General features: G+C 42.8%; 3 protein-coding genes and 1 long non-coding RNA gene across 6 annotated transcripts; 1 reads left to right on the top strand and 3 right to left on the bottom strand.

Annotated features, from left to right (window-relative positions):
- Nucleotides 1-16,811: 16,811 nt before the first annotated feature.
- Nucleotides 16,812-18,273, bottom strand: LOC117593933 (endonuclease domain-containing 1 protein-like). The gene is made up of 2 exons (XM_034290681.1): nt 17,865-18,273; nt 16,812-17,512 (listed from the first exon to the last, which is right to left on the bottom strand). The coding sequence occupies exons 1-2, from the start codon at nt 18,195-18,197 to the stop codon at nt 16,919-16,921; spliced, it is 927 nt and encodes a 308-aa protein (XP_034146572.1). The 5' UTR covers nt 18,198-18,273; the 3' UTR covers nt 16,812-16,918.
- Nucleotides 18,274-37,456: 19,183 nt separating this feature from the next.
- Nucleotides 37,457-38,822, bottom strand: LOC114830222 (endonuclease domain-containing 1 protein-like). Its single transcript, XM_029117244.2, has 2 exons — nt 38,406-38,822; nt 37,457-38,056 (listed from the first exon to the last, which is right to left on the bottom strand). Exons 1-2 carry the CDS (start codon nt 38,733-38,735, stop codon nt 37,457-37,459), a joined length of 930 nt encoding a protein of 309 aa, XP_028973077.1. The 5' UTR covers nt 38,736-38,822.
- Nucleotides 38,823-45,011: 6,189 nt separating this feature from the next.
- Nucleotides 45,012-51,144, top strand: LOC114830233. Of its 3 annotated transcripts, none has more exons than XR_003777945.2 (3): nt 45,043-45,096; nt 45,627-45,797; nt 49,457-51,144. It is a non-coding gene; the product is annotated as an uncharacterized LOC114830233 (long non-coding RNA). The 3 variants fall into 3 exon arrangements; XR_003777946.2 differs by having other exon boundaries at nt 45,093-45,176; XR_004575342.1 differs by lacking the exon at nt 45,627-45,797 and having other exon boundaries at nt 45,012-45,096.
- Nucleotides 51,145-54,232: 3,088 nt separating this feature from the next.
- On the bottom strand, nt 54,233-66,749 carry LOC105020810 (FERM domain-containing protein 7). The gene is made up of 13 exons (XM_029117937.1): nt 66,621-66,749; nt 66,144-66,211; nt 65,114-65,339; nt 64,605-64,647; nt 64,363-64,441; nt 63,798-63,895; nt 63,003-63,117; nt 61,746-61,893; nt 61,450-61,545; nt 61,147-61,310; nt 60,868-60,936; nt 55,989-56,052; nt 54,233-55,585 (listed from the first exon to the last, which is right to left on the bottom strand). Exons 1-13 carry the CDS (start codon nt 66,747-66,749, stop codon nt 54,452-54,454), a joined length of 2,433 nt encoding a protein of 810 aa, XP_028973770.1. The 3' UTR covers nt 54,233-54,451.
- Between the last annotated feature and the right edge of the window lie 5,340 nt (nt 66,750-72,089).

Raw genomic sequence — 72,089 nt, 5'->3', positions numbered from 1 at the left:
GACGTCCATTCAAGCCTCGTTGGCCCGTCACTATGTTTACCAGATGTTCCTATGCTGAACAGGAAGCCTAGAGATGTTACCTCCAAGGAGGTGGTGGATTTTAGCTCCTCCCATGGAGCGTGTTACAACCTCTGTGTCTCGTCTGAATCTGTATGGAACAGTCCAGTGTTTGGGCGGAGCTAAAATATGTCATCTAAATTACAAGATCCATTCTGTCCAACATTGCTGAGACCAATATACGTAGATAATCATTTTAAAAACACACAAATACTTAAAGCGTAAAATTCAGTGATAATATCCTGGAATATATCTTTGAACCAGTAAACTCATTATTACTGATGAGCATCCTCAGACCCTATCAACCAAAGGGAAGCCTATCAACCAGGGGCTCTTCAGGCCCCAACTGAGGTTAAACGAGTGGCTACAGATGTTCAAGGCTGTATTCAGAATTAAACACACAGCTTGTGGTGGTTTTTTGGATTTCACTGTGTTTTCTGAGAGTTTTGGTTCAAAAACTAGATTATAGATATTAGTGTGTGTAGACTTTAGGGTTAGTAAAGCACATTTCCCTGCATTAAGGCGTGAGATTAAAGCACTAAATGAACGGTCTGAGATATAGGAAGACACACACCAGGGGACTATTTTTAGGTTTACTATATTTTTATTCTGATCCCACTTAATCTCAATCTGTATGCTATCAACAGGGGCGGACTGGCCATCTGGCAATTCTGGAAAATGGGATGCCAGAACATAATTTTTGGGGTGGGCTGATGAGATTTATTTTTAAATATATAAATAAATATATTTTACAGGCTGGTGGTACATAGGACGGGTTTAATGACTTGCCCATATTCACTGTGTTTGTAATAATCCATATTAAGCATTTGTTCCATTGGGCAGCGGCCAGCCTGTTCCCAAGATGGACCGGCCCAATCAGAGGATCCTCAAATAGGGGCTTTCAGTCAAAATCAAAGGCCTCATCAGAGAGAGTGCAACACGAGCTGATAGTAAAGCTAGGTCAATATTGTCTGAACAGAAAACGATAGCTAGATAAACTGATGGTAAAAAAAGGAAAGGCAGTTTAAGTTGGTCTGTTTGAGTGCTGTGTCTGAGACTGAGGCAGAAGAAAGATAAGTTGCTGTTGAAGCTGCAGTGGGGACAGTAATGCAGCAGAGTCTCAGAGTTTCTAACTACTTCTGCCATTTAGCTCCAGTGTTTGTATTATTCTGCTTAGGCAAATTAATGTAAAGCTTTAACCGTTTATTAGTATTTGATTGTTTCGTGATAATTGGTTACTTGGTTAGCTAGCATGTTACTGAATCCAATGAGTGAAATATCAGCAAATAAGGCAGCATTTGGGGTGAACAAATTAGACAACTATCAATATATTTTACCACGTTGAAAATGTAACCTTTAGCAATAGGTGTCCACTACTGTAAACATGTGGACAGAACTATGCATTGCACACAAATATCTAATCTTAAAATAAAACATTGTATGAAAAATAAAACACTGAATAAATGCATACATGCAGTATGTAGTTCATTCTTAGGTAGGGTGGAACATGGGCTTCCATGAAAGGAACTCATTTGTAATAGTTGTTGTATAGCCTGTTAGAAAAGGTGTTATAAACCACTGGATTACTCATGTTCTCCTTTGTCAGTCAGTCACCTTAATTAACCCTTAGGATATGAGGTAGGTGTGCATGTGTCACACACACATAGATCACACTACACACCCACCCTGAAACCACACACACACATAGTTCACACTACACACCTACCCTGAAACCACACACACACATAGATCACACTACACACCTACCCTGAAACCACACACACACATAGATCACACTACACACCTACCCTGAAACCACACACACACATAGATCACACTACACACCCACCCTGAGACCACACACACACACACATGCACTCAGCTCACACCAGCACACACAAACAGTTTAACATACTTTAATTCACAAATAACTGTATAAAGGATTTAAACATGTTAAAGTCTGTTATTCACAAACAAACACACACTACTATTACTGCTGCTACTATTAATAGTTTTAGCATATTTTGTAGCATTTTCTATATTATTCTACACATTCATGTTGTCTATGTATATGTTCCTATTGCCTTTCATACTGTTAACATTACTTGTCTGTATGTGTAAGGGGAACTTATTGTAATGTAGAGTCAAGTGCTAACTTTCTAAGGAACTTTTCAAAAGAGGAGAGAAAAATAAAAGTACCAAATAGTTTACTCAGAACATATAGCCTGCGTTTATTAAACATCAATTATCAAACAGTATGACCTTGTTTCTCTTTTCTTTCGCAATGTCCTTTTAGTTGTTTTCAACCCTCTTGTTACACATAAGTTGAGAAAAAAAACAGAAAATAAAATGACCTCAGAGCTCTGATGAAAAATAAAATAATCCAATGTCCATCTACCCGGGTATTATGTTTTTTTTTAAGTGTGGTGAAATCTCGCGCTTAACTGTACGATGCAATGAAGAAATGTAGAAGCCGTCCGTGTTGCAGGCAAGATGATCATTCACGCCCTCGTCTCAAATAGCGAAACCTTCCAATGGAACTCTCTCTCGAATCATGCATAAAAATACAACCTGCAGGGCAATATTCAATTACTCTCTCAATAACTTTACCAGATCTAGAAATATAAATCTTATTCATAATCCGTAGTAGCTTAAATTCTTGTTTTCAATGTTTGCATTCAGTACATACATGAACCTCAAACACTAGCATGTCACGTAGTAACACAGCTTCAACATGGCATGGAATAGCACTTCAAATCATTAAACTTTGTTTTTCCGATTGTTTTTTTTCCCCCCACTTATGTAGTTGTCAGCAATACATTTTCACACAATGCATTAAACAACTTGATTTACAGCAAAGAAAATAGGGATAAATCCACGTGCTTAACTCAGTAAACCCATCTATCACGCTATGTTGGCTAGTAGCACAAATAACCAAGTGTACAACACTCACCGGAGAAAAATAATACAAGTAAGTAAACTCCTTGTCGTAATTTCGATCCTTTGTTCTGCTATTCCTTCATTAGAATTAGGGTTTGGTGGGCAAAAAACTTTAGAATCAGTGCAGCAGTTTCCCCTCTAAGCAGCGCCACCACTGCCCCTTACAGGGCAAAATATGGTTTGCAGAGAAAACCTAACAAGTAATAAAATATTAACTAGAAATAACCTAATCCTGTTTGTAGGCTAATTTTGAGTTGGTTACATATGCATGTGTATTCCAGTGTTTAGAGCAGTCTGTGAAAAAGACTGCAACGTTTACATCCTATACTCTGGGCATGTGACAAATAGACTTTTACAGCCAAACACTAAATTACTTAACAGTGTAATGGGTCAGTAGGAACATATCAGGCATGTATAAAACATATTTGTGTGTCCATTAACTAGGATGTGGCTGGAATCAGTAGAGCCAGAGTCCCCTGGTCTTCTTGTACCAGTTCTGTGAGGAAGGATGCTAATGTAGCCTAGCAGAGACATGGAGAAGTGTGGTTGAGGCAGGAAGAAAACAGTGATACACAAATGTACTTTGGGTTTGAAATTAACTCTGGAGTAGAGGGGAACACATGATAACAATAATAATGACATGTAGATACATTTAAACTCAACTGTACATTATAACAAGGAGAATCAGACAAACAGACAAAGTTCACAGAGATTGAGAACAAAGAGGAACATGGAGAATGAGAGACAGGCAAATTTCACAGAGAGTGACAACAGAGAGGAACATGTAATTCAGTAATGACTCTGTAGGGGTGGGCGGAGCTGCTCTGGATGATGAGTTGATCCCCTAAAGTCACATCCACTTGGGAGAAGATGGTGGCCAAAAGATGATTAATGAGTTGCAATATTCATTCCATCTTTCTGGGTTACTTTGAAGGTTATGTGTAGGAGAGTAGCGGGTTAAACCGGTCCAGGTAACAGCTCACCTTGACCAGGGAAGAAAAACCTATAAGGCTGTTTTCTATAAAGGCTAATGTCAGATTATATTTATAGAAAACTGAGTGATGGGGAAAGAAAAAAGGTAGAGCTCTGTCTTTACTGCTTCAGATGACATACGATGTAAAAGAGCCTTGCTGATTTTTTTTAGAAACACTTCCTAGTAATCATTTTGCAGTCCTCCTACCTTTTTTTAGGAAAAGGAAGTCGCACACCAGGGGGCCTATTTTTAGGTTTACTATATTTCTATTCCCGTCCCACCAGGAGGAGACCCCGGGGAAGACCTAGGACACGCTGGAGGGACTATGTCTCCCGGCTGGCCTGGGAACGCCTCGGTGTCCCCCCGGAAGAGCTGGAGGAAGTGTCTGGGGAGAGGGAAGTCTGGGCATCTCTGCTTAGACTGCTGCCCCCGCGACCCGGCCCCGGATGAAGCGGAAGAAGATGAATGAATGATATTTCTATTCTGATCCCACTTAATCTCAATCTGTATGTTATCAACGGGGGCGGACTGGCCATCTGGCAATCCTGGCAAATGGGGGTCCGGACCATATTTTTTGTGGTGGGCTGGTCAGATTTAATTTTAAATATATATAAATAAATACTTTTTACAGGCTGGTGGTGCATAGAAGGGGTTTTCATGACTTGCTCAATTTCACTGTGTTTGTAATCATCCATATTAAGCATTTGTCCCAGTGGGCAGCGGCCAGCCTGTTCCCAAGATGGACCGACCCGATCAGAGGTTCCTCAAATTGGGACTTTCATTCAAAATCAAAGGCCTCATGAGAGAGTGCAACACGAGCTGATAGTCAGTAAAGCTAGGTCAATATTGTCTGAACAGAAAACAAGGCGGTGCTGAAAATGTTTGAGAAAGCCAAAAAAGAGCTCATAGGTCCAACGCTGCCAAAATTGTATAATTAACTGAACAAAAGGTTTAAGTTTGTCTGTTTGAGTGCTGTGTCTGAGACTGAGACAGATGAAAGATGAGTTGCTGTTGAAGCTGCAGTGGGGACAGTAATGCAGCAGAGTCAGGAAGAAAAATGAGAAAAGGCTGAAAGCACAAGTCATTTTCATTCATTTCAAACTACTTCTGCCATTTACCTCCAGTGTTTGTATTATTCTGCTTAGGCAAATTAATGTAAAGCTCCCGTTTATCAATATTTGGTTTTTCGTTATAATTGGTTATTTGGTTAGCTAGCATGTTACTGAATCGATGGCGATTCAGTAACATGACTGAAATATCAGCAAATAAGGCGGCATTTGGGGTAAACAAACTAGACAACTTGCAATATATTCTACCACCTTGAAAATGTAACCTTTAGCAATAGCTGTCTACTACTGAAAAATATGTGTACAGAACTATACATTGCACACAAGTATGTAGTCTTAAAATAAAACATGGTATGAAAAATAAAACAGTGAATAAATGCGTATGTATTTAATTCTTAGGTAGGGTGGAACATGGGCTTCCATGAAAGGCACTCATTTGCAATAGTTGTTGCCTGTTAGAAAAGGTGTTATAAACCACAGGATTACTCATGTTCTCCTTTGGTCTGAATGGGGTGTTCATCTATTCACTACTAGGATGGTGCTGGGCCCAGTGCAGACAGCCCAGCTTCTGCACCAGAGACAAGAGCAGTGGAGGTAAGAAGACAACACCTACCTCATAATGCTTAGGATATGAGGTAGGTGTGCATGTGTCACACACACATAGATCACACTACACACCCACCCTGAGACCACACACACACACATGCACTCACAGCTCACACCAGCACACACAAACAGTTTAACATACTTTAATTCTGTTACTCACAAACAAACACACACTACTATTACTGCTGCTACTATTAATAGTTTTTGCATATTCTGTAGCATTTTCTATATTATTCTACACATTCCTGTTGTCTATGTATATGTTCCTATTGCCTTTCATACTGTTATCATTACTTGTTTGTATTCATGTGTATTCCAGTGTTGAGAGCAGTCTGTGAGAAAGACTGGAACATTTACATCCCAAACTCTGGGCATGTGACCAATAGACATTTACAGCCAGACACTTGTTGGTAAATTACTTAACAGTGCAATGGGTCAGTGGGAACATATCAGTCAAGCAAAGTTCACAGAGAGGAACAAAGAGAGTTGAACAAGTAGAACCAAACAAACAAGTGACAACAAGGAAAACATACTGTTGAATGACAGTCAAGAGAGTGACAACTGTCAAAATGCATAGAAAGACAGCACATAACGGCAGTATAACAGACTCAGATGCACAGACACTGGTTTTTAACATATTGTACTGTATGTGTGCATTTGTTATAAACATGTGCTCTTTAAAAAGTAGTGGTCATCGTCAACCAGTCACTTATAGATTAAAGGTTTAAATAACTGTACTGCTTATATATTATTTTAGTAGCACTACCATCTGTACACAATGTAAGTAGTGAATGGGTGTGTCCGTGGGTGGGATCTACTGGCCTGGTAATGTGGGCTGGTTTGGTCACTGTGCCAGGGCTGAATTTCTGTCCCAGTCCACCCCTGATGGAAACTATCTGAAAATAAACTGAATTAGAAACATTTATTTTAAAATTCATTAAAAAAAGTTTTATAAAAAACACAACTATACAGCTATCTCGGCCAGGGTGACAGGGCCTGACTGCAGGGATGTGTGATGTCGTTCTCTGGTTCTGGCCCTAGAAAACACCATGATGCCCGTGAACCCAACTCTCCCCTCGGGTTGCCATCACCTGAATTCTGACCACCTGTGTTCTGTGTTCCCTATTTAGTTCAGAGGGGTTCACTACGAAGGGAGGTCAACCTACTAGGATTTAACTCTGGTTATCAAGGAAAGTCAGGGTTGCCATGACACCATACCTCGGGTAAAACTAATTCACCTTTCATAGTACAGGTTAATTGGGAAGTTTACCCGACGTCACCAAGTTACTCCAGAAGTTACCTGGCTTCATAGTAAACCCCACAGGTCTGTGTCTCATTTCTGTTGTGAGGTATTGGTTGTCTTGTGTGCATCAGTACTATGCCTGTATTTTCATCGTTATAGAAATTCGGACTGCCCTCCTTGTGTCCTGACCTGTGCCTGCCCTTTTTGACCATGGTCTTCTGGATCATCCCTTTGGTTCTTCTGCTCCTCTCTTTCTGACTCTTGTGTACCGACTTTCTGCTTTGGTTAAATCAAGTAGATAAGTAGAATCAGGTGTGTAAATAATTAAGCACCAAATTAACCAATAAAAAGAGAGCTTTAGGAAAGAGTTTGGGCAGGATAAATTGAGACAATATATCTGGTGAATTTGGTGTTACCCACACAAGTGAATGCAAAACAAACCATGTCAAGAGGAAAGACAATCTCTGAGGACATCAGAAGGAGTAGTGGGAGCACATCTGTCTGGTTGAGGCTTTACAACCATCTAAAAAAGATCTAAAGCAAATCTATAAATACAGGCAAATCATTTACAAATGGAGAACTTTAACATAACAACAGACTAGAAGTCAGGTAAATCAGGTAACAAAACATCTAGATATTTGCCGACCTCCCATCTCAGGTTACTCTGCTTCAACAATAAGAAGACTGATTTGAAATGGCTTTCAGGGAGGGTCACCAGGAAGAAGCCTCTGCTGTCAAAAAAGAACCAGACGGACCAACTTAACGTTGCCAAAAACCACCTGGACAAACAGAAGTCCATTCTCTGGATAGATATGTCTAAAATGCAATGTTTGGTGAATACCCAACACTGAATACCAGCAAAAATATATTTTATAAAGCAATCAATGTTGCCCACAACTTATGTGAAATAACACATTTTTGTCAAAAATATATTTAATGTTTTTGATCAGCAGATGACAATGTTGGGTAGCATTTGTCCACAAAAATATAGCCTTGAGACTCCTATTTCTGCCCTACAATTACTAAGATCAGAATCAGAAAGAGTTTTATAGCCAGGTAAGTTTCACAACCAACTAGGGATTTGTTCTGGTCCGTTAGTGCAACAATTTGTACAAAAGAAGTAAAAACAAATAAGAATAGAGGAATGAGCATAAAAACAGTAGACTGAGCATTCATAAATTACAAAAAAATATGTAAGGTGCATGATTTGTCTAGTTGAGTGTTGTGAGTGTCTGAGGGGAGGGGTTATAGATTTGTCTAGTTGAGTGTTGTGAGTGTCTGAGGGGAGGGGTTATAGATTTGTCTAGTTGAGTGTTGTGAGTGTCTGAGGGGAGGGGTTATAGTCAGTTTGGTTCTGGGGGCGTGTTCATGAGGCCTACTGCTGTAGGTAAGAAACGGTTCTTGTGGTGAGAGGTTTTGGTCCTGATAGACCTCAGCCTTCTGCCAGAGGGGGGAGTTCTGAATAGTCCATTTCCAGAGTGAGAGGGATCAGCCCCAATCTTTGCCGCTCCCCTCCGTGTTCTGGAGGTGTGTAGGTCTTGACCTGTAATCACTGAGTCCTGGGTTTCTAAAGTTTATGTGTAGCCCTGGGAACACAAGACATTTTACTGTATCTAGTTCTCCCATGTCGGTCCAGTGTCTGTCTCGTAATAACTGGTATCGTATAATAAATTTTTTAGTGGGGGAGTTTAAATACACTGTCTGTTAAATACACTACAACAGGGACGAGTGCCACCCTGTCTACTGTTGGTTAGTTAGTTCCCTTGTTGTTGATGTAGGACATTTTTGTTTATTTCTTTCCTTTGGCACAGCCTGGGTTCCTTCTCCCATTGAGAGCAGGTGGGGGTTTACCTTTGTTTGCTTGGGCTCAAATAAAAAGCACCAGTTCATGCATTCTCCCAGACGTGGTCCCTGTATCACTCCATTCTCCCTGACGTGGTCCCTGTATTACTCCATTCTCCCAGACGTGGTCCATGTGTCACTCCATTCTCCCTGACGTGGTCCATGTATCACTCCATTCTCCCTGACGTGGTCCCTGTATCACTCCATTCTCCCAGACGTGGTCCCTGTATCACTCCATTCTCCCTGACGTGGTCCCTGTATCACTCCATTCTCCCTGACGTGGTCCATGTGTCACTCCATTCTCCCTGACGTGGTCCCTGTGTCACTCCATTCTCCCTGACGTGGTCCATGTGTCACTCCATTCTCCCTGACGTGGTCCATGTATCACTCCATTCTCCCTGACGTGGTCCATGTGTCACTCCATTCTCCCTGACGTGGTCCCAGTGTCACTCCATTCTCCCTCTCCTCTATCATCCCCTGTCCCTGTTTCTCCCTCCCTCTCCTCTATCATCCCCTGTCCCTCTTTCTCCCTCCCTCTCTATCATCCCCTGGCCTTGTTTCTCACTTCCTCACCTCTATCATCCCCTGTCCCTGTTTCTCCTTCTCCTCTATCATCCCCTGTCCCTGTGTCTGCCTCCCATCTATCATCCCCTTTCCCTGTTTCCCCCTCCCTCTCCTCTATCATCCCCTGTCCCTGTTTCTCCCTCTCCTCTATCATCCCCTGTCCCTGTTTCTCCCTCTCCTCTATTATCCCCTGTCCCTGTTTCTCCCTTCCTCTCCTCTATCATCCCCTGTCCCTGTGTCTCCCTCCCTCTCCTCAATCATCCCCTGTCCCTGTTTCTCCCTCTCCTCTATCATCCCCTGTCCCTGTTTCTCCCTCCCTCTCTCCCACTTGCCTCTCACTCTCCTCCCCTCCTGTCTCGTCCTCCATCCTGTCCTACTCTCATACCACCAGCAGGTGTCAGCCTTGATCCATTATCAAGCTTTATCTGTGACAGAATTGCCAGACTGACTGACTGGTTACTTTATTGTTTATTTGGTTTGTAGGATGATTGATAGGTTGGCTAGTTGATTAGTAATTGATTAGTAGATTGGGGTATTATGATGGCCCTAAGACGACATTCTTGTGTTTGGAGCCACTCTGGAAGAGCACGACCGCCGCCTGAAAAGGGTGATGGAGACAATCCGCGCATCTGGCCTAAAACTCAACCGTCAAAAGTGTAAGTTCAGCTATGCTTCCCTTCACTTCCTGGGTCAGGTTATCAGTCAGGAGGGCTTGACTCCAAGCCCAGAAAGAGTGTCCGCCATCACCGCCCTGGAGACACCTACAAATGTGAGTTAAAAAGGGTAATTGGTATGGTGAATTATGTTGGCAGATACATACCCAACTTGTCACTAATCCTTCATCCCCTTAACAAGCTGTTGAAGAATACAGTAACATGGGTGTGGGACTCACAGCAAGAAGGTAAAAACACTGATATCCTCTTTACCTGTTCGTCAGAACTTTGATCCAAAACTGCCCACTGTAGTAGGTGATGACACATTCAGTTATGGATTAGGAGGAGTACTGCTGCTAAATCATGGAGGAACACTCAAACCAGTAGCCTACTGCTGTCGTACACTAAATGAAGCGGAAAAGAAGTACGCACAGATAGAAAAGGATTGTCTTGCTAGTGTAGGGGCTTCAGAAAAGTTCTACCTGTATCTGTGAGTTCTGGAAAGCTACAAATGACTTACCAACCATAAACTACTGGTGACACTCATCAACCACAGAGACCTTGACAAAACTCCACTGAGGTGTCAGCGACTTCTGATCCGCCTAATGAAGTTCAACCCTGTCGCTGAGAACATCCCAGTTTAGAACCTGGTAGTCCCTGACGTGCTGTCGAGGAACCCGGAGTCAAAAGTGGACAACACAAAACTGAGCAAGGATATCCAGGCATACGTGGACGCCATCGAAGAGCTGGAAAGGCCTAAAACAGTGCTGGAGCGTATAAGGGCAGAGACAGAGAAGGATGAAACCCTGTAGAAGGTCAGACAAAAAAAGAGATGTCGTCAGACCAGATTTAGACTATTTCATGTAGAGAAGTAGTCTCAGTGAGCATAATGGACTGGTAAAAAAGGGAAACTGAATAGTGATCCCACAAACAATGAGAACTGAGATGCTGGAGAGGATCCACCTTGGGCATCAAGGCCTGAATAAATCCAGAGAGAGATACAATGTCGCCATCTGGTGGCCAAAGATAAGCTATGCGGTAAAGGAGAAAGTCTCCTCATGCCCACACTGTAATGAGCACAAACCAAGCCTAAGGCGAGAACCATTCATCACAACGCCTTTGCCAGAGCTCCCTTGGCAAAAAATAGCTGCAGATTTTGGTGAGTTTAAAGGAAAGCAGTTCCTGGTGGTTATTGACTATTTTTTTTAAGATGTCTTGAAGTATTGAGTCTCACCAAGACCACAAGTGAAGCAGTTATAAGTAAGCTGATGAGCGTATTCACACGGTTCGGGATACCCAAAGAGCTGATTACGGATAACGGCCCGCAGTTCACATCACAGCAGTTCCTGGTCTTCACATCCAAGTATGACATCCAGCATACTACATCGAGCCCATACTGTCCCCAAGCTAATGGGATGGCGGAGCGAGCTGGACAGCTAAAAACATCCTTAGGCAACAAGACCCCCAGCTAGCCCTCCTGATCTACAGGGACACCGCCATGGAGCCAACAAAAGAAAGCCCAGCCAGACTCCTCATGGGAAGGAGACAGCACACCACAGTCCCCAAGCTCCACCATCAGCTGAGACTGGCATGGCCCAATCTGTCTGCAGTCAGGTAGACAGATGCAAAAGCTAAGCAGGTCTACGAATACACCTACAACAGGAGATACACAGCACAGCCGCTTCCTGCCTTAGGTGTCGGCAACAGAGTGCGACTGAAAACTGACTCAGAGACATGGAGAGGGACTGGGGTGATCCAGGCTTCGTGTTCCACTCCACGTTCGTTTGTGGTGAAAACACCACAAGGAGACACCACCACACGAAACCGGAGGCATCTGCAGATTGTCAACCATGAAAGGAAGGACGCTCAGACAAAGTCACCAGAAGTCTCCACCCCACCGGGTAGCATGGCATCCATCACCCATCCTACCCAACTGACTCTGAGACTGGTAGCATAACATCCATCACCCATCCAACCCAACTGACTCTGAGACTGGTAGCATAACATCCATCACCCATCCAACCCAACTGACTCTGAGACTGGTAGCATAACATCCATCACCCATCCAACCCAACTGACTCTGAGACTGGTAGCATAACATCGTCACCCATCCAACCCAACTGACTCTGAGACTGGTAGCATAACATCGTCGCCCATCCAACCCAAACTGACTCTGAGTCTGGTAGCATAACATCCATCACCCATCCAATCCAACTGACTCTGAGACTGGTAGCATGGCATCCATCACCCATCCAATCCAACTGACTCTGAGACTGGTAGCATAACATCCATCACCCATCCAACCCAACTGACTCTGAGACTGGTAGCATAACATCGTCGCCCATCCAACCCAAACTGACTCTGAGTCTGGTAGCATAACATCCATCACCCATCCAACCCAACTGACTCTGAGACTGGTAGCATAACATCGTCACCCATCCAACCCAAACTGACTCTGAGACTGGTAGCATAACATCGTCACCCATCCAACCCAACTGACTCTGAGACTGGTAGCATAACATCCATCACCCATCCAACCCAACTGACTCTGAGACTGGTAGCATAACATCCATCACCCATCCAACCCAACTGACTCTGAGACTGGTAGCATAACATCCATCACCCATCCAACCCAACTGACTCTGAGACTGGTAGCATAACATCCATCACCCATCCAACCCAACTGACTCTGAGACTGGTAGCATAACATCCATCACCCATCCAACCCAACTGACTCTGAGACTGGTAGCATAACATCGTCGCCCATCCAACCCAAACTGACTCTGAGTCTGGTAGCATAACATCCATCACCCATCCAACCCAACTGACTCTGAGACTGGTAGCATAACATCGTCACCCATCCAACCCAAACTGACTCTGAGACTGGTAGCATAACATCGTCACCCATCCAACCCAAACTGACTCTGAGTCTGGTAGCATAACATCGTCACCCATCCAACCCAAACTGACTCTGAGTCTGGTAGCATAACATCGTCACCCATCCAACCCAAACTGACTCTGAGTCTGGTAGCATAACATCGTCACCCATCCAACCCAAACTGACTCTGAGTCTGGTAGCATAACATCGTCACCCATGTACATACGTATGTATATTTATATATATATAGTATAAATATACATACAAATAAAAGTAGCCAAAAGCATGTGGACACCCTAATTATTGAGTTCAGGTGTTTCCGTCAGACACATTGCTCACAGGTGCATTAAATACAGCACAAAACCATGAAATCCCCATAAACACTCATTGACAATACAACAGGTCTTACAGAATAGCTTATTGACTTTAACCATGCCCCCCACCCCCGTTACTCTATATTAGGAACAACAAAACATAGTCTTGTTGAATGGATGAGGCTTTCCAGGCTTGATTATCCAGGCCTCAATCACAAAGTGAACACTGATTCCACCTGCTGGTTGAAATTATTCATTGCAGCCAGATTTACTTCCCTACCAATGATGGATCATTGGCTCAAACTGAAGATTTACAATCATCAACCACATGTCAGTCACATCACTCTCAATGGCCTGACATTATAATAATGACTATAGCATATAATGGTTATCTTTGAAGTAATGTTGTTTTACACCTGTTCACACAATTTTTCTTTCCCTAAATGTATATTTTTCAAAATGCATTATATTGGGTAAACACTTATTTATGCATATTCATGTTGAAGTCAGTGTATGATTCAATAAGTAAAGCATTAAAGTAAACAGTGAACATTCATTGAACTCAATTCAATTTTTGACTTTTGTAGCTTCCCAGTGAAGAGGAGGGGACAGTGATTTATAACTGGACAGTTCAATCTGGAATTGAAACCAAAAACAATCAGGTAGTTCTGTGTCAAAGTGTCAATCCTTATCAAAGGGACATTTATATAATCTGATCTAATCTGATACCAAAGTGTTGTGTCGATTTAGACTGATAGAAAATCTTGAGGCACGATGCAACGCCTCACTCAGCAGACCCTCTAATCCAATGAGAGTCACTCAGCAGACCCTCTAATCCAATGAGACTCACTCAGCAGACCCTCTAATCCAATGAGACTCACTCAGCAGACCCTCTTATCCAATGAGACTCACTCAGCAGACCCTGTAATCCAATGAGACTCACTCAGCAGACCCTCTAATCCAATGAGAGTCACTCAGCAGACCCTCTAATCCAATGAGACTCACTCAGCAGACCCTCTAATCCAATGAGACTCACTCAGCAGACCCTCTAATCCAATGAGACTCACTCAGCAGACCCTCTAATCCAATGAGACTCACTCAGCAGACCCTCTAATCCAATGAAACTCCCTCAGCAGATATTCTTTTTTATTTTGGCCACCTGGAATATAAACCAGAATCCTGATGATGCAAACCCCATGGCGTCCCAACTGACCAACCAAGGACCAAAGGGAACTGCTTATCGGACATCAATCAGAGAAAGTTCCCTACAACTCAGGAGTTTGTGAATTCAATAGTAGGTTTTAATGTTGGTCTGCAAGAACAACAGTCTTCCAAGCCTTAGAAACACATTTTTATACAGTATGGTTATACAATGATATCAGGCCCTCCCATTATCATACATTCTGGGTGGAGTCTTCCCAAATCTTCCACCACTGGTTCACAAACCTCTGGAATCCGCCCCCAAGCCATTATTCATCGTTGTACAACATATTCTCTGATGTCAATCATTCTTTGACCTCTGAGCTCAGGGCTCATTTTCACAAGGGATTCAAGGACAAGCCACAGGTCATTCTGACCTCCACATCAACATCTCTTTCTTAACAATTAAATGTGGAAGAATCAAAGACAATTAGACTGTTTGAAAAAATATTAATATGAGGCCTTAGACTCAGGTAACCTGGTTAAATGTTTTATTAATTAACATCCAATTAATATGCAAGAGATCACATGACACATACACATAAACAGTTGTTCTGTCTACTCTTCATCAGGTTAATGTGAAATAACATCATGATTTTTTGAAAACCCTCTATATTTCCCCCCTTTAGTGCTTCATTAAGCCCCACAATCTAGACCTGGAGATGGTAGGTGAGGAGGAGAACTCAGTCCTGACAATAGAGCTGAAATCAACTCAATTACCTAAAACAATCTCCTCTGTCAACCACCTCTCCAGAGACTGGAAGACAAACCTCTTCCTCCCTTTTTGACTGAGATGAAGCAAAGACTTTCCATCATAGTCAATCAAGTGTGTGTGTGTGTGTGAGTGTGTAAGCATGTGCAGATATCATTCAGGGCCTTGCAAACTATGTTGTTACAAATGATTACATACAGAGTAAATGAAGCACATATATTACACAGATATGAATCAAAGGAAACATTCCAAACATTAAATTTAACCAAACATCAATCAGTATCATAGAAAATCAATAAAAGACAGTATGAGAATAAAGTAAAATAACTCCTCACTGTTCATTTCCCTGTCCCATTCTTTTCCCTAAGTATCACCTTTTGTTTTTACAACTCCTCTTTCTCTTACAGTTTCTGTCTCAAATAACTGTCTAGCCTCTGTTCATATCAGATCCTGTTTTAACATTACGCTGTCTTTGTCTGTACAATACCAGATATTTCTGAGATGTTCTAGTGCCACACACACCTTTCTATGTAACAGTAACAGTCACCATAACAGAAGAGTTATACTAGTACATTTTAGTTTTGACTTCCTGCTCCATTTTGACCTTATGTATCCCAACCTCCATCCCAATACATGGCAAAATCTGAATTTAACTTGGAAGTTACTCCCTAGTCCTCTCCCTTCACCTGGCACATTGTCCTTTTGTTGGTCTAGTCAGTTAACATATTGACCAAAAGGCTTTATTGATAAAATTACATTTAGAACATAATGGGATCATGTTGGTTACAGGGATGGAATTACATTTAGAACATAATGGCATCATGTTGGTTACAGTGATGGAATTACATTTAGAACATAATGGCATCATGTTGGTTACAGTGATGGAATTACATTTAGAACATAATGGCATCATGTTGGTTACAGTGATGGAATTACATTTAGAACATAATGGCATCATGTTGGTTACAGGGATGGAATTACATTTAGAACATAATGGCATCATGTTGGTTACAGGGATGGAATTACATTTAGAACATAATGGCATCATGTTGGTTACAGGGATGGAATTACATTTAGAACATAATGGCATCATGTTGGTTACAGTGATGGAATTACATTTAGAACATAATGGCATCATGTTGGTTACAGGGATGGAATTACATTTAGAACATAATGGCATCATGTTGGTTACAGGGGTGGATTTTGAGTGATGGAAAGTTGTAGTGGAAAATATTGAAGGCTGAACAATTTAGTAAAAGACAGTATTTGTAATATAAACCTCAAATATTAACAGTCGAAGTCTTTCATTTGAATCATCTGTGTGAGTGCTAAGGCAAAAACGAAATGTGTACTGCCTTGGGTCCCAGGACCAGGATTGGGAAACACAATATTAACAGTACCCCTACATGGTTAATTTTGGGAGCAACAACCTGGGAAACTTTGTAAAGTCTGGCTGGGGAATTGTCCTTTGGATATTCATAAGGTGCCCGTTAAATGTTGGACTAACAGTTATAATAATTAAACAATTTTAAATCAAACCAACTTTTACAGTCGCACACCAGCTGGCTGAAGCAAATTCGCTAAATATTTTGGCTAGCCATTCCTGCCTGCAAACACACACATAAGACAACTATATCACTCCATGCCATGAAAACAACTTGTATTTGAATGCAGGCATGGTTGCTAGCATTTCGTATTGAACTAAACATAAAACAAGTACAAATCAGATAGTTAAGCTATCTTTTAACCATAACGTAACCCACACTCTAAGCCTACTCCTGAGTGGGATCATTATCCAACTTTATCTCCAATTAACCTAATAATATTCCATGCTGAGGCTAAACCATAACTAAGTTATACATTTGGTTTTCAAAAAGACTCTTTCGGTTTTAGACATTCTTTTGGAAACAACTGGAAACGCTTTTCTTTTGGAAACAACTGGAAACGCTTTTCGTACATGTTTGTGAGCTTGTTATTCAGTTCTGCCACTGAGAGAGGAACGGTTCTAACCTTCTTACTCTTATTTCTGTTGTCTCCCCAGTGTGCTCCAGAATGCCACTGATTGGTCGAGATCTCACAGCAGAAGGCGGTCCACATGAAAGATGGGATGTTCACCCGGTTGTTCAGTGTGTTGTTCTCACTGGGCACTGCTCCGGTCACCACATAGGCCTCTGTGTTGTTATTACTATTCTTACAAGATTGGTTCATAATCTTTGTGACGTTTTCCTCCATTAACTTCCAGCTGCCTCCATTGAAGGTCTGTACTTGGGGTACAATGTTGGTCAGGGTGTAGGTGGACTCTTTGGCATCATCACCATCAGCGTGCATAACAGGGAACAGGTGACCTCTATTCACAAGGGGATCTGTATTTACGTTTTTGTAGTCCTGGTCTACAGCCTGATGTGTATATTGGGCACCCTGAGACTCCTCAGCCATTGATTTAATTGCATTTTTATTTTCGAGCTGAAATAACAATGAATCATTAATTCACTATGAAGTCTCACCTCTGCCTCTGTAAAACTGGGCTGATATTCAGTAAAATAAACAGATACATGTTTTATAGTATGTACCACGCTGCTCGTCAAGCTACAGAAACCACAACCATACATCCATTGATTAATCAGTTAACAACACATATTATAAACCCTTCTCTTTTGGTTTCATTAAGCAATTTAAAAGCTACATTAAACACCTGTCTCTACACTCCAGAGTGGTAGGCTGATAATCTGTAAATATAACAACATTCAAGGTGCACCATTTAAATGTGTGTAATGCAACAGTGAACACATACAAATGTGATTTGAAGGAGACCTACCTGGGGCTCTATCTTCCATGTGTCATCTATATTATTTCCCGATCCTCTGCCACCAGTGAACTTGTAGGCTGAGAACATGGGGATCTTGTTGTTCATGTCGTAGAGAGTCGCAAACCTGTAGTCATTTTTGTAGAACTGACAGATTGGCTTGTAGCTTTTCAGATTCGGTTTTGGGACAGTCCCTTGTTCCAAAATACGTGGAATATATGGAGTTACCCCATTCAGAAAGAACGCCTTGCAATTTTTTCTGAAGCCGCCATCCACTTCAGAGAGTCCAGGACATAGGAGAGAAAGAAGAAAGAGAGCAGAGAGAAGCTTCAACACCCCCATCATAACCTGAAGACTGAACACCTCAGAGACAAAGATGAAGTAACAGAGACCAGTTGGTAGACTGAAGACTGAACACCTCAGAGACAAAGATGAAGTAACAGAGACCAGTTGGTAGACTGAAGACTGAACACCTCAGAGACAAAGATGAAGTAACAGAGACCAGTTGGTAGACTGAAGACTGAACACCTCAGAGACAAAGATGAAGTAACAGAGACCAGTTGGTAGACTGAAGACTGAACACCTCAGAGACAAAGATGAAGTAACAGAGACCAGTTGATAGACTGAAGACTGAACACCTCAGAGACAAAGATGAAGTAACAGAGACCAGTTGGTAGACTGAAGACTGAACACCTCAGAGACAAAGATGAAGTAACAGAGACCAGTTGGTAGACTGGAGACTGAACACCTCAGAGACAAAGATGAAGTAACAGAGACCAGTTGGTAGACTGAAGACTGAACACCTCAGAGACAAAGATGAAGTAACAGAGACCAGTTGGTAGACTGGAGACTGAACACCTCAGAGACAAAGATGAAGTAACAGAGACCAGTTGTTAGACTGAAGACTGATGAGTCTAGTTGTCAGAACAGGATGTTTTAAATAGTTTTCAGAGACTCCTCCTTCAGTGATGAAAACTGGACAAGAGGGTTGAATTTGAATATCATTAATAGAATATGAAATCACTTCCTCAGGATTCTAGTGAACACTGACACACACACACATTAATTTACACATTGACAAGCACGCACACACACACACACACACACACGCTCATGTACACATGGAAACAGACACACACAGTAATGAGCCAGTGGTTGTGGGAGGTTTATTTTAGGGACATGTCTGAAACTTTAAATGGTGCAATTTTTAGGTCACCCATGTAAAGCTGATTTCAGATTTCACTCACACAGTATAGCTGCAGATGGGCGCTAGAATATGCATTGGCTACCTAGGCTTTTATTTTGAAATGACTGTCTGAAATTAATGGTAACAATAACAAGAACAATTCATTGGACTTAAATGGCACTTTTTTATACGCACCCAAAGTGCTTTGCTTAGTAAGGAGGGAAGATCAGTTCATCCAGGCAATGAAAGAGGGAATAAACACCACAGATCGGCTGTCAGGTGAAGAGGTGATTGGTGATTTGTGCCGATTAGGGATTAATGGGATGATTAGGGATGAGGGGGATGATTAGGGATGAGGGGGGTGATTAGGGATGAATGGGATGATTAGGTGGCCATGATGAATGTGGCCAGGAATGTAACCAGGACACCAGGGTTTACCATGTCTACTCTCAGTGCCTTGGGATCTTTAGTGGCCCCAGATAGTCAGGATACCGGTTTAACATCACATCAAGACACACAGGGCATGGTCCCCTTCACTGTCCTGGGTCATTGGGATTTGATCTTTAAACCAGAGAGAAGAGTGCCCTCTACTGGCCCTCTAACACCATTTCTAACAACATCTGGTCTCCCATCACCCCAGGACCAACCAGGACCGACCCGGTTTAGCTTCAGCGGCAAACCGGCGGTAAGACACTTGGGGTGCTATGGTTCTGGTATATTTAAACAGTGATGACATGGTTTGAATAACGTTTAATTACCGTTGAATAATAGACGATGCAACCCTGCATAAACCCAGGTCAGGCCTGTTGGTTCTGTTGTCAGGTGTTGTCACACACAAGGTCACTGTAGGTCAACAGGTCATCCCTAGGGTCTCAAGTCAGAAGACCAGAAACGTGAAAGGTAGAATCCATGAATTCCATAGATCTTAACTGCATTCTATGTACGGTAACTTAAGGAAGGGTTATAATAAAGAGCAAGGATGATTTATATGTACATTTAATTGTACATGACTCATGAGTATGGTAGCCGATATTAGAATGAATAATTGCTTTTGACCTTTGACCCTTGAGTCCTGTGACCTCAGGTTCGGTCAGGGTTATGAAAATAGTTTTATTTCGACAATTGTTTTTCAGTAAGATAATTCTGAGGGTGGGAGGGATTTATGACTTCCAGGGTGTCAGATGTTTAGATTGTTCATACTGTAAGTGTTTGTTCATACTGTTTTTGTTCATACTGTGTTTGTTCATACTGTTAGTGATTGTTCATACTATAAGTGTTAGTTCATACTGTAAGTGTTTGTTCATACGGTTTTTGTTCATACTGTGTTTGTTCATACTGTTAGTGATTGTTCATACTATAAGTGATTGTTCATACTGTAAGTGTTTGTTCATACTATAAGTGATTGTTCATACTGTTAGTGTTTGTTGATACTGTAAGTGATTGTTCATACTGTAAGTGATTGTGTGTATGTGTAACTAGTGACGTCCATTCAAGCCTCGTTGGCCCGTCACTATGTTTACCAGATGTTCCTATGCTGAACAGGAAGCCTAGAGATGTTACCTCCAAGGAGGTGGTGGATTTTAGCTCCTCCCATGGAGCGTGTTACAACCTCTGTGTCTCGTCTGAATCTGTATGGAACAGTCCAGTGTTTGGGCGGAGCTAAAATATGTCATCTAAATTACAAGATCCATTCTGTCCAACATTGCTGAGACCAATATACGTAGATAATCATTTTAAAAACACACAAATACTTAAAGCGTAAAATTCAGTGATAATATCCTGGAATATATCTTTGAACCAGTAAACTCATTATTACTGATGAGCATCCTCAGACCCTATCAACCAAAGGGAAGCCTATCAACCAGGGGCTCTTCAGGCCCCAACTGAGGTTAAACGAGTGGCTACAGATGTTCAAGGCTGTATTCAGAATTAAACACACAGCTTGTGGTGGTTTTTTGGATTTCACTGTGTTTTCTGAGAGTTTTGGTTCAAAAACTAGATTATAGATATTAGTGTGTGTAGACTTTAGGGTTAGTAAAGCACATTTCCCTGCATTAAGGCGTGAGATTAAAGCACTAAATGAACGGTCTGAGATATAGGAAGACACACACCAGGGGACTATTTTTAGGTTTACTATATTTTTATTCTGATCCCACTTAATCTCAATCTGTATGCTATCAACAGGGGCGGACTGGCCATCTGGCAATTCTGGAAAATGGGATGCCAGAACATAATTTTTGGGGTGGGCTGGTGAGATTTATTTTTAAATATATAAATAAATATATTTTACAGGCTGGTGGTACATAGGACGGGTTTAATGACTTGCCCATATTCACTGTGTTTGTAATAATCCATATTAAGCATTTGTTCCATTGGGCAGCGGCCAGCCTGTTCCCAAGATGGACCGGCCCAATCAGAGGATCCTCAAATAGGGGCTTTCAGTCAAAATCAAAGGCCTCATCAGAGAGAGTGCAACACGAGCTGATAGTAAAGCTAGGTCAATATTGTCTGAACAGAAAACGATAGCTAGATAAACTGATGGTAAAAAAAGGAAAGGCAGTTTAAGTTGGTCTGTTTGAGTGCTGTGTCTGAGACTGAGGCAGAAGAAAGATAAGTTGCTGTTGAAGCTGCAGTGGGGACAGTAATGCAGCAGAGTCTCAGAGTTTCTAACTACTTCTGCCATTTAGCTCCAGTGTTTGTATTATTCTGCTTAGGCAAATTAATGTAAAGCTTTAACCGTTTATTAGTATTTGATTGTTTCGTGATAATTGGTTACTTGGTTAGCTAGCATGTTACTGAATCCAATGAGTGAAATATCAGCAAATAAGGCAGCATTTGGGGTGAACAAATTAGACAACTATCAATATATTTTACCACGTTGAAAATGTAACCTTTAGCAATAGGTGTCCACTACTGTAAACATGTGGACAGAACTATGCATTGCACACAAATATCTAATCTTAAAATAAAACATTGTATGAAAAATAAAACACTGAATAAATGCATACATGCAGTATGTAGTTCATTCTTAGGTAGGGTGGAACATGGGCTTCCATGAAAGGAACTCATTTGTAATAGTTGTTGTATAGCCTGTTAGAAAAGGTGTTATAAACCACTGGATTACTCATGTTCTCCTTTGTCAGTCAGTCACCTTAATTAACCCTTAGGATATGAGGTAGGTGTGCATGTGTCACACACACATAGATCACACTACACACCCACCCTGAAACCACACACACACATAGTTCACACTACACACCTACCCTGAAACCACACACACACATAGATCACACTACACACCTACCCTGAAACCACACACACACATAGATCACACTACACACCTACCCTGAAACCACACACACACATAGATCACACTACACACCCACCCTGAGACCACACACACACACACATGCACTCAGCTCACACCAGCACACACAAACAGTTTAACATACTTTAATTCACAAATAACTGTATAAAGGATTTAAACATGTTAAAGTCTGTTATTCACAAACAAACACACACTACTATTACTGCTGCTACTATTAATAGTTTTAGCATATTTTGTAGCATTTTCTATATTATTCTACACATTCATGTTGTCTATGTATATGTTCCTATTGCCTTTCATACTGTTAACATTACTTGTCTGTATGTGTAAGGGGAACTTATTGTAATGTAGAGTCAAGTGCTAACTTTCTAAGGAACTTTTCAAAAGAGGAGAGAAAAATAAAAGTACCAAATAGTTTACTCAGAACATATAGCCTGCGTTTATTAAACATCAATTATCAAACAGTATGACCTTGTTTCTCTTTTCTTTCGCAATGTCCTTTTAGTTGTTTTCAACCCTCTTGTTACACATAAGTTGAGAAAAAAAACAGAAAATAAAATGACCTCAGAGCTCTGATGAAAAATAAAATAATCCAATGTCCATCTACCCGGGTATTATGTTTTTTTTTAAGTGTGGTGAAATCTCGCGCTTAACTGTACGATGCAATGAAGAAATGTAGAAGCCGTCCGTGTTGCAGGCAAGATGATCATTCACGCCCTCGTCTCAAATAGCGAAACCTTCCAATGGAACTCTCTCTCGAATCATGCATAAAAATACAACCTGCAGGGCAATATTCAATTACTCTCTCAATAACTTTACCAGATCTAGAAATATAAATCTTATTCATAATCCGTAGTAGCTTAAATTCTTGTTTTCAATGTTTGCATTCAGTACATACATGAACCTCAAACACTAGCATGTCACGTAGTAACACAGCTTCAACATGGCATGGAATAGCACTTCAAATCATTAAACTTTGTTTTTCCGATTGTTTTTTTTCCCCCCACTTATGTAGTTGTCAGCAATACATTTTCACACAATGCATTAAACAACTTGATTTACAGCAAAGAAAATAGGGATAAATCCACGTGCTTAACTCAGTAAACCCATCTATCACGCTATGTTGGCTAGTAGCACAAATAACCAAGTGTACAACACTCACCGGAGAAAAATAATACAAGTAAGTAAACTCCTTGTCGTAATTTCGATCCTTTGTTCTGCTATTCCTTCATTAGAATTAGGGTTTGGTGGGCAAAAAACTTTAGAATCAGTGCAGCAGTTTCCCCTCTAAGCAGCGCCACCACTGCCCCTTACAGGGCAAAATATGGTTTGCAGAGAAAACCTAACAAGTAATAAAATATTAACTAGAAATAACCTAATCCTGTTTGTAGGCTAATTTTGAGTTGGTTACATATGCATGTGTATTCCAGTGTTTAGAGCAGTCTGTGAAAAAGACTGCAACGTTTACATCCTATACTCTGGGCATGTGACAAATAGACTTTTACAGCCAAACACTAAATTACTTAACAGTGTAATGGGTCAGTAGGAACATATCAGGCATGTATAAAACATATTTGTGTGTCCATTAACTAGGATGTGGCTGGAATCAGTAGAGCCAGAGTCCCCTGGTCTTCTTGTACCAGTTCTGTGAGGAAGGATGCTAATGTAGCCTAGCAGAGACATGGAGAAGTGTGGTTGAGGCAGGAAGAAAACAGTGATACACAAATGTACTTTGGGTTTGAAATTAACTCTGGAGTAGAGGGGAACACATGATAACAATAATAATGACATGTAGATACATTTAAACTCAACTGTACATTATAACAAGGAGAATCAGACAAACAGACAAAGTTCACAGAGATTGAGAACAAAGAGGAACATGGAGAATGAGAGACAGGCAAATTTCACAGAGAGTGACAACAGAGAGGAACATGTAATTCAGTAATGACTCTGTAGGGGTGGGCGGAGCTGCTCTGGATGATGAGTTGATCCCCTAAAGTCACATCCACTTGGGAGAAGATGGTGGCCAAAAGATGATTAATGAGTTGCAATATTCATTCCATCTTTCTGGGTTACTTTGAAGGTTATGTGTAGGAGAGTAGCGGGTTAAACCGGTCCAGGTAACAGCTCACCTTGACCAGGGAAGAAAAACCTATAAGGCTGTTTTCTATAAAGGCTAATGTCAGATTATATTTATAGAAAACTGAGTGATGGGGAAAGAAAAAAGGTAGAGCTCTGTCTTTACTGCTTCAGATGACATACGATGTAAAAGAGCCTTGCTGATTTTTTTTAGAAACACTTCCTAGTAATCATTTTGCAGTCCTCCTACCTTTTTTTAGGAAAAGGAAGTCGCACACCAGGGGGCCTATTTTTAGGTTTACTATATTTCTATTCCCGTCCCACCAGGAGGAGACCCCGGGGAAGACCTAGGACACGCTGGAGGGACTATGTCTCCCGGCTGGCCTGGGAACGCCTCGGTGTCCCCCCGGAAGAGCTGGAGGAAGTGTCTGGGGAGAGGGAAGTCTGGGCATCTCTGCTTAGACTGCTGCCCCCGCGACCCGGCCCCGGATGAAGCGGAAGAAGATGAATGAATGATATTTCTATTCTGATCCCACTTAATCTCAATCTGTATGTTATCAACGGGGGCGGACTGGCCATCTGGCAATCCTGGCAAATGGGGGTCCGGACCATATTTTTTGTGGTGGGCTGGTCAGATTTAATTTTAAATATATATAAATAAATACTTTTTACAGGCTGGTGGTGCATAGAAGGGGTTTTCATGACTTGCTCAATTTCACTGTGTTTGTAATCATCCATATTAAGCATTTGTCCCAGTGGGCAGCGGCCAGCCTGTTCCCAAGATGGACCGACCCGATCAGAGGTTCCTCAAATTGGGACTTTCATTCAAAATCAAAGGCCTCATGAGAGAGTGCAACACGAGCTGATAGTCAGTAAAGCTAGGTCAATATTGTCTGAACAGAAAACAAGGCGGTGCTGAAAATGTTTGAGAAAGCCAAAAAAGAGCTCATAGGTCCAACGCTGCCAAAATTGTATAATTAACTGAACAAAAGGTTTAAGTTTGTCTGTTTGAGTGCTGTGTCTGAGACTGAGACAGATGAAAGATGAGTTGCTGTTGAAGCTGCAGTGGGGACAGTAATGCAGCAGAGTCAGGAAGAAAAATGAGAAAAGGCTGAAAGCACAAGTCATTTTCATTCATTTCAAACTACTTCTGCCATTTACCTCCAGTGTTTGTATTATTCTGCTTAGGCAAATTAATGTAAAGCTCCCGTTTATCAATATTTGGTTTTTCGTTATAATTGGTTATTTGGTTAGCTAGCATGTTACTGAATCGATGGCGATTCAGTAACATGACTGAAATATCAGCAAATAAGGCGGCATTTGGGGTAAACAAACTAGACAACTTGCAATATATTCTACCACCTTGAAAATGTAACCTTTAGCAATAGCTGTCTACTACTGAAAAATATGTGTACAGAACTATACATTGCACACAAGTATGTAGTCTTAAAATAAAACATGGTATGAAAAATAAAACAGTGAATAAATGCGTATGTATTTAATTCTTAGGTAGGGTGGAACATGGGCTTCCATGAAAGGCACTCATTTGCAATAGTTGTTGCCTGTTAGAAAAGGTGTTATAAACCACAGGATTACTCATGTTCTCCTTTGGTCTGAATGGGGTGTTCATCTATTCACTACTAGGATGGTGCTGGGCCCAGTGCAGACAGCCCAGCTTCTGCACCAGAGACAAGAGCAGTGGAGGTAAGAAGACAACACCTACCTCATAATGCTTAGGATATGAGGTAGGTGTGCATGTGTCACACACACATAGATCACACTACACACCCACCCTGAGACCACACACACACACATGCACTCACAGCTCACACCAGCACACACAAACAGTTTAACATACTTTAATTCTGTTACTCACAAACAAACACACACTACTATTACTGCTGCTACTATTAATAGTTTTTGCATATTCTGTAGCATTTTCTATATTATTCTACACATTCCTGTTGTCTATGTATATGTTCCTATTGCCTTTCATACTGTTATCATTACTTGTTTGTATTCATGTGTATTCCAGTGTTGAGAGCAGTCTGTGAGAAAGACTGGAACATTTACATCCCAAACTCTGGGCATGTGACCAATAGACATTTACAGCCAGACACTTGTTGGTAAATTACTTAACAGTGCAATGGGTCAGTGGGAACATATCAGTCAAGCAAAGTTCACAGAGAGGAACAAAGAGAGTTGAACAAGTAGAACCAAACAAACAAGTGACAACAAGGAAAACATACTGTTGAATGACAGTCAAGAGAGTGACAACTGTCAAAATGCATAGAAAGACAGCACATAACGGCAGTATAACAGACTCAGATGCACAGACACTGGTTTTTAACATATTGTACTGTATGTGTGCATTTGTTATAAACATGTGCTCTTTAAAAAGTAGTGGTCATCGTCAACCAGTCACTTATAGATTAAAGGTTTAAATAACTGTACTGCTTATATATTATTTTAGTAGCACTACCATCTGTACACAATGTAAGTAGTGAATGGGTGTGTCCGTGGGTGGGATCTACTGGCCTGGTAATGTGGGCTGGTTTGGTCACTGTGCCAGGGCTGAATTTCTGTCCCAGTCCACCCCTGATGGAAACTATCTGAAAATAAACTGAATTAGAAACATTTATTTTAAAATTCATTAAAAAAAGTTTTATAAAAAACACAACTATACAGCTATCTCGGCCAGGGTGACAGGGCCTGACTGCAGGGATGTGTGATGTCGTTCTCTGGTTCTGGCCCTAGAAAACACCATGATGCCCGTGAACCCAACTCTCCCCTCGGGTTGCCATCACCTGAATTCTGACCACCTGTGTTCTGTGTTCCCTATTTAGTTCAGAGGGGTTCACTACGAAGGGAGGTCAACCTACTAGGATTTAACTCTGGTTATCAAGGAAAGTCAGGGTTGCCATGACACCATACCTCGGGTAAAACTAATTCACCTTTCATAGTACAGGTTAATTGGGAAGTTTACCCGACGTCACCAAGTTACTCCAGAAGTTACCTGGCTTCATAGTAAACCCCACAGGTCTGTGTCTCATTTCTGTTGTGAGGTATTGGTTGTCTTGTGTGCATCAGTACTATGCCTGTATTTTCATCGTTATAGAAATTCGGACTGCCCTCCTTGTGTCCTGACCTGTGCCTGCCCTTTTTGACCATGGTCTTCTGGATCATCCCTTTGGTTCTTCTGCTCCTCTCTTTCTGACTCTTGTGTACCGACTTTCTGCTTTGGTTAAATCAAGTAGATAAGTAGAATCAGGTGTGTAAATAATTAAGCACCAAATTAACCAATAAAAAGAGAGCTTTAGGAAAGAGTTTGGGCAGGATAAATTGAGACAATATATCTGGTGAATTTGGTGTTACCCACACAAGTGAATGCAAAACAAACCATGTCAAGAGGAAAGACAATCTCTGAGGACATCAGAAGGAGTAGTGGGAGCACATCTGTCTGGTTGAGGCTTTACAACCATCTAAAAAAGATCTAAAGCAAATCTATAAATACAGGCAAATCATTTACAAATGGAGAACTTTAACATAACAACAGACTAGAAGTCTGAATTCAGGTAACAAAACATCTAGATATTTGCCGACCTCCCATCTCAGGTTACTCTGCTTCAACAATAAGAAGACTGATTTGAAATGGCTTTCAGGGAGGGTCACCAGGAAGAAGCCTCTGCTGTCAAAAAAGAACCAGACGGACCAACTTAACGTTGCCAAAAACCACCTGGACAAACAGAAGTCCATTCTCTGGATAGATATGTCTAAAATGCAATGTTTGGTGAATACCCAACACTGAATACCAGCAAAAATATATTTTATAAAGCAATCAATGTTGCCCACAACTTATGTGAAATAACACATTTTTGTCAAAAATATATTTAATGTTTTTGATCAGCAGATGACAATGTTGGGTAGCATTTGTCCACAAAAATATAGCCTTGAGACTCCTATTTCTGCCCTACAATTACTAAGATCAGAATCAGAAAGAGTTTTATAGCCAGGTAAGTTTCACAACCAACTAGGGATTTGTTCTGGTCCGTTAGTGCAACAATTTGTACAAAAGAAGTAAAAACAAATAAGAATAGAGGAATGAGCATAAAAACAGTAGACTGAGCATTCATAAATTACAAAAAAATATGTAAGGTGCATGATTTGTCTAGTTGAGTGTTGAGTGTCTGAGGGGAGGGGTTATAGATTTGTCTAGTTGAGTGTTGTGAGTGTCTGAGGGGAGGGGTTATAGATTTGTCTAGTTGAGTGTTGTGAGTGTCTGAGGGGAGGGGTTATAGATTTGTCTAGTTGAGTGTTGAGTGTATGAGGGGAGGGGTTATAGTCAGTTTGGTTCTGGGGGCGTGTTCATGAGGCCTACTGCTGTAGGTAAGAAACGGTTCTTGTGGTGAGAGGTTTTGGTCCTGATAGACCTCAGCCTTCTGCCAGAGGGGGGAGTTCTGAATAGTCCATTTCCAGGGTGAGAGGGATCAGCCCCAATCTTTGCCGCTCCCCTCCGTGTTCTGGAGGTGTGTAGGTCTTGACCTGTAATCACTGAGTCCTGGATATTGAAGCAGTCTGGGTCAGCCCAGGAACACATCCGACAGCTATGGGTGATGTCACAGTTACTACGTCCATATTGTTTTACAGTCTATGGTTGCCACCCGTATCTAGTTCTCCCGTGTCTGTCCAGTGTCTGTCTCGTAATAACTTGTATCGTATTATTTATTTATGTATTTATTTGTGTGGGGGGGGTCTAAATACACTGTCTGTCAAATACACTACAACAGGGACGAGTGCCACCCTCTCTACTGTTGGTTAGTTAGTTCCCTTGTTGTTGATGTAGGACATTTTTGTTTATTTCTTTCCTTTGGCGCCGCCTGGGTTCCTTCTCCCTTTGAGAGCAGGTGGGGGTTTACCTTTGTTTGCTTGGGCTCAAATAAAAAGCACCAGTTCATGCATTCTCCCTGTATCACTCCATTCTCCCTGACGTGGTCCCTGTATCACTCCATTCTCCCTGACGTGGTCCCTGTATCACTCCATTCTCCCTGACGTGGTCCATGTATCACTCCATTCTCCCTGACGTGGTCCCTGTATCACTCCATTCTCCCTGACGTGGTCCCTGTATCACTCCATTCTCCCTGACGTGGTCCATGTATCACTCCATTCTCCCTGACGTGGTCCCTGTATCACTCCATTCTCCCTGACGTGGTCCCTGTATCACTCCATTCTCCCTGACGTGGTCCCTGTATCACTCCATTCTCCCTGACGTGGTCCCTGTATCACTCCATTCTCCCTGACGTGGTCCCTGTGTCACTCCATTCTCCCTCTCCTCTATCATCCCCTGTCCCTGTTTCTCCCTCCCTCTCCTCTATCATCCCCTGTCCCTCTTTCTCCCTCCCTCTCTATCATCCCCTGGCCTTGTTTCTCACTTCCTCACCTCTATCATCCCCTGTCCCTGTTTCTCCTTCTCCTCTATCATCCCCTGTCCCTGTTTCTGCCTCTCCTCTATCATCCCCTGTCCCTGTTTCCCCCTCCCTCTCCTCTATCATCCCCTGTCATTGTTTCTCCCTCTCCTCTATTATCCCCTGTCCCTGTTTCTCCCTCCCTCTCCTCTATCATCCCCTGTCCCTGTTTCTCCCTCCCTCTCCTCTATCATCCCCTGTCCCTGTTTCTCCCTCCCTCTCCTCTATCATCCCCCTGTCCCTGTTTCTCCCTCCCTCTCTCCCACTTGACTCTCACTCTCCTCCCCTCCTGTCTCGTCCTCCATCCTGTCCTACTCTCATACCACCAGCAGGTGTCAGCCTTGATCCATTATCAAGCTTTATCTGTGACAGAATTGCCAGACTGACTGACTGATTACTTTATTGTTTTATTTGGTTTGTAGGATGATTGATAGGTTGGCTAGTTGATTAGTAATTGATTAGTAGATTGGGGTATTATGATGGCCCTAAGACGACATTCTTGTGTTTGGAGCCACTCTGGAAGAGCACGACCGCCGCCTGAAAAGGGTGATGGAGACAATCCGCGCATCTGGCCTAAAACTCAACCGTCAAAAGTGTAAGTTCAGCTATGCTTCCCTTCACTTCCTGGGTCAGGTTATCAGTCAGGAGGGCTTGACTCCAAGCCCAGAAAGAGTGTCCGCCATCACCGCCCTGGAGACACCTACAAATGTGAGTTAAAAAGGGTAATTGGTATGGTGAATTATGTTGGCAGATACATACCCAACTTGTCACTAATCCTTCATCCCCTTAACAAGCTGTTGAAGAATACAGTAACATGGGTGTGGGACTCACAGCAAGAAGGTAAAAACACTGATATCCTCTTTACCTGTTTGTCAGAACTTTGATCCAAAACTGCCCACTGTAGTAGGTGATGACACATTCAGTTATGGATTAGGAGGAGTACTGCTGCTAAATCATGGAGGAACACTCAAACCAGTAGCCTACTGCTGTCGTACACTAAATGAAGCGGAAAAGAAGTACGCACAGATAGAAAAGGATTGTCTTGCTAGTTTAGGGGCTTCAGAAAAGTTCTACCTGTATCTGTGAGTTCTGGAAAGCTACACATGACTTACCAACCATAAACTACTGGTGACACTCATCAACCACAGAGACCTTGACAAAACTCCACTGAGGTGTCAGCGACTTCTGATCCGCCTAATGAAGTTCAACCCTGTTGCTGAGAACATCCCAGTTTAGAACCTGGTAGTCCCTGACGTGCTGTCGAGGAACCCGGAGTCAAAAGTGGACAACACAAAACTGAGCAAGGATATCCAGGCATACGTGGACACCATCGAAGAGCTGGAAAGGCCTAAAACAGTGCTGGAGCGTATAAGGGCAGAGACAGAGAAGGATGAAACCCTGTAGAAGGTCAGACAAAAAAAGAGATGTCGTCAGACCAGATTTAGACTATTTCATGTAGAGAAGTAGTCTCAGTGAGCATAATGGACTGGTAAAAAAGGGAAACTGAATAGTGATCCCACAAACAATGAGAACTGAGATGCTGGAGAGGATCCACCTTGGGCATCAAGGCCTGAATAAATCCAGAGAGAGATACAATGTCGCCATCTGGTGGCCAAAGATAAGCTATGCGGTAAAGGAGAAAGTCTCCTCATGCCCACACTGTAATGAGCACAAACCAAGCCTAAGGCGAGAACCATTCATCACAACGCCTTTGCCAGAGCTCCCTTGGCAAAAAATAGCTGCAGATTTTGGTGAGTTTAAAGGAAAGCAGTTCCTGGTTGTTATTGACTATTTTTTTTAAGATGTCTTGAAGTATTGAGTCTCACCAAGACCACAAGTGAAGCAGTTATAAGTAAGCTGATGAGCGTATTCACACGGTTCGGGATACCCAAAGAGCTGATTACGGATAACGGCCCGCAGTTCACATCACAGCAGTTCCTGGTCTTCACATCCAAGTATGACATCCAGCATACTACATCGAGCCCATACTGTCCCCAAGCTAATGGGATGGCGGAGCGAGCTGGACAGCTAAAAACATCCTTAGGCAACAAGACCCCCAGCTAGCCCTCCTGATCTACAGGGACACCGCCATGGAGCCAACAAAAGAAAGCCCAGCCAGACTCCTCATGGGAAGGAGACAGCACACCACAGTCCCCAAGCTCCACCATCAGCTGAGACTGGCATGGCCCAATCTGTCTGCAGTCAGGCAGACAGATGCAAAAGCTAAGCAGGTCTACGAATACACCTACAACAGGAGATACACAGCACAGCCGCTTCCTGCCTTAGGTGTCGGCAACAGAGTGCGACTGAAAACTGACTCAGAGAAGACATGGAGAGGGACTGGGGTGATCCAGGCTTCGTGTTCCACTCCACGTTCGTTTGTGGTGAAAACACCACAAGGAGACACCACCACACGAAACCGGAGGCATCTGCAGATTGTCAACCATGAAAGGAAGGACGCTCAGACAAAGTCACCAGAAGTCTCCACCCCACCGGGTAGCATGGCATCCATCACCCATCCTACCCAACTGACTCTGAGACTGGTAGCATAACATCCATCACCCATCCAACCCAACTGACTCTGAGACTGGTAGCATAACATCCATCACCCATCCAACCCAACTGACTCTGAGACTGGTAGCATAACATCCATCACCCATCCAACCCAACTGACTCTGAGACTGGTAGCATAACATCGTCACCCATCCAACCCAACTGACTCTGAGACTGGTAGCATAACATCGTCGCCCATCCAACCCAAACTGACTCTGAGTCTGGTAGCATAACATCCATCACCCATCCAATCCAACTGACTCTGAGACTGGTAGCATGGCATCCATCACCCATCCAATCCAACTGACTCTGAGACTGGTAGCATAACATCCATCACCCGTCCAACCCAACTGACTCTGAGACTGGTAGCATAACATCGTCGCCCATCCAACCCAAACTGACTCTGAGTCTGGTAGCATAACATCCATCACCCATCCAACCCAACTGACTCTGAGACTGGTAGCATAACATCGTCACCCATCCAACCCAAACTGACTCTGAGACTGGTAGCATAACATCGTCACCCATCCAACCCAAACTGACTCTGAGTCTGGTAGCATAACATCGTCACCCATCCAACCCAAACTGACTCTGAGTCTGGTAGCATAACATCGTCACCCATCCAACCCAAACTGACTCTGAGTCTGGTAGCATAACATCGTCACCCATCCAACCCAAACTGACTCTGAGTCTGGTAGCATAACATCGTCACCCATGTACATACGTATGTATATTTATATATATATAGTATAAATATACATACAAATAAAAGTAGCCAAAAGCATGTGGACACCCTAATTATTGAGTTCAGGTGTTTCCGTCAGACACATTGCTCACAGGTGCATTAAATACAGCACAAAACCATGAAATCCCCATAAACACTCATTGACAATACAACAGGTCTTACAGAATAGCTTATTGACTTTAACCATGCCCCCCCACCCCCGTTACTCTATATTAGGAACAACAAAACATAGTCTTGTTGAATGGATGAGGCTTTCCAGGCTTGATTATCCAGGCCTCAATCACAAAGTGAACACTGATTCCACCTGCTGGTTGAAATTATTCATTGCAGCCAGATTTACTTCCCTACCAATGATGGATCATCGGCTCAAACTGAAGATTTACAATCATCAACCACATGTCAGTCACATCACTCTCAATGGCCTGACATTATAATAATGACTATAGCATATAATGGTTATCTTTGCAGTAATGTTGTTTTACACAAGACCTGTTCACACAATTTTTCTTTCCCTAAATGTATATTTTTCAAAATGCATTATATTGGGTAAACACTTATTTATGCATATTCATGTTGAAGTCAGTGTATGATTCAATAAGTAAAGCATTAAAGTAAACAGTGAACATTCATTGAACTCAATTCAATTTTTGACTTTTGTAGCTTCCCAGTGAAGAGGAGGGGACAGTGATTTATAACTGGACAGTTCAATCTGGAATTGAAACCAAAAACAATCAGGTAGTTCTGTGTCAAAGTGTCAATCCTTATCAAAGGGACATTTATATAATCTGATCTAATCTGATACCAAAGTGTTGTGTCGATTTAGACTGATAGAAAATCTTGAGGCACGATGCAACGCCTCACTCAGCAGACCCTCTAATCCAATGAGACTCACTCAGCAGACCCTCTAATCCAATGAGACTCACTCAGCAGACCCTCTAATCCAATGAGAGTCACTCAGCAGACCCTCTAATCCAATGAGACTCACTCAGCAGACCCTCTAATCCAATGAGACTCACTCAGCAGACCCTCTAATCCGATGTGACTCACTCAGCAGACCCTCTAATCCAATGAGACTCACTCAGCAGACCCTCTAATCCAATGAGAGTCACTCAGCAGACCCTCTAATCCAATGAGACTCACTCCCTCAGCAGATATTCTTTTTTATTTTGGCCACCTGGAATATAAACCAGAATCCTGATGATGCAAACCCCATGGCGTTCCAACTGACCAACCAAGGACCAAAGGGAACTGCTTATCGGACATCAATCAGAGAAAGTTCCCTACAACTCAGGAGTTTGTGAATTCAATAGTAGGTTTTAATGTTGGTCTGCAAGAACAACTGTCTTCCAAGCCTTAGAAACACATTTTTATACAGTATGGTTATACAATGATATCAGGCCCTCCCATTATCATACATTCTGGGTGGAGTCTTCCCAAATCTTCCACCACTGGTTCACAAACCTCTGGAATCCGCCCCCAAGCCATTATTCATCGTTGTACAACATATTCTCTGATGTCAATCATTCTTTGACCTCTGAGCTCAGGGCTCATTTTCACAAGGGATTCAAGGACAAGCCACAGGTCATTCTGACCTCCACATCAACATCTCTTTCTTAACAATTAAATGTGGAAGAATCAAAGACAATTAGACTGTTTGAAAAAATATTAATATGAGGCCTTAGACTCAGGTAACCTGGTTAAATGTTTTATTAATTAACATCCAATTAATATGCAAGAGATCACATGACACATACACATAAACAGTTGTTCTGTCTACTCTTCATCAGGTTAATGTGAAATAACATCATGATTTTTTGAAAACCCTCTATATTTCCCCCCTTTAGTGCTTCATTAAGCCCCACAATCTAGACCTGGAGATGGTAGGTGAGGAGGAGAACTCAGTCCTGACAATAGAGCTGAAATCAACTCAATTACCTAAAACAATCTCCTCTGTCAACCACCTCTCCAGAGACTGGAAGACAAACCACTTCCTCCCTTTTTGACTGAGATGAAGCAAAGACTTTCCAACATAGTCAATCAAGTGTGTGTGTGAGTGTATGTGAGTTTGAGTGTGTGTGTGTGAGTGTGTGTGTGAGTGTGTGAGTGTGTGAGTGTGTGAGTGTGTGAGTGTGTAAGCATGTTCAGATATCATTCAGAGCCTTGCAAAGTATGTTGTTACAAATGGTTACATATAGAGTAAATGAAGCACATATATTATACAGATATGAATCAAAGGAAACATTCCAAACATCAATCAGAGTATCATAGAAAATCAATTAGACAGTATGAGAATATAGTAAAAGCAGTAACAGTAATTCCTCACTGTTCATTTCCCTGTCCCATTCTTTTCCCTAAGTATCACCTTTTATTTTTACAATTCCTCTTTCTCTTACAGTTTCTGTCTCAAATTACTGTCTAGCCTTTGTTCATATCAGATCCTGTTTTAACATTACACTGTCTTTGTCTGTACAATACCAGATATTTCTGAGATGTTCTATTGGGAAGGTCACACACACCTTTCTCTGCAACAGTAAGAGCAACAGTCACCATAACAGAAGAGTTATACTAGTACATTTCAGTTCATGGCAAAATCTGAATTTAACTTGGAAGTTACTCCCTAGTCCTCTCCCTTCACCTGGCACATTGTCCTTTTGTTGTTCTAGTCCGTTAACCTATTGACCCAAAGGCTTTATTGAAAAAATTAAATATAGATTTTAGATTTGGTTACAGTGATGGAATTACATTTAGAACATTATGGGATCCTGTTGGTTACAGGGATGGAATTACATTTAGAACATAATGGGATCCTGTTGGTTACAGTGATGGAATTACATTTAGAACATAATGGCATCATGTTGGTTACAGGGATGGAATTACATTTAGAACATAATGGGATCCTGTTGGTTACAGGGATGGAATTACATTTAGAACATAATGGCATCATGTTGGTTACAGGGATGGAATTACATTTAGAACATAATGGCATCATGTTGGTTACAGGGATGGAATTACATTTAGAACATAATGGCATCATGTTGGTTACAGGGATGGAATTACATTTAGAACATAATGGCATCATGTTGGTTACAGGGATGGAATTACATTTAGAACATAATGGGATCATGTTGGTTACAGGGATGGAATTACATTTAGAACATAATGGCATCATGTTGGTTACAGGGATGGAATTACATTTAGAACATAATGGCATCATGTTGGTTACAGGGATGGAATTACATTTAGAACATAATGGCATCATGTTGGTTACAGGGATGGAATTACATTTAGAACATAATGGCATCATGTTGGTTACAGGGATGGAATTACATTTAGATCATAATGGCATCATGTTGGTTACAGGGATGGAATTACATTTAGAACATAATGGCATCATGTTGGTTACAGGGATGGAATTACATTTAGATCATAATGGCATCATGTTGGTTACAGGGATGGAATTACATTTAGAACATAATGGCATCATGTTGGTTACAGGGATGGAATTACATTTAGAACATAATGGGATCATGTTGGTTACAGTGATGGAATTACATTTAGATCATAATGGCATCATGTTGGTTACAGGGATGGATTCTGAGTGATGGAAAGTTGTAGTGGAAAATATTGAAGTCTGAAAAATTTAGTAAAAGACAGTATTTGTAATATAAACCTCAAATATTAACAGTCGAAGTCTTTCATTTGAATCATCTGTGTGAGTGCTACGGCAAAAACGAAACGTGTACTGCCTTGGGTCCCAGGACCAGGATTGGGAAACACAATATTAACAGTACCCCTACATGGTTAATTTTGGGAGCAACAACATGGGAACCTTTGTAAAGTCTGGCTGGGGAATTGTCCTTTGGATATTCCTATGGGGCCCGTTAGATGTTGGACTAACATTTATAATAATAAAACAATTTTAAATCAAACCAACTTTTACAGTCTCACACCAGCTGGCTGAAGCAAATTCGCTAAATATTTTAGCTAGCCATTCCTGCCTGCGAACATACACATAAGACAACTACATCACTCCACGCTATGAAAACAACTTGTATTTGAATACAGGCATGGTTGGTAGCATTTCGGATTGATCTAAACATGAAACAAGTACAAATCAGATAGTTAAGCCATCTTTTAACCATTATAACCGTAACCCACACTCTAAGCCTACTCCTGAGTGGGATCATTATCCAAATGTATCTCCAATGAACCTAAAAATATTCCATACTGAGTCAAGTTACAAATTTGGTTTCAAAAAGACTCTTTTGGTTTTAGACATTTGGGTTCTTTTGGAAACACCTGGACATCACCTCTTTTGTCTATCTCTTTTCTGTATATCTCTGTAAGCTTGCTATTCAGTTCTGCCACTGAGAGAGGAACGGTTCTACCCTTCAAACCCTTCTTTCTGTTCTCTCCCCAGTGTGCTCCAGAATGCCACTGAATGGTCTTCTGATTGGTCGAGTACTTACAGCAGAAGGCGGTCCATATGAAAGATGGGATGTTTACCTGGTTGTTCAGTTTGTTGTTCTTACTGGGCACCGCTCCGGTCACCACATAGGCCTCTATTTTGTTTTGGTTATTACTATCCTTACAAGATTGTTTCATAATATTTTTGACCTTTGTCTCCATGTCCTCCCAACTGCCATTATTGAAGGTCACTACCTGGGGTACGATGTTGGTCAGGGTGAAGGTGGACTCCTTGGCATCAACACCATCAGCGTGCATACTAGGGAACAGGTGACCTCTATTCACACCTTTTGAGTTAATGTAGTCCTGTTTTGTAGCCTGACGTCTATATTGGACACCCCTAGACTCCTCAGCCATTGATTTATCTGCTTCATCACCTTCGAGCTGAAATAACAATAATACATTAGTTCACAATGTAGTCTCACCTCTGCCTCTGTAAAACTGGGCTGATGTAAAACAAAAAGATACATGTTTTATAGTATGTACCACGCTGCTCGTCAAGCTACAGAAACCACAACCATACATCCATTGATTAATCAGTTAACAAAACGTATTATAAACCCTTCTCTTTTGGGTTTCATTAAGCAATTTAAAAGCTACATTAAAACACCTGTCTCTACACTCCAGAGTGGTAGGCTGATAATCTGTAAATATAACAACATTCAAGGTGTACCATTTAAATGTGTGTAATGCAACAGTGAACACATTCAAATGTGATTTGAAGGAGACCTACCTGGGGCTCTATCATCCATGGTTCTGGATCTGGTCTCTTTCCTCCGTCACCAGTGAACTTGTAGGCTGAGAACACAGGGATCCTGTTGGTTGTGTCGTAGAGAGTCGCAAACCTGTATTCGTTGTGGTAGAACTGACAGATTGGTTCGTAGCGGTTATTCTGTTTCGTGTTTGGGACAGTCCCTTGAACCAAAATACGTGGAATATTGGGAGTTTTCCCATTCAAAAAGAATGTCTCGCAATTTTTTTGGAACTGGCCCACCACATGAGAGAGTCCAGGACATAGGAGAGAAAGAAGAAAGAGAGCAGAGAGATGCAACACCCCCATCATCACCTGAAGACTGAATACCTCAGAGACAAAGATGAAGTAACAGAGACCAGTTGGTAGACTGGAGACTGAACACCTCAGAGATAAAGATGAAGTAACAGAGACCAGTTGGTAGACTGAAGACTGAACACCTCAGAGACAAAGATGAAGTAACAGAGACCAGTTGGTAGACTGGAGACTGAACACCTCAGAGATAAAGATGAAGTAACAGAGACCAGTTGGTAGACTGAAGACTGAACACCTCAGAGACAAAGATGAAGTAACAGAGACCAGTTGGTAGACTGAAGACTGAACACCTCAGAGACAAAGATGAAGTAACAGAGACCAGTTGGTAGACTGGAGACTGAACACCTCAGAGATAAAGATGAAGTAACAGAGACCAGTTGGTAGACTGAAGACTGAACACCTCAGAGACAAAGATGAAGTAACAGAGACCAGTTGGTAGACTGGAGACTGAACACCTCAGAGATAAAGATGAAGTAACAGAGACCAGTTGGTAGACTGAAGACTGAACACCTCAGAGACAAAGATGAAGTAACAGAGACCAGTTGGTAGACTGAAGACTGAACACCTCAGAGACAAAGATGAAGTAACAGAGACCAGTTGGTAGACTGGAGACTGAACACCTCAGAGACAAAGATGAAGTAACAGAGACCAGTTGGTAGACTGAAGACTGAACACCTCAGAGACAAAGATGAAGTAACAGAGACCAGTTGGTAGACTGAAGACTGAACACCTCAGAGACAAAGATGAAGTAACAGAGACCAGTTGGTAGACTGGAGACTGAACACCTCAGAGATAAAGATGAAGTAACAGAGACCAGTTGGTAGACTGAAGACTGAACACCTCAGAGACAAAGATGAAGTAACAGAGACCAGTTGGTAGACTGAAGACTGAACACCTCAGAGACAAAGATGAAGTAACAGAGACCAGTTGGTAGACTGGAGACTGAACACCTCAGAGACAAAGATGAAGTAACAGAGACCAGTTGGTAGACTGAAGACTGAACACCTCAGAGACAAAGATGAAGTAACAGAGACCAGTTGGTAGACTGGACACTGATGAGTCTAGTTGTCAGAACAGGATGTTTTAAATAGTTTTCAGAGACTCCTCCTTCAGCGATGAAAACTGGACAAGAGGGTTGAATTTGAATAATATTAATAGAATATGACATCACTTCCCCAGGATTCTAGTGAACACTGACACACACACACACACACATTCATTTACACATTGGCAAGCACACACACACACACACACACATGCTCATGTACACATGGAAACAGACACACACGCAGTAATGAGCCAGTGGTTGTGGGAGGTTTATTTTAGGTACATGTCTGAAACTTTAAAAGGTGCAATTTTTAGGTCAGCCATGTAAAGCTGATTTCAGATTTCACTCACACAGTATAGCTGCAGATGGGCGCTAGAATATGCATTGGATACCAAGGCTTTTATTTTGAAATGACTGTCTGAAATTAATGGTAACAATAACAAGAACAATTCATTGGACTTAAATGGCACTTTTTTATACACACCCAAAGTGCTTTGCTTAGAAAGGAGGGAAGATCAGCTCATCCAGGCAATGAAAGAGGGAACAAACACCACAGATCGGCTGTCAGGTGAAGAGGTGATTGGTGATTTGTGCCGATTAGGGATGAATGGGATGATTAGGGATGAGGGGCGTGATTAGGGATGAGGGGGATGATTAGAGATGAGGGGGGTGATTAGGGATGAGGGGGATGATTAGGGATGAGGGGCGTGATTAGGGATGAGGGGGATGATTAGAGATGAGGGGGGGGATTAGGGATGAGGGTGGTGATTAGGGATGAGGGGGATGATTAGGGATGAATGGGATGATTAGGTGGCCATGATGAATGTTGCCAGGAATTTAACCAGGACACCAGGGTTTAACATGTCTACTCTCGGTGCCTTGGGCTCTTTAGTGGCCCCAGATAGTCAGGATACCTGTTTAACATTACATCAGAAAGACATCAAGCCACACAGGGCATGGTCCACTTAACTGCCCTGGATCATTGGGATTTGATCTATAAACCAGAGAGAAGAGGGCCCCCTACTGGCCCTCTAACACCATTTCTAACAGCATCTGGTCTCCCATCCCGACCAGGACCAACCAGGACCGACCCGGTTTAGCTTCAGAGGCAAACCAGCGGTGAGACTCGGGGGGAGCTATGGTTCTGGTATATTTAAACAGTGATGACATGGTTTGAATAACGTTTAATTACCGTTGAATAATAGACAATGCAACCCTGCATAAACCCAGGTCAGGCCAGTTGGTTCTGTTGTCAGGTGTTGTCACATACAAGGTCACTGTAGGTCAACAGGTCATCTCTAGGGTCGCAAGTCAGAAGACCAGAAACGTGAAAAGTAGAATCCATGAATTACTTATGCATTCTATGTATGGTAACTTCATAATGAGCGATTATAACTCTTGATTGACTGATTTTGTATACAAAAAAGACAATCTAAGGTCTCACCCACCCCTTGGTAATGCGCCAAATGGTTTAGTCCACCTGCACTCATTTTGTTTAGCCATTTTGACTGAAAAGTGTTAAGTAACATTAATATCTTAGTGTATTTCATTATATAACATTACAATTAGGATAAGAGGTTAATATCAGGGAAAGTGAAAGGCGTGCAAGCTGAGATTTTAAAACAAAACCCGCTTGCTACTTACTCCCCCTGTGCTTCCCATACCCTCAATTTGGTGGGTGTACATGCAGCTCAGTCATGCCCCGAGGCCTCAACGTTGTTTGGCTACACAATTTCTTTAGTGCGATGGGCAATCTTGAAGGAAAAAACTGGATGCTCTCTTCATCGTCTCTCTGACACTCGATGGGGTGTCCGGATTGCTGCGGTACGTTTCTAATATATATGCCACTTTTACAGTCAGACACTTGTTGCTAAATTACTTAACAGTGTTATGGGTCAGTAGCAACATATCAGGCATGCATAAAACATATTTGTGTGTCCATTAACTAGGATGTTGCTGGAATCAGTAGAGCCAGAGTCCCCTGGTCTTCTAGTACCAGTGCTGTGAGGAAGGATGCTAATGTAGCCTAGCAGAGACAGGGAGGAGTGTGGTAGAGGCAGGAAGAAAACAGTGATACACAAATGTACTTTAGGTTTAATATTAACTCTGGAGTAGAGGGGAACACATATGAAAATAATAATAATGACATGTAGATATATTTAAACTCAACCGTGAATTATAACAAGGAGAATCAGACAGACAGATAAAGTTCACAGAGAGTGACAACAAAGAGGAACATGGAGAACCAGAAAGAAAGAGAAAGTTCACCGATAGTGACAACAGGGATGAACAAGTAGAACCAAACAAACAAGTGACAACAAGGAAAACATTCTGTTGAATGACAGTCAAGACAGTGACAACTGACAAAATGCATAGAAAGACAGCACATAACAGCAGTATAACAGACTCAGATGCACATTCATTGTATTTTTCATGTTGTACTGTAAGTGTGCATTTGTTATAAACATGTGCTCTTTAAAAAGTAGTGAGCATCAAAGCCATAATCATAATATATATTGGGGGGGACACACATCCACCCCAATATTCACCTATGCTCAAAATGCCCCCCCCCCATATTTGTATATAAAAAATATAATATTTTTTTTTTTTTTTATTCTATGCTACTGGCAACCATGCATTGCCGTTCAAAATAATAATTAGCAAATGTAATCATTATCATAAACAAATTGCCATTTTTATTATTACTAACAATTCTAGTATAACGGTGTACTGCAATTCTGCTTGTTATTTGTCCAAGTGGTGTTGCCGTACCCCAGCAGAACTGACTGCTGTGGGAAAGTATAACCGAATGTCAAATGCTCTAATGTCTCTCTATTTCATTACTTTCAAATATATTAAGTGGAAAGTGGAAAGCTATAATGTAATATGAGTGTTAAGTAGGTTTTGATAGTGTCAGTAAGTGCATGGAAATGTTGAGATAAATGTAGTTTAAATAATGCTGATTTAATAACCATGTATTCTTATGTTTTTGTTTTATTAAATTGTATGCTGCAGCCAGGTTAGGGAAATATGATTGAATACAATAACCATAAAGTTTAGAACTCCTTAAATTACACTCAGCCACACTCACTCAGACTTTACACCTGGCTCTGATAGAGAGACAGGATTAAAACCCCACAATTAACATACAAATGAAACTGCCCCCTATACAGCACAAAGAGACCTTCTGTCTCCAGCCCCCTGATGTTCTAGTCTAGGTTAGGACAATAGAATGTAAATTACTGTAACCTGGTTAAGATTTCACACCTGTATGCAAATAACCTGTTGATCTATGACCGAGAGTTAGAGCATGTCCGTCTTCATTGGATTGGATTCGTCGAGAGTGAAAAGTAACCGCCCCTGTTGTGGGAGTATTAAAACCAATGTTCGATCTTTGTTCGGCGCGAATATTTTGTGGAAGCTCGAGGGTTGAGCAAATATTTGACCGCTGCAGTGTATTTCATGTATTTTGACTTATCAATTCATATTAATAAATCTTTGTGCTAAATTTCCATTTGGACCGGATCCTCGTCCTTCTTCAGAAACTCTGATACACGTAAAATTCTCAACAGAAACCAATTGAGAGCTACTCTATTAACCATCACTAGTAACGTTAGCTATCACAGCTAAGTTACCTGGAAAGTGTCTATTTAAATAAAGTCCAAGCAGTTTTATTACAGCCAGCTTTCATTTACAGGCAGTGTCATCATGATCAAGAGGAAGGGGGGCAGTGACATTCTTACATTTTTTGGACAGCCTCAGAACAAAACAAAAGTAAGTTGAGAGCAGTGAGAAAACGAGCACCAGTCAGATGATAGAAGTATACAGTAGTCCAAGAGATTAATCAATGTGTCTTGATATAATAATCATTGTCATTCAGATCAGAAATGGTTAGTAATCCATTCCTGAAAAAAATGGCAAGAAACACCACTTGTTTACTGGTAATATGTATTTCATGTTCACTCTGGTGCATTCAGAATAAAGAGGGAGACAGACAGCATGAAGATGTCGACAGGGCAGGGAGAGCTGGTGACATGGAGGAGAGTGAGAGAGGGAGCAAACATTGTTGGTTAACAGTCTAATCCTAATGTTAATTTACACTGAGATATTCCTCTAAATATGGCTTCTCGTGTGAATTTCTGATAAAACATTTAAGCAGAGATAGTGAGTTTGAAACAGAGAGTGACAGACAGAGAGAGGGAGGCGGCGATGAATGTGCAGGAGAGGGCGGAGTGAAGCTTGGAACTTGCCTAAATCAGCCAAATGTGAATGTCATAGCTAGTCAAAACCTATCAAATAGGACACTCTACTTTCAGGAGAAATGGTTTAAAGATTATACTTGGCCCCATTACAGTCCCTCCTTAAAGGCGTCCTCTGTTTCTATTGTTTTAAATACTTTGCAACTTTCTGCTTTTGTCAAGACTGGCTTTAGAAATTGGAAGAAGGCACTGGAGAAATTTAGTGCACATAAAGACAGCCAGTGTCACAAATCAGCTGTGATGACTTGGATTCAGGAGACAAAGCCTGTTAATGTGCAACTTTCATGTGAGCTTGAAAGACAGCAGCAACAAGTGAGGAGAAATCTTATGAAGATTGTTGGAGGTGTGAAGTACTTGGAGCGGCAAGGTGAGGCATTTCGAGGCATTGATAAGGAGAGTGGGGATTTCAGCCAGCTTCTAAAGTACAAGGCGGAGGGCTATGCAGAGGCCACCTGGCTGGAAGGTCACTTTGATTCCACCAGTCCCCAAAAGCAAAACGAAATATTGAAGCTGATGGGCAACACAATCGTCAAAGAAATTGTGGCAGAAATAACATCAGTGCCAGTGGTACAGTTCGCACGAATCATTGATGGCCCCCAGGATATATCAGGAGTTGAGCCATTTCAAGGTGACTTTCCAGGAAATTGTTAAATAAAAGCATAGTTTCACCTCGTTGAAACACTTCACTGCAGCTTAGGAAACAGACAGTTTCAAGCATGTTGGAGGCTGTGGACCATGTCAAAACAAGCAGGCAGGACAAGCGAACAGAGGAGCTTGTCCTCCCCCCCAATATTCAGATATGCTCAAAATGTCCCCCCCAATATATTGATATATAAATTATTAATAAAATAAAAATGCGCTATGCCACGACAGGTAACCATGCAACGCCGTCCAAAAATAATTATTAACAAATTTAAACATTATCATAACTAAATTTGACGAATTGCTTTTATTATTACTGTCGGTTCTAGGTGTGTGGTTCACTGCATTTCGTCGTGTGGTTTGTCCAAGTGCTGTTGCCGTACCCCAGTCGTCTTGTGGATTGCTGTTGGTAGGTAAAATCTATGACGAACACTGTACTCTCTTATTACTTTCAAATGTATTTTAAAAAGTGGAAAAATAAAATGTAATGTGAGTATTAAGTATATCTTCTTTTCGCTTGTGATAGTTTTAACATCAACACGTCATTTTGCGCTGGAACTGTAATTGTGGAAATAATTGTTTGCTAAAAAGCGTCAGTAATTGCATGGAGTGTAAACAAACGTTTTGGGTGTTAACGGGCCGATTTGTGAGTGCTAATCAATCAACCATCACAATGGTGCTCATGTGCGTATTGAACTAACGTTAATGTCTTACGTTAATGATTTTGTTAGAAATGTCTGAAAGCCCACACGAAGTCTGAGTAAAGTGTCAATCATTTATGTTGCGCTGCATGTGTTATTTCTGCAGACAGTAGTCGTTTTCATTGATTGAATATTAATTTCGTATACTGTATAGCTGTATTTGCTTATGATAAATCGAATTATTAGTGTTTGTTTGATTAAAGTGCAAGCAGTTTTATTAGTCAGCTTTCATTCACAGGGAGTGTCATCATGAAGAGGAAGGGTGGCAGCGACACTCATCAAGTTTTTTGGGCAGAGTCAGAAACGTACCGAAACATTTTCTTTACTGATATTTCTTTCATGTTCAGAAAGAGATTGAGAGAGAGACCATGAGGATGCCAACAGGACAGGGAGAGCAGGTGAAATGGAGGTGAGTGAGACAAGGAGGGTTGTTGTGTTTGTACATAAAGGCCTTTTGATGGTAATATTCTTGATCACCTGTGCCTGAACCTAACCTTAGTGGTACCTGTGCCTGAACCTAACCTTAGTGGTACCTGTGCCTGAACCTAACCTTAGTGGTACCTGTGCCTGAACCTAACCTTAGTGGTACCTGTGCCTGAACCTAACCGTAGTGGTACCTGTGCCTGAACCTAACCGTAGTGGTACCTGTGCCTGAACCTAACCGTAGTGGTACCTGTGCCTGAACCTAACCGTAGTGGTACCTGTGGTACCTTGTCGGTGGTGGTACCGACAACATTAATTATGATGTTGTCAGAACAACACATGGCGATATCAGATCGGTCATCAATATTTGCTCCTTGTCTCACTCACCTCCATTTCACCTGCTCTCCCTGTCCTGTTGGCATCCTCATGGTCTCTCTCTCAATCTCTTTCTGAACATGAAAGAAATATCAGTAAAGAAAATGTTTCGGTACGTTTCTGACTCTGCCCAAAAAACTTGATGAATGTCGCTGCCACCCTTCCTCTTCATGATGACACTCCCTGTGAATGAAAGCTGACTAATAAAACTGTTTGCACTTTAATCAAACAAACACTAATAATTCGATTTATCATAAGCAAATACAGCTATACAGTATACGAAATTAATATTCAATCAATGAAAACGACTACTGTCTGCAGAAATAACACATGCAGCGCAACATAAATGATTGACACTTTACTCAGACTTCGTGTGGGCTTTCAGACATTTCTAACAAAATCATTAACGTAAGGTTAGGTTAGGTTTACGTCAAAGTGTGGGGGGGCAGCGGAATATTCTGTCTTTGGACTGGGGTAACTAACTACAGGTCAGTTGATGTTCCTGGAGCGACAATAATTATGTTTTAGGAATGCCAACACTGTGATACCAGATTGTGTAAATATTGATGGTTAAGAGTCTAATAAACATTTTAAGCATTTTTTAATGTTTTTCTGGGGGGGGACACCCAGACCCCTGGCTGACTTGATCCCCCCCAATGTTGACTCCATGGCCAGGGCCTTGTGCTAACTTGATATCTCTATTTAGAATTTGGTAACATTGAAGTTTTTGATTACATTTAATTTAGCCAATATTTAGTGTAAGCTTTTTGGATAAAGGTTTTAATTTAAGTTTTTTTGCTGAAGGTGTAATGTTTGGATTTAGCTGAAGCTTCTGGGCCTACTGCTTTAAAGGGTCACTCTCAGGGTTGTTGTGTTTGTACATAAAGGCCTTTTGATGATAATATTCTGGATCACTTTGTGTTAGGTGAATCCAACATTTAGTGGCTCTTTTCTCAATATGTAGTGCTAAGGGGAATCTCCTGAGTTCTGGTCTACATGCTAAGTTAGAGGAATTTCTGTGAACACCAAGGATATTTTTACAAAATTCCAAGTGTAAAATTTCAGTCTGGCATTTGTCCCAAGATGTGCCATTTAAATTGTTAAGGGGTCTCAGATTTCGAATCAATTTAATATTTCATTTAATGGCACAAAAACATTAGTTTTTCTTTTTATTTGACAATCTAATACATGACAATATAGTACACTTAGGGGTGTACTCACTTTTTTTTTTACAGTTTTACAAGCTGTACACTCACTACCTTACATTGTAGCAAAGTGTCATTTCTTCAGTGTTGTCACAAGAAAAGATATAATCAAATATTTACAAAAATGTGAGGGGTGTACTCACTTCTGTGAGATACTGTATATCACTATAGAAGTGTGAAGTTTCCACAACAGAGTTAGTGTTACTTTATCATGACAACATCCAGACATCAATGTCTGGAACCAGATGATAGTATGGTAGTATCTGCTGTACTCATCAATGTGTAACTTTACTAACTGGAGGAAAGTTGTAGCAGTAATGAATGTTTTTGTTTCTATATGATAAAGTGCCCTTCAGATTTATTGGCACCCTAGATAAATAATAAATAACCCTTTAAATTATTGAAAATGTTATTTTAACCCAACATCTTCAAGTTGCGGTTGTTTTGCTGAAGAAACACCACTGTTGGTTGGAACCTCATCAAATAAAGCTTTTAAGACCTAGTGGTTGTATCTTAACTTTGCCCTGTAGATAGAAGTGCTACATGTTTAGTGATGGTGTTCTAACTTGCACTGTGAAACATTATTACATTGACCATCTACAGACATGGAACACAATGAGACATGGAACACAATGATACAAGCTATCCTTTTGTTATGTATATTGACTTTATTTACCTTTATTTAACATAAATTGATTTAAATACATCACATGCATCTTTGTTTCCTACCATGGCACCATAATGGCAGCATCAATAATGCTTTAAAACTTTTTGCTTTTGACTGCTCTTTTAAACATTTTGTTTTAACAATTTACATGTTATGTAACTTACCAAGTAACAATAACCACCTATCTGTTTGGTATCTGATGTTTGGTAGATGTGACATGTGCTGTTGTTAGAAATACACCTGGAATAAGGAAAGGTAAACACGTCATGGCTTCAATACTTTATTAGTGATAGATATACAGTGTAATACTGTTGTCTCCTCCAGAGAAGTCTCCAGTCTACTCAGCAGTGACCTATTCCTCCAACAAATCAGGTCCTGTTACACTGTAAAACCCTGACATCCTAAATCTATGTTGTTACTGATTAAAGGGATTCGTCCAACACAACAGGTTCAGTTAGACTGTAAAACACTGACCGGCTTGGAACGGCTCATGATCTGAAGCATACCACATCGTCTGTTAAACATGGTGGAGGCAGTGTGATGGCATGGGCATGCATGGCTTCCAATGGCACTGGGTCACTAGGATGAAATCTGAAGTGTATAGGGATATATTGTCTGCTCAGATTCAGCGAAATTCAGCGAAGTTGATTGGATGGGGCTTCACTTTACAGATGGACAATGACCCAAAACATACTGCGAAAGCAACCCAGGAGATTTTAAGGGAAAGAAGTTAAATATTCTGCAATGGCCGAGTCAATCACCTGATCTCAACCTGATTGAGCATGCATTTCCCTTGCTAAAGACAAAACTTCAGGCAGAAAGACCCAGGAACAAACAACAACTGAGGACAGCTTCAGTAAAGGCCTGGTAAAGCATCACAAAAGAGGAAACCCAGCATTTGGTGATATCCATGTGTTCCAGACTTCAAGCAGTCATTGCCTGCAAGGGATTCTCAACAAAGTATTAAAAATAACCACAATCATAAATAATTTTATTTATGATTGTGTTCATATGTCCAATTATATTTTAACCCCTGAAATAAGGGGACTGTATATTAAAATGTTTGCAATTCCAAAACATTTAATGCTATATTTTTGTTCAATTAAAGCTGAATTAAAGCTGAAAGTCTGCACTTCAACTACAATTCGGTTGTTTCATTTCAAACTCGTTGTGGTGGCATACAGAGACACAATTATACAAATCATGTCAGTGTCCAAATATTTACAGACCTAACTGTGTCATGTAGCATGTGCAAAAGTTGTGTGTTGTGTTACAGGTCTGTGAGAGAGAGAGAGCAGTTGGACTGAAGGATGTGGGAGAGAGAAGGATTTCTGTTTAATGGACACACTCAGATATGCACACCCACAAACTCACCCCATCTCTCTTCTCTTTCTACAGATCCAGTCAGGGTGGAAAACATCAGGGCCGGCTGTAGAAAAATAAATGTTCAGCTGTGGTTGACAACCACAACCCTCTCTGTCCGTTGCTCTCTGCCTCCATCCTCCATTTTACCATCGACCTATTTATGTTTAGAGGGTGCAGCCTGGTAACTGCAGTCACCTTCAACCTCCATTAACAACACCAGTATATTTCACTATAGAGGTGTGAAGTTTCCACAGCAGAGTTAGTGTTACTTTATCATAACAACATCAATATCAGAGTTTCAGCTTTGATAGTTTCCATAACAGAGTTAGTGTTACTTTATCATGACAACATCCAGACATCAATGTCTGGAACCAGATGATAGTGTGGTAGTATCTGCTGTACTCATCAATGTGTAACTTTACTAACTGGAGGAAAGTTGTAGCAGTTATGAATGTTTTTGTTTCTATATGATAAAGTGCCCTTCAGATTTATTGGCACCCTAGATAAATAATAAATAACCCTTTAAATTATTGAAAATGTTATTTTAACCCAACATCTTCAAGTTGCGGTTGTTTTGCTGAAGAAACACCACTGTTGGTTGGAACCTCATCAAATAAAGCTTTTAAGACCTAGTGGTTGTATCTTAACTTTGCCCTGTAGATAGAAGTGCTACATGTTTAGTGATGGTGTTCTAACTTGCACTGTGAAACATTATTACATTGACCATCTACAGACATGGAACACAATGAGACATGGAACACAATGATACAAGCTATCCTTTTGTTATGTATATTGACTTTATTTACCTTTATTTAACATAAATAGAAAATCCATGGGAGAACACTACTTGGGATCGGTCTTCATAATTATTGTTTTGTTACAGTTAAGGCTAGATTTATAACAATGGTTGGTGGATAGTCAACATGTTGGCTTTTATTGTGACGATTATTGAACATTTATTGAACGTTGGCTTTTATTGTGACAATTATTGAACATTTACAAACCTTCTACTTTGGACTATGCCGATATAGTATTGCCTCATATTTTTAAACAACTTAAAGAAAACAAACACCTTGAAGACTAACAATTATTATGGATATGACCACTTTCTACTGTTACAAACGACACTGATGAGTCCAGCTGAAACTCTGATACGGTCTGTTTCCAGTCATTGATGTTCTTGTGATTACTACCCAATAATTCTGTTTCGAAAACTTCACACCTCTGTTGTCGAAAAGTGATATTGAACCATACATAATTAGTTCTTGCCTCTTGCAAAACAAACAGTGTGACTTTTCTACTTATTTTGGGTAGCTATTGAGATCTGTGGCTGGTGATCTACTGTAAATATAGCCTAGTATATTTACATATAGCTGCTTACTTTTGTTATAATGGCAAATTAATTATTGAAAACCATTCCTGTGGAATTAACTGTTGAGATCTGTGGCCAGTATTCTACTGAAAAAAATAACCAACAAATATATTTTGATTTCATTTGAGCTATACTGTCTGAACATTTAGTACCACAAAATTACATCCTTCACAGAACAACCAGATTTTGTGAAATGTTAAAAGCATGAATTGTTAGCTATTTCTACTGGTAAATGTGTTTTAATGTCTGTGGTTTTGGCAACTATAGCCTACTCTTTGTAAATATGGCTTGTTAAAATGCCAACATTTCCTGAGTCTTGCTTATTAAAAACCATGCCTGAGAGACTTAATTACTGAGATATTGTCTAGAATTGACAAAAAAACTTTCAACTTGGAAGAGAACAGCACATATTGGCCTGGAGTAATTAACATTTTCAGGAGTGAATATATAATTCTTTAGGAATAACTTTACTGATTAAAATATTGGTCATCTGTTGACTATAGCGCATCAAAATCCAGCAACATATGGCACCAAACTGATCAGTATATGTAAGCAAACACATACTATAAAACATGCATCCTACATAGAGGCCTATGTGGTGACCGGAGCGCTGCCCAGTGAGAACAACAAACTGAAAAACCGGGTGAACATCCCAACTCATGTGGACCACCTTCTGCTGTTACATCAGCAAAACAAACAAGTGGATCTCCAAAGCACACTGGGGTCTGAACCAAAAAGTACAACACTGCTAGAGAAAACCTTGGGAGTGCTGTATGAAATATCTCACTGGTACCAATTCATTTACAAGTGCTTGCTAGGCAAAGCCCCTCTGTACCTAAGCTCACTGGTCACCATAGCTTTACCAACCCCGCAGCCTGCGCTCAAGCAGGTACATCTCTCTGGTCCCCCCCAAAAGACCACACCTCCTTCGCCACCACTCCTTCCAGTTCTCAGCTGCCAATGACTGGAACGAATTACAAAAACCCCTGAAACTGGAGACCCTCTTTCCCCTCACTGCCTTGAAACATGCTGACCGTTCATTGTACGTGTTCACTCTCCTCCATCATGCACACATTGATCCTGCACATACAGTGGGGAGAACAAGTATTTGATACACTGCTGATTTTGCAGGTTTTCCTACTTACAAAGCATGTAGAGGTCTGTCATTTGTATCATGGGTACACTTCAACTGTAGCTGCCCTTATTATCTCTGTCAGGCCCCATGGCACATTTGAATTCCTATCTGCAACACTAGCAGTTATGCCCTAGCAGTAATGCCCTAGCGTTATGCCCTAGCGTTTATGCCCTAGCGGTTATGCCCTAGCGTTATGCCCTAGCGTTATGCCCTAGCGGTTATGCCCTAGCGGTTATGCCCTAGCGGTTATGCCCTATCGGTTATGCCCTAGCGGTTATGCCCTAGCGTTATGCCCTAGCGGTTATGCCCTAGCGTTATGCCCTAGCGGTTATGCCCTAGCGGTTATGCCCTAGCGTTATGCCCTATCGGTTATGCCCTAGCGGTTATGCCCTAGCGTTATGCCCTAGCGGTTATGCCCTAGCGGTTATGCCCTAGCGTTATGCCCTAGCGTTATGCCCTAGCGGTTATGCCCTAGCGGTTATGCCCTAGCGGTTATGCCCTAGCGGTTATGCCCTAGCGGTTATGCCCTAGCGGTTATGCCCTAGCGGTTATGCTGTTTATTGTCATAACACTCCACCTTTGCACACTAACCGACCTACCTCGCAAAATCTACTTGTCTCTTCCTCGTCCTCTCTCACAGAACAAGAACAGGATATTCTCATCCAGTCCAGGGTGGTTTAGGGTTGGGGGGATAGTATTATCTAGTCTAGGGTGGTTTAGGTTTGGGGTGGTAGTACTGTGAGTTATTAAGGCGTGTATGAGGACCCTAAGAGTCAATGGGAGCTGACGGACGGACCAGTGAGAACGTTTAAATGGGGAACTTCACAAGGTGCCTTCATCTACACAGAACATTGACCACGTCAGTAAATGTGGCAGCAATGACTCTGAAATTGTGGGGTAGATTCAGTAGAATTGTTCCATCCTGCCGTCTCTGACAATCCTGTCAAGATAATTGAGTCTATCCCATGTCTGTTCAGACATGTGTTTGCATGTTAAACAACTAAACTGCCTTTTTAGTCCATGAGCAGGACTTTTCAAGGTTCACTTGAACTGAAGATGTTTTAATGTGATTGTTTGGAAGGTGTGTTTCCCAGTTTAAAAATATCTGTCAGGAGTGCAAAAATAACAGTTGTCTGTGCATTATAACTTTAATTCATGCCTTTATTATTTTAAGATTAGACTATTGCAATGCTCTTTTCGCCAGCTACCCTGATAAGAAACTAAATATAAACTTTAGAAACTAAATATTTTTTATCACATTACTCCAGTATTAGTCTCTCAAACCTTGCTGCCCGTAAAGGGTTCACTTGATGGTTTTACCGTTAACCCACAAATCATTACATGGACTTACTCCCATTTATCTCTCTGAATTGATCCTGCAGTACATACCTACATGTACACTGCATTATGCTAGCGAACAGTACCTAGAATTTCTAAGCAAATAGCAGGGGTCAGAAATATCTGTTAAGAGTTTAATCATTGAGGAACAATCTACCGATCCATGAGAGACCCAGTTTCCACCTTTAAGCTCTTTTCAGTAGGGTCTTTGATTAAGTGCAGTATCAGGTTCCTCTGGAGGAATTGTCCATGCAAACTGAATTACAGGTGGGAAAGGTGTGTGTGTGTGTATGTGAGACCCCTTTAAAAATAAAGCAGGCGAAGACAAGCCATCCAATAATCTTCTAAATCATTTGACATTTTGTTGACATCTGAGATATTATATTATCATCCAAAGAACATCTTCTGATATTAACTAGTTGCATTGCAATTGCATTGATTGGATGAACATAAGTGATGCGTGAATCTAGAGACGGGCCGTTCAAAAAAACATTGGAACTGAATCGCATTGGTGAAAAGAGCCGATCATTTGGGTCCTAAATTTCCTTAATATTTTTGCTCAATTAACAATAATTCTTAAATAAATTACACAGTTTTGACAAGAGATTCTCTGAATATTGCATACCTGCTCAGCAGACAATAAATAGCAGTCAAGAGTGGATTTTGGTATTCCAATGCATTCTTCAAGTAGGGTGACGCATCAGGTAAAAACAAAGCAGTGGAACTTTTAATTATGATAGTTAAACGTGCATTTCCCACACTAAGATAATTCTAGCCTGCACTAATTCAGTCATGGCCACTGATTTCTTTTAATGAGCTAGATTTAAAATGACAATAAGTTCCCTTTGAAAGGCGATATAAAGGGGAAAACAGATCCCAGAACAAGGCTCTTTATAAATACGTGAACTGAAGTTTAGACTATGATGGTCTATCTCAACTCCAACACATCAATCTCCATACAGAATACTGTACATACTTTATTTAAATAGATCAACTTACACATGTACCAAAAACACAATTAGAAACATCATAAGAGTTCGTATAGTTGTCCAAAATGGTCAGATTTCTGTAACCAAATGTTCAAATCCAAGCTATACATCCAATGTACAAAGCTAACCTTTTCTATAAAAGCTGAAGCACACAAACGCACAAACACGCTCAAACACACACACACACCGCTACTCTACAGTCTCAGTTTTGTAATCCTCGGCTTTCCCTCCACCCCGCTGCTATACCTCTCCTCCTCTTCCTCCTGCCCCTCCTCTTCCTCGTCCAGTTGTAAGCTCCCGGACGAGAACCTCATCCTAGCCAGGGCGCTGGAGCGCAGCGTTTTTCCCGGAGCAGGCACCTGGCAGTAGTACGGATAGAACACTTCCGGGTCAGAGTCACTGTAGCTCCCGCTGACCCCGCCCAGAACGCACAGCGAGGCGGGCCGGTCCGGTAAGGGGGAGGAGTTTAGAGGCAGGTAGGAGGGTCTTTGTGGAGTCTGGTGACGTGACAGGTGGGGGTAGTAACCCAGGGGACGGAACTCGGAGGCCGGGTTGGAGGTGGGGACGACTCTGGGGAATTTGACGTCTGGTTGGCTGGTGGCTCGGCGAGGAAGTCCAGGCAGGAAGTTTGAGTCATCGCTGTAGTGCCCTGCCTCTATTCCCCCGACATCCAATCGCTTGGCTGCATTTCCGGTTGCAAGCCCGCCCTGGTACAACCTGGCCAAACCCAGACCGGGTGGCCGGCGATTTCGCCTGATTGGCGACAGCGATGACGAATCAGAGCGTGAGTAGCGAGGACGCTTTAAACCCTCCAAAGAGTCGCTGTTCAGGCGGCGCACCTGTTGGAGACGCTCCAATGACGCGACCGTGCCGTCCGACAAGTAGGCGTGTCCATGCGGGTAGCTAGCCAATGGGAATGTAGGAAGGACTGGATGGAACTGGTAGGCGGGGTTATTGGGGTACAGGAGGACCAACTGCTGCATGTCGGAGGCGGGCGGAGGATTGGGCCTGCGTCTTGCCCGGCTGTTTCCATGGTAACCTCCCCCTCCTAATCTATGCCCCACCCCTTCCTGCCGTTGCCCTCCCGCCTTCCCCCTCCTATCCCCAGAGGCTGAGGTGGACCGTTGCTTAGGGGAGGCAGTTAATACGTGGAAAGCTTGCGGGCGGCGGGACCGCTGGAACTCCGCAGAGAAGACCACTTCGCCGGCCGACTGGCTGCGTGTGGGGTTGCCCCGTGCCACTTCCTGATGCTGACGTTCCACTTCCTCTTCGCTGTGAGCGAGGGCGTGGCCTCTTGGATGGGGAAACGGGTGGGACTGTTCGTATAGCTGGACAGGTTCACAGACACACGGAACAGGAGAATAAGAGGCAGATATTTGCTTTCTTTATGCCGAGGGCAGGCGACTAGATTCAACCGCAGTTTTTTTACTGACATAGAAGGGTGTTTGTACACAGCATATTTACAGCATATCATTATTACTGTAACATGGAAGGGTGTTCGTACACAGCATATTTACAGCATATCATTATTACTGTAACATGGAAGGGTGTTCGTACACAGCATATTTACAGCATATCTTTATTACTGTAACATGGAAGGGTGTTCGTACACAGCATATTTACAGCATATCTTTATTACTGTAACATGGAAGGGTGTTCGTACACAGCATATTTACAGCATATCATTATTACTGTAACATGGAAACCGCTGCTGTGTTTAATGATGTTTACCTGTTTGGAGACGTCAGTAAGGAGGTCTGGCGAGGAACGACACTGTCTGGGGTCTGAGTAAGATCTGTTGGAGGGAGCAGGGTGACAAACACACACACACACACAGAGCAGGGTGTACAAATGTTTTAATATCTACGCTGAAATGTTAGTGTGAAACTTTCATTTCAAACACAACAGTGCCCATTGTGTCCAGCAGATGGCAACATTATGCAACACAATGGGAAAATAACAGGCTATGCAGAAAAGTGCAATTGTCCATACCATCTACCATACCATCTTCTTCCGCTTCTTCCCCGGGGTCTCCTCCCGGTGGGACGGGACCGGAACACCTTCCCAGGAAGGCGTTCCGGAGGCATCCGAAAAAGATGCCCAAGCCACCTCAGCTGACCCCTCTCGATGTGGAGGAGCAGGGGCTCTACTCTGAGCTCCTCCCGGGTGACCGAGCTTCTCACCCTATCTCTAAGGGATCGCCCGGCCACCCTGCGGAGAAAGCTCATTTCGGCCGCCTGTATCCAGGATCTTGTCCTTTCGGTCATGACCCAAAGCTCATGACCATAGGTGAGAGTAGGAACGTAGATTGACTGGTAAATCGAGAGCTTCGCCTTGCGGCTCAGCTCTTTCTTCACCACGACAGACCGATACATCGACTGCATTACTGCAGAAGCTGCACCGATCCGTCTGTCAATCTCCCGTTCCATCCTTCCCTCACTCGTGAACAAGACCCCTAGATACTTAAACTCCTCCACTTGAGGCAGGCACTCTCCACCAACCTGAAGCGGGCAAGCCACCCTTTTCCGACTGAGGACCATGGCCTCGGATTTGGAGGTACTGATTTTCATCCCCACCGCTTCACACTCGGCTGCAAACCGTCCCAGCGCATGCTGAAGGTCCTGGTTAGAAGGGGCCAACACGACAACATCATCTGCAAAAAGCAGAGACGAAATTGTGTGGTCCCCAAACCTGACACCCTCCGGCCCCTGGCTGCGCCTAGAAATTCTGTCCATAAAAATTACGAACAGAACCGGTGACAAAGGGCAGCCCTGCCGGAGTCCAACATGCACTGGGAACAAGTCTGACTTACTGCCGGCAATGCGGACCAAGCTCCTGCTTCGGTTGTACAGGGACCTGACAGCCCTTAGCAAAGGACCCAGGACCCCATATTCCCCAAGCACCCTCCACAAGATGCCGCGAGGGACACAGTCGAATGCCTTCTCCAAATCCACAAAACACATGTGGATTGGTTGGGCAAACTCCCATGAACCCTCCAACACCCCGTAGAGGGTATAGAGCTGGTCCAGTGTTCCACGGCCCGGACGAAAACCACACTGTTCCTCCTGAATCCGAGGTTCTACTATCGGCCGTATTCTCCTCTCCAGTACCCTGGCATACACTTTCCCGGGGAGGCTGAGAAGTGTGATCCCCCTATAGTTGGAACACACCCTCCGGTCCCCCTTCTTAAAAAGAGGGACCACCACCCCGGTCTGCCATCCCAGAGGCACTGTCCCCGACCGCCACGCGATGTTGCACAGGCGTGTCAACCAAGACAGCCCCACAACATCCAGAGACTTGAGGTACTCAGGGCGGATCTCATCCACCCCCGGTGCCTTGCCACCGAGGAGTTTCTTGACCACCTCAGTGACTTCAGCCCGGGTGATGGACGAGTCCACCTCTGAGCCCTCATCCTCTGCTTCCTCAATGGAAGAAGTGACAGCGGGATTGAGGAGATCCTCGAAGTATTCCTTCCACCGCCCGACGACATCCTCAGTTGAGGTCAACAGCTGCCCACCTCTACTGTAAACAGCGTTGGTAGGGCACTGTTTCCCTCTCCTGAGGCGCCGGATGGTTTGCCAGAATCTCTTCGAGGCCAGCCGATAGTCCTTCTCCATGGCCTCACCGAACTCCTCCCAGGCCCGAGTTTTTGCCTCCACAACCACCCGGGCTGCAGCCCGCTTGGCCTGTCGGTACCCGTCAGCTGCGTCAGGAGTCCCACAAGCCAACCAGGCCTGATAGGACTCCTTCTTCAGCTTGACGGCATCCCTTACTTCCGGTGTCCACCACCGGGTTCGGGGATTGCCGCCTCGACAGGCACCGGAGACCTTACGGCCACAGCTCCGAGCGGCCGCTTCGACAATGGCGGTGGAGAACATGGTCCACTCGGACTCAATATCTCCAACCTCCCTCGGGATCCAGTCGAAGCTCTGCCGGAGGTGGGAGTTAAAGATCTCTCTGACAGGAGACTCGGCCAGACGTTCCCAGCAGACCCTTACAGTTCGCTTGGGCCTGCCGAGTCTGTCCAGCTTTCTCCCCCGCCATCGGATCCAACTCACCACCAGGTGGTGATCAGTTGACAGCTCCGCCCCTCTCTTCACCCGAGTGTCCAAGACATACGGCCGCAGGTCAGATGAGACGACAACAAAGTCGATCATCGACCTGCGGCCTAGGGTGTCCTGGTGCCACGTGCACTGATGGACACCCTTATGCTTGAACATGGTGTTCGTTATGGACAAACTGTGACTAGCACAGAAGTCCAATAACTGAACACCACTCGAGTTCAGATCAGGGGGGCCGTTCCTCCCAATCACACCCCTCCAGGTGTCACTGTCGTTGCCCACGTGGGCGTTGAAGTCCCCCAGTAGAACAATAGAGTCCCCAGTCGGAGCACTTTCCAGCACCCCTCCCAGAGACTCCAAGAAGGTCGGGTACTCTGCACTGCCGTTCGGCCCGTAGGCACAAACAACAGTGAGAGACCTATCCCCGACCCGTAGGCGCAGGGAAACGACCCTCTCGTTCACCGGGGTAAACTCCAACACATGGCGGCAGAGCTGGGGAGCTATAAGCAAACCCACACCAGCCCGCCGCCTCTCACCATGGGCAACTCCAGAGTGGTGAAGAGTCCATCCTCTCTCAAGGAGTGTGGTTCCAGAGCCCAAGCCGTGCGTAGAGGTGATCCCGACTACCTCTAATCGGAACCTCTCAACCTCACGCACTAGCTCAGGCTCCTTCCCCGCCAGCGAGGTGACATTCCACGTCCCTAGAGCTAGTTTCTGTGTCCAGAGATCGGGTTGTCTAGGCCCCTGCCTTCGACTGCCGCCCGATCCTCTTCGCACCGGCCCCTTATGGTCCCTCCTGTGAGTGGTGAGCCCACGGGAGGGCGGCCCCACGTCACCCGTTCGGGCTGAGCCCGGCCGGGCCCCATGGGGGAAGGCCCGGCCACCAGGCGCTCGCATACGAGCCCCAACCCCGGGCCTGGCTCCAGGGTGGGGCCCCGGCTGCGCCATACCGGGCGACGTCACGGTACTCATAATGCTGTTCTTCATTAAGGGGGGTTTGAACCGCTCTTAGTCTGACCCGTCGCCTAAGACCTGTTTGCCTTGGGAGACCCTACCAGGGGCATATAGCCCCAGACAACATAGCTCCTAGGGTCACTCGGGTACTCAAACCCCTCCACCACGTTAAGGTGGCAGTTCTTGGAGGGGTGCAATTGTCCAAACAAGTGAAATTTTTAAATAGAATTAAATCATTGCCTGATATAATTACACTAAGTTGTTGTTTCACAAAAAGAAACAACTATATCAAATCGTTCCGTGCCAAGAGTGGCTCCTTTCCAATTCACAATGTTTCCGACTGTGTAAAATAGTATCTGTTACACAGGACAGTTAGACAGAGGACTCTTAACATATCATTGCTCTCAGCTCCGTAGGCTAAAATGCTGACACACTGGCATAAAGACATACAGACACACTGACATACAGACACACGGGCATAAAGACACACAGACACACTGACATACAGACACACTGGCATAAAGACACACAGACACACTGACATACAGACACACGGGCATAAAGACACACAGAAACACTGACATACAGACACACTGACATAAAGACACACAGAAACACTGACATACAGACACACTGGCATAAAGACACACAGACACACTGACATACAGACACACGGGCATAAAGACACACAGAAACACTGACATACAGACACACTGGCATAAAGACACACAGACACACTGACATACAGACACACGGGCATAAAGACACACAGAAACACTGACATACAGACACACTGACATACAGACACACAGACACACTGACATAAAGACACACAGAAACACTGACATACAGACACACTGGCATACAGACACACTGGCATAAAGACACACAGACACACTGACATACAGACACACTGGCATAAAGACACACAGACACACTGACATAAAGACACACAGAAACACTGACATACAGACACACTGGCCTAAAGACACACAGACACACTGACATAAAGACACACAGAAACACTGACATACAGACACACTGGCATAAAGACACACAGACACACTGACATACAGACACACTGGCATAAAGACATACAGACACACTGACATAAAGACACACAGACACACTGACATACAGACACACAGACACACTGACATACAGACACACAGACACACTGACATAAAGACACACAGACACACTGACATAAAGACACACAGACACACTGACACACTGACATACAGACACACTGACATAAAGACACACTGACATACAGACACACAGACACACTGACATAAAGACACACAGACACACTGACATACAGACACACAGACACACTGACATAAAGACACACAGACACACTGACATAAAGACACACAGACACACTGACACACTGACATACAGACACACTGACATAAAGACACACTGACATACAGACACACAGACACACTGACATAAAGACACACAGACACACTGACATACAGACACACAGACATAAAGACACACAGACACACTGACATAAAGACACACAGACACACTGACATACAGACACACTGACATACAGACACACTGACATATGGACACTGTCTTCTCACCTCTCAAAGGAAATATGTTTCTTCTCTCTTGTCCCAACACACTCCATTAGCTGTTTCTGGGTCCGCCCACTGAAAAAGGCAATGGAATGTTTTCTGTCTGTCTGTGTCTCTGTTTGTGTGTGTGTGTGTGTGTGTGTGTGCGTGTGTGCGTGTGTGTGTGTGTGTGCGTGTGTGTGTGTGTGTGCGCGTGTGTGTGTGTGTGTGTGTGTGCGTGTGTGTGTGTGTGTGTGTGTGTGTCTCTCTGTGTGTGTGTGTGTGTGTGTGTGTGTGTGCCCATGCCTGTATCTGAAGCTGGATCCCTTGCTGGCCAGCAGGGTCTTGGTTCGTGCCCGTGGCTCCTCGGCCAGTCTGAAGAAGGCGTGGTACTCCACGCAGGTCTTCCAGAACCACTTACACACGTCCCGACTGGCCATGGCAAACTCCACGGCGTCTTTACGGAACGGCTGGGGTGTAAACGCACAATGTGAATCATGCACAAGTTACTACGGCGAAACACTCAAACACATTTATCTAATTTATTCTACATTCTTGGTATTCTACAGAGACTTGAATGAGTCATCCATTAACCGGCCAGGTCTTTACCCCGATTTTGTCATGTAGTTTGATGAGGAAGTGTTTCCTCTTGAAGCTCAGTTTACGGATGTTGGCCCAGCTGAATGTATTGATCTTAGTGTTCCCCTGAAGAGGAGAGAAGAGAAAAGGAGAGAAAGAGAGGAGAGAAGAATAAGAGAAGAGGGGAGAGAAGGATAGAAGAGAAGAGAAGAGAGGAGAGATGAGATAAGAGAAGAAGGGAAGAGAGGAGAAAATAAGGTGAAAGGAACAGCCCAGGTTAGTCAAGTTCAGCACAGCTGAGTGAGTGTGCGCGTGCGTGCGTGTACCTGGAACACCAGCACTCCAGAGTGTGTGACAGCCAGGTTGAGTCTCATGCCCTCTCCGTCGTGGGCCGCGTGGGGCCGGATCCCGTACATGTCCAGTTTCCTAGCAACCTCCAATAAATGGATATCTGAGTCCGCTGGAGATTGGCCCCTGGAGGGATCAATCAAACAACTTAGTCAGGTGATCAATCTAATGGCTTCCACTTCCAGTCAGCCAACCAATCATCTTCCCTCAACACCATCCAATGTGTCCTTTGCACCAATCACTGCGTTGCAGTAATATGATGTGGCTGGCTCACTAATATGATGTGGCTGGCTCACTAATATGATGTGGCTGGCTCACTAATATGAAGTGGCTGGCTCACTAATATGATGTGGCTGGCTCACTAATATGAAGTGGCTGGCTCACTAATATGAAGTGGCTGGCTCACTAATATGAAGTGGCTGGCTCACTAATATGAAGTGGCTGGCTCACTAATATGAAGTGGCTGGCTCACTAATATGATGTGGCTGGCTCACTAATATGATGTGGCTGGCTCACTAATATGAAGTGGCTGGCTCACTAATATGAAGTGGCTGGCTCACTAATATGAAGTGGCTGGCTCACTAATATGAAGTGGCTGGCTCACTAATATGATGTGGCTGGCTCACTAATATGAAGTGGCTGGCTCACTAATATGAAGTGGCTGGCTCACTAATATGAAGTGGCTGGCTCACTAATATGATGTGGCTGGCTCACTAATATGAAGTGGCTGGCTCACTAATATGAAGTGGCTGGCTCACTAATATGAAGTGGCTGGCTCACTAATATGAAGTGGCTGCTGAGGTGCTAAATATGTTGAAGTGCTACATATGCTGAGGTGCTAAGTATGCTAATGAGCTACATATGCTGAGGTGCTAAGCATGCTGAGGTGCTAAGTACGCTAATGTGCTAGGTATGCTGAGGTGCTGAGTATGCTAAAGTGCTACATATGCTGAGGTGCTAAGCATGCTGAGTTGCTAGGTATGCTGAGGTGCTAAGTATGCTAATGTACTAGGTATGCTGAGGGGCTAAGTATGCTAAAGTGCTAGGTATGCTGAGGTGCTAAACATGCTGAGTTGCTAGGTATGCTGAGGTGCTAAGTATGCTGAGGTGCTTAGCATGCTAATGTGCTAGGTATGCTGAGGTGCTTAGCATGTTAATGTGCTAGGTATGCTAATGTATCCACAGGGGCCATATCATCACTACGGCTGAGGCATTAGGTTCTATTGCTAATTTACCTGTGTTTCTTGTGGAACTTTGTGATCTTGTGGTCCAGGTACTCTTGGTTTGGAACATACTGTTTCACCTCTAAATGGTGACGGTCCACGTCTTCCTCATAGTCCCCCAGCTCCGCTGCAGAACACACACACACGTCACACACATGAATCCCTCAGACGTCGACACACACACGACACACACATGAATCCCTCAGACGTCGACAGACACACACACACGTCACACCCATGAATCCCTGAGACCTAGAGAGACACACACACACACACGTCACACACATGAATCCCTCAGACGTCGACACACACACACGTCACACACACACGTCACACACATTAATCCCTGAGACGTCGACACACACACGTCACACACATGAATCCCTGAGACGTCGACACACACACACACATACACTTGAATCCCTGAGACCAAGAGACAGACACACACACACACATGAATCCCTGAAACGTGGACACACACACATGTCACACACTTGAATCCCTGAGACGTCGACACACACACACACAGGTCACACACTTGAATCCCTGAGACGTCGACATACACACACACATGAATCCCTGAAACGTGGACACACACACACGTCACACACATGAATCCCTGAAACGTCGACACACACACACACACACACACATGAATCCCTGAAACGTCGACACACACACACACACACACACATGAATCCCTGAAACGTCGACACACACACACACACACACACACATGAATCCCTGAAACGTCGACACACACACACACATGAATCCCTCAGATTCATGACTAACTGCTGGACTCACACTGCAGTATATGGGAGACAAGCAGAGCGGCGCTGTTGTCGTTACATGTCAGACTGCCTGTTGAGAGGTCCTGCTTTATCTGAAGTGCAAACAGGTACCTGAAAAAGAAGAGACACGCACAAATGCTGATCCCGTATTTCAGTTTGATAATTTTGTCGTAGGGTTTTTCCTGCAAAGCAAGAAATGCTCTTTTGTATTTTTTCATGGTCATTTCACCTGCACATTAACTCTTACGACAGTCTCTGTCGACAATAGAGACTTCTCTTCACCGTCACACGCTAAGGAATCTGCCAGTTGAGTGAGAATTTACAGAAGACAATATTAACTAGATCGTTTGCAAAACCCCAGTCTTGTGAGCTAGAAACAAGTCATGGAACCCCTCAAAATAGAACCCACCCAACAAAGAAAATTCAGGTTGGAACCTTTCCTCTAGGTGTTCCTTAAAAACCCTTCTCAGAATGGTTCAGGCCAAGATAATCTGAGACACTTCCCGTCTGTGAATGACCCCAATGTTGGTGAAGGAGACATGACACATACACACCCGAAAACAAATACACAAACAGACCTAGTGAGTCGTCTCTGTAGCTGGCCTGGGTCTGGAGGGAAGAACTTGACGATGAATCTGAAGAACAGATCGCTGGTGCCTGAGAGAGGGAACATTTTAAAAAGGAGTCAAGATGAGAGAGAGAGAGAGAGAGAAGGACAGAGAAATAGAGAGGAGAGGGACAGAACAGAAAAAGGAGAGATGGGTTAACATCATACAAAGACATGAGATGGTCACCCATTCCCTAGCTTACACACACTTACTTTTGATCTGCTTGGTGAGAGGTTTTAAAAGCTCCAGCCACACCTGCGAAAAAACAACAACATCTAATTAGGATCTGCCATAAAGAAAACTATTTGCAATTAATACATTTAGTAGTGTGTTATGTTGATAGACATAAAGACACTGCGGTCTTGACTCTGTCTATCTAACCAGGTTCTTCCTGGTCTGCCCCTGGATGGGGGACGAGATGGGTGTTGGAGGGACCTTGGAGGCACTCTTGTCCAGTTCTAAATATCAATGAAGGGACTGTTTTCTTTTAGAGAGGATGATGAGACTCTATTTAACCACTATGGATCCCAAGGCGCTTACCGTGAGAGTGGGCTGTTAACCCTGGCATTCTGGCCACATGTCCAATCTGGCCACTAATGCCAACATCTAATGTCCACTTTCTCACTACTCACCTCTCATAAAATAAATTAAGGTTCTATAGGGGTTAGATGTATGTAACTAAAGTAGATATGTTGATGGGGGTGAGATATGGTTCACTTACATAGCTGCCAGTGTGATGTCTAAACTCAAGTCCAAAGTATTCTTTCTCCAGCAGTTTAAGGTGACCACACACCTTGTTGAAGAAATCGCATCCCAGGATTCTTTGCTTTGATGCAATGGGACCAATAAAAGGAAGAAGAAAAGAAAGAAAGAAGGAAAGAAAGGTAAAAAGGAAAGAACTAAGAAAAAAGTAAAAAGATGGAGAACGAAACTCAAGTTCAGTGCAGATTTAATGTACATTAATGTAATAGGCCTGGAAGTAATGGCTAAACTTGGTGAATGAACATCTAAGTTGGTAGAAAGTGTGGTAGGGACAACTGCATGTACAAAAGGGCACTGGATAATCTGAACTGAATATGAATGTAGAAGTTTGGTCTCTGCGTGGTATCCGTTCCGTTTAGGAGCGTCTCGAGTTTGTCACGAGCCGTTTCCTTCCCGCTCTGTCTGACACCCTCTGTCGTTAATTACCGGTGCTGGTAACCACGGACGTGAGACGGGTGCCCTCTGATATAGCCAAACCTCGTGTTTAGTCTTACTGGGGGAGCGTGTGTGCCCTCATTACCGTGCAATTACCAAACGGAGGGGCGCGAAGAGGATCGTCCCATAACCGTTTAACGTCCGCCCTCGTGGCCCTTAAGAATAGTGGTTAAAACTACAGATTAAAGCCTTCAAGTGACCAGAGAGACAGATATAGAAAAGTAGGTGGGTAGAAGGGCCTATTGTTTTCGCCTGTTCTTGGTACTGCACACACACACACACACACACACACACACAATCTTTAGTCAAAATGTGAGGGAATGATATCCATCCATCCAATCTCCCTTGAAGGCCAGGGGGCAGAGGACTAGAGAGTTGGGTTATTCAGGGCACGAGAGGGTGATGGTTCTACTCGCCCTTCATAACGCACAAGCACAGTACCCCCCACCCCGTCTCCTAAACAAAACATGGTCCTTTTCTTTTTCCTTTCATTTTAACTCTCCATCACTCATCTCTCTCCATCCCTCTCCCCCTCTCTGCCCCTCCCCCCTCACCATCCCGCAACCCTCTCCACATCCTTCACGCAGAGGAGATGCAGTAAAAGTCCTCGAGCGCCCGGTCTCTGAGAGAGAAAGCATCCGCGCGGATAATGGCGCAGGGAGTATCTGCTACTTAACAATGGCAACACCGCGGGCGACACAAGTAAACACAGACAGATTAAATCCTGAAACAAACGTAATTTCACTACGTTAGATTTTATTTTCGTCCAGTGTTCGTAAAGCCTAATAATCAACTGATTTCAACAAACTACTACGTATGTATACCATATTAATGTGATTGCTATTGCATTAAAAAAAAAATTGCGAAACTAGGCTACAGTTCAAAGAGTAAAACAATAATATGCCACCTTGTTGCTATAAATCAATTTTCGGGGTGTTGTTACCAGGTAGTAGCCAGTTATTGTAGGACTGATTTGTAGAAACGTATATAAAACTTAAATCAGTAGGTTATTTTTTTATTGGCCTATTTACCTCGACTTCAAAGACACGCTCGCTGTCATCCAGAAAGATCACGCGCAGCCGGAGTTTTCCTTCCTTGGAGACTCTGGGTTTTGCCGCGCCGGAAGATAGAAGCGCGAGCTTCCCGCGCCGGTCTCCCATTTCTCGCTCTCCACCTCTCCCCTCTCTCTCCCCCTCTCTCTCTCCCTCTCTCTCTCGCGCGCGCGCTGGTTTCGGTCCGATCCAAACACCTTTACACAACAAAGTACACGATACCGGAAGTTACCGGGTAGCAGCAGAATCCTCGGTTGCCTGTGTCGTGAGGCACGTCGTATGTTGGACGTGTGTTCTTGACGTTTGCCCCCACAACCGGTAGCAGTGAGGCGGCGGTCCACTGGCAGAGGACTGGTCTGATATATGCAGCTGGCCCCCGCATCACACATTAGCCACCTCGTGATTTAATTGAAGAGATTGGCGGAGTATCAGAATGTGAAAAAATACGTTATGTACATCAAAAGATTAACACAACAAAGTGCTGTAGAGCACAAAGGCAAAGTGCTTTAGAGCACAATCAATTAAACAATATAATACTGTATCTCTGATTCGTCTGAGTGGGGGGCGGGGGGGGGTGTTGTGAGAGAGGGATGACAGGGAGAATATAGCCATTCACATATAGAATGTATGTGTATGCTGTATACATTTTACTGTGGTTGGATCCTTTCAAGGTAATGGAGCATTCGGTTGTGATTGAGTGTGTGTGTGTGTGTGTGTGTGTGTGTGTGACCGTGTGTTGGGGTTGCTGTCTAGGTGAATGTAAGAGGAGATGCCATCGGTACCCACCAGTGTCCAAACATTCAGGGACCTTTCATATATTGATCCTACTCAAAAACATTAACTTAATTTGTGTTTCTCTCTCTCTCTTTCTCTCTCTCTCTCTCTCTCATTCTCTCTCTCAATATATATATATCAGTGTGTGTGTGTGTAGGCTACACTGTCCTCAAGCACAAACTGTCTTAATCCTCTGATCTCTTTTCCACTGTGCCAGCTAGCTATATTCAATCAGAATATCTGTCTGGATGTCCTGAGGACAATGCTTAAAAAAGCATTTTTCTAATACAGCAGAGACATGCAGTATTTGCCCGCAGGTCATTGAGGGATCCTTGCCAGTAATTGTGATATTTTGCCAGTAGATGGCAGTATTGTTTTTCAAACGAAATCCCTGTTCCTGGCAATCAGGCTGTGTGAATGTTGAATATACACTCACATAAAGGATTATTAGGAACACCTGTTCAATTTCTCATTAATGCAATTATCTAATCAACCAATCACATGGCAGTTGCTTCAATGCATTTAGGGGTGTGGTCCTGGTCAAGACAATCTCCTGAACTCCAAACTGAATGTCAGAATGGGAAAGAAAGGTGATTTAAGCAATGTTGAGCGTGGCATGGTTGTTGGTGCCAGACGGGCCGGTCTGAGTATTTCACAATCTGCTCAGTTACTGGGATTTTTACGCACAACCATTTCTAGGGTTTACAAAGAATGGTGTGAAAAGGGAAAAACATCCAGTATGCGGCAGTCCTGTGGGAGAAAAGGCCTTGTTGATGCTAGAGGTCAGAGGAGAATGGGCCGACTGATTCAAGCTGATAGAAGAGCAACTTTGACTGAAATAACCACTCGTTACAACCGAGGTATGCAGCAAAGCATTTGTGAAGCCACAACACGCACAACCTTGAGGCGGATGGGCTACAACAGCAGAAGACCCCACTGGGTACCACTCATCTCCACTACAAATAGGAAAAAGAGGCTACAATTTGCACAAGCTCACCAAAATTGGACAGGTGAAGACTGGAAGAATGTTGCCTGGTCTGATGAGTCTCGATTTCTGTTGAGACATTCAGATGGTAGAGTCAGAATTTGGCGTAAACAGAATGAGAACATGGATCCATCATGCCTTGTTACCACTGTGAAGGCTGGTGGTGTAATGGTGTGGGAGATGTTTTCTTGGCACACTTTAGGCCCCTTAGTGCCAATTGGGCATCGTTTAAATGCCACGGCCTACCTGAGCATTGTTTCTGACCATGTCCATCCCTTTATGACCACCATGTACCCATCCTCTGATGTCACAAAGCTCGAATCATTTCAAATTGGTTTCTTGAACATGACAATGAGTTCACTGTACTGAAATGGCCCCCACAGTCACCAGATCTCAACCCAATAGAGCATCTATGGGATGTGGTGGAACGGGAGCTTCGTGCCCTGGATGTGCATCCCGCAAATCTCCTTCAACTGCAAGATGCTATCCTATAATATGGGCCAACATTTCTAAAGAATGCTTTCAGCACCTTGTTGAATCAATGCCACGTAGAATTAAGGCAGTTCTGAAGGCGAAAGGGGGTCAAACACAGTATTAGTATGGTGTTCCTAATAATCCTTTAGGTGAGTGTATACCACAGGGTTTCAAGTTTCAACATTTGCCTGTGTGTGTGTGTGTGTGTCCAAACAAAGTATAACCTTAAAATCAGCTTAGGGGTTAGGTTTAGGGAAAACCTATAATTGGGCATAGTGTTAGAATTGGGAATATGTTTAGGTTTAGGCATTACCAGTGAGGTTTAAGGTTAGGCGTTTTGGCTAGGTTAAGGTCCCTACGAGGATACAAAGACAAGTGGGGTGTGTTTTTGCATGTTGTGTGTTACATGTACTGACATCTTGTTTTTTGCCTTCCCTTTCACTCCTCGCCCCATTCCTCCACCTCCTCTATCAGTCCTCTCCTCCCTCCTTTAATTGCTCCTTCTATTCTTCATCCTCATCCTCTCCTACCCACGCCTTTTCCTCCTTGTTCCTCTCCTCTCTCACTATTGCTCCTCTTCATCCATCGCTCCTGTCCTCCTTCTCCTCACTCCTCCCTTCCTCCTGTCCTCCTTCTCCTCACTCCTCCCTTCCTCCTGTCCGCCACAGCACAGCTGGTTGTTAGTGGTTGTTATGACACCGTGTAACAGTAATATGAACCTCCTTCCCTCTCTGTCCACCATCTGTCGCCACGCCCTCCTCTCTCGTCAATTTCTTTATCTTTCTTTCTCTCCCTCCCCTTTCTCTCTTTCTCTCTCTGCCTCCCTCTCTCTCTCTCAAACACCCACACACACACACACACACACACACAAAAACACTCACACACACACACACACACACACACACACATAGCCTTGGTGTTTGATTTTCCGTACAGAAAATTATTTGCACCTGTCAACGGCTGTGCACTTTGTTATTCTGTTTCCACCAAACACTTTATCATTAAAGAGTGTGTGTGTGTGTGTGTGAAAATCCTAAAATGGTAATATACAGCTCCGGAAAAAATCAAGAGACCACTGCACCTTTTTTCTTTCCTTTCCAAAAAAGTTGAAAAGGAAGGTTTTGAGTGAGGAACAGAAGGGTTAAAATTAAGAGACCACTGCAAATAAAACGCTTTTGTTTCTCAATCAAAATTTTCCTTTTCAACTTTTTTGGAAAGAAAGGGTCTCCTGATTTTTTCCGGAGCTGTATTACAGTTGATATAAAAAGTCTACCCACCCCTAAAATGCCAGTTTATTGTGATGTAAAAGAATGAGACAAAGATAAATCATGTCAGAACTTTTTCCACCTTTAATGTGACCTATAATGTGAACAATTCAATTGAAAAACAAACTGAAATCTTTGAGGGGGATTTCTTTTAAAATTAAACTCACAATAACCTGGTTGGTGTAAGTGTTCACACCCTTAAACTAATACTTTGTTGAAGCACCTTTTGATTTTATTACAGCACTCAGTCTTTTTGGGGTAGGAGTCTATTAGCATGACACATCTTGACATGGTAATATTTGCTCACTCTTCTTTGCAAAAGTGCTCCAAATCTTTCAGATTGCGAGGACATCTCCTGTGCACAGCCCTCTTCAGATCACCCCACAGATGTTCAATTGGATTCAGGTCTGGGCCCAAAACATTAATCTTCTTCTGGTGAAGCCATGCTTTTGTGGATTTGGATGTGTGGTTTGGGTCGTTGTCGTGCTGAAAGGTGAACTTCCTCTTCATCTTCAACTTTCTAATGGACGTCAGAAGGTTTTGTGGCAAAATTGCCGAGCATTTGGAACTGTTCATAATTCCCTCCACCCTGACTAAGGCTAAGAAAAACAGCCCAAAAGCATGATGCTGCCACCACCATGCTTCACTGTGGGTATGGGGTTCTTTGGGTTATGTATAGTGCTGTTTTTGCCCCCAACATACCTTTTGGAATTATGGCCATAATGTTCAACCTTGGTTTCATCAGACCATAACACATTTTCCCACATGCTTTTGGGGGACTTGATGTTTGTTTTTGCAAACTTCAGCCGGGCTTGGATGTTTTTCTTTGTAAGAAAAAGCTTCCGTCTTGCCACCGTACCCCATCGCCCATTCATATCAAGAATACGGGACATTGTTGTCACATGTAGCACACAGCCAGAAATTCCTGCAGTTCCTTTGATGTTGCTGTAGGCCTCTTGGAAGCCTCCCTGACCAGTTTTCTTCTCGTCTTTTCATCAATTTTGGGGGGACGTCCAGTTCTTGGTAATGTCTCTGTTGTGCCATATTTTCTCCACTTGATGAAGACTGTCTTCACTGTGTTCCATGGTATATCTAATGCTTTGGAAATTCTTTTGTACCCTTCTCCTGACTGATATCTTTCAACAATGAGATCCCTCTGATGCTTTAGAAGCTCTCTGTGGACCATGGCTTTTGCTCTGAGATGCAACTAAGAAAATCTCAGGAAAACCCTACTAGAACAGCTGAACTTTATTTGTAATTAATCAGAGTCACTTTAAATGATGGCAGGTGTGTAATGAATTCTATTTAACATGAGTTTGAATGTAATTGGTTAATTCTGAACACAGCTACACTTATGCAAACAGGTATTGTAAGGTTTTTATTTTTCATATTTCCCCCTGGAAGATTTCAGTTATGTTTTTCAATTGAATTGTTCACATTATAGTTCTGACATGATTTATCTTCATCTCATTCTTTTAAATAACAAAAACCTGGCATTTTCACAGAGGTGTGTAGACTTTTTATATCCACTGTATATATAGTCCAGCTTCCCCTTCCATCTCTCTTCCTTCCTACAGTCTCTTCCTCCATCCTTCTCCCTCCATCTTTGCAGGATTCCCAGAATGGACAAGGGATCTCTTACTGAGACAATATCAGTTTTTGGGGATTGAAATCGGTTACCATTCTGTCCTCCAGAGGGGAAAGATGTGGGATGTTCTCAAGTTGGAAAGTGTAATTACTTACTGTCTCTTTTGTGACAAGATGTCTTTGAGTGTGAAAACCCTGTTTCAACAACTAAAAAGATTTGAAAAGCATTCTCATCAATGTTCATCAGGCCCTTCATTAAAATAAGATGGCCTAGGGCATTTTTACTTGTCTTCTAAAGGAAAGTGTTTTGAGAGCGTACTCATTAATCCTTACAGGTTTGTGTGTGTGTGTGTGTCATATTTT

This window comes from Esox lucius, chromosome 24, assembly GCF_011004845.1.
Source record: "Esox lucius isolate fEsoLuc1 chromosome 24, fEsoLuc1.pri, whole genome shotgun sequence".
Classification (NCBI taxonomy): domain Eukaryota; kingdom Metazoa; phylum Chordata; class Actinopteri; order Esociformes; family Esocidae; genus Esox; species Esox lucius.
This window is presented reverse-complemented; position numbering and strand designations above follow the sequence as displayed.

Excerpts from the sequence above, each read along its gene's own strand:
- LOC114830222 (XM_029117244.2), bottom strand. The coding sequence starts at position 38,735 with ATGATGGGGGTGTTGCATCTCTCTGCTCTCTTTCTTCTTTCTCTCCTA. Across the intron at positions 38,057-38,405 it reads CATGGATGATAGAGCCCCAG|CTCGAAGGTGATGAAGCAGA; the intron begins GTAGGTCTCCTT and ends TTGTTATTTCAG.
- LOC105020810 (XM_029117937.1), bottom strand. The coding sequence starts at position 66,749 with ATGGGAGACCGGCGCGGGAAGCTCGCGCTTCTATCTTCCGGCGCGGCA. Across the intron at positions 64,648-65,113 it reads GACATCACACTGGCAGCTAT|GTGTGGCTGGAGCTTTTAAA; the intron begins GTAAGTGAACCA and ends GTTTTTTCGCAG. Across the intron at positions 56,053-60,867 it reads AAACATATTTCCTTTGAGAG|ATCTTACTCAGACCCCAGAC; the intron begins GTGAGAAGACAG and ends TCCCTCCAACAG.
- LOC117593933 (XM_034290681.1), bottom strand. The coding sequence starts at position 18,197 with ATGATGGGGGTGTTGAAGCTTCTCTCTGCTCTCTTTCTTCTTTCTCTC. Across the intron at positions 17,513-17,864 it reads CATGGAAGATAGAGCCCCAG|CTCGAAAATAAAAATGCAAT; the intron begins GTAGGTCTCCTT and ends TTGTTATTTCAG.